Source organism: Mus caroli, chromosome 7, assembly GCF_900094665.2.
Source record: "Mus caroli chromosome 7, CAROLI_EIJ_v1.1, whole genome shotgun sequence".
Taxonomy (NCBI): domain Eukaryota; kingdom Metazoa; phylum Chordata; class Mammalia; order Rodentia; family Muridae; genus Mus; species Mus caroli.
Window position 1 is genome coordinate 23,552,502 of NC_034576.1, and position 55,007 is coordinate 23,607,508.

The window sequence follows — 55,007 nt, forward strand, 5'->3', positions numbered from 1 at the left end:
TTTGTAGACCAGGCTGGCCTCGAACTCAGAAATCCGCCTGCCTCTGCCTCCCGAGTGCTGGGATTAAAGGCGTGCGCCACCACGCCCGGCAATCTTTTTATTTTTATTTTATGTGATTTGGTGTTCTGCCTGCATTTATTTCTGTGTGAGGGTGTTGGATCCCTGGAATTGGAATTGTAGGCAAATGTGAGCTGCCATTTGGTGTCTGGAAATTGAACCTGAGTCCTCTGGAAGAGCAACCTGTACTCTCTTTAAAAAAAGAAAAAAAAACTGTTGTTTTTTTTTTTTAGATTTATTTATTTATTTTATGTATGTGAGTACACTGTTGCTGTCTACAGACACACCAGAAGAAGGCATCAGATCCCATTACAGATAGTTGTGAGCCATCATGTGGTTGCTGGGAATTGAACTCATGACTTCTAGAAGAGCAGTCAGTGCTCTTAACTGCTGAGCCATCTCTCCAGTCTTGAACTGGACATTATTAACGCAATTCTTACCTGATAGTTTTCCTAATTGTTTCAAAAATGATCTTATTGTATATAGTTTATTGTTATAAGAAAAAGAGCCTTTTATTGGACTAAAAGTGGGAGACACAGGATGCTCTCTTGCATACTGTGTGAAAGCATCACTTGTCGATTAAAAAACTGATGGCCTATTAGCAAAAGGCAGGAAATAGAACATGGCAGTTCTGGCAGAGAGATTGGGACTCTGGGAAGGAGTCAGAGGTGAGAGATTCTCCCTGGACTCTGAGGAAGTCAGACATTTAAGACTGAGGAGAGGTAGCTAGACTTGTAGCAGACTTAGAATTGAGTGAATGTGTTATTTAGGCATACAAGCTAGATGGGGGCAAGCCAAAGCCTATGACCTAGGCATTTATTCACACCTAAGTCTCTGGGCCATGATTAGGGAACTGGGAGGTGGGTGGAAAAGCCCTCAGTTACAGATTTCTTCACAGGCTCGTTTGTCAATACATTTATATTTTATTATTTATTATTTTTTGCCAATGTATCTTCAAAGCCCCTTCCTGTTTCAGATGTTTACCTCATGCCAGAGTTAAGGGAGTTCATTTCACTGCAGGAGTGGTTTCTGGGTGAGGTTCATCTATCCCTGATCTCACTGGGGATGTTTTTGTTCTGTTTGGTACAACTAGGTCTCACTGTGCAGCCTTCTGTCCTGGACCTTGCTATGGCAATGAGCCTGACTTAAAATCACAAATGCAACTACCTCTACCTCTTGAATTCTGGGATCAAAGGCATGTATCACCGTGGCTGGTCCACAGGATTTATTTTTATTTTATGGATGGAGATCACAAGTTTAGGAACACACCCTTGAACAGGGCACAGGGCTCAACGATAGAATCCTTGCTTAGAATACACCAGTGGTGGCTGGAGGCATGGCTAACATTTGAAAGGCCCTGTGTTCAATGCCAACATCATCTCGAAAAGAAAGTTTTAGGGACTTGAGAAAAGGCTCAGTGGTTAAGAGTTCTTGCTGTTCTCCCAGAAGACCCAGGTTGGGTTTCAAGGGGCGCACAAAGAGTGGCTCACAACCACCTCTAAGTCCAGGTCTGGGAACTTATGCCCTCTTCTGGTCTGTGAAGGTACTACATGAAAAGTAAATCTTTAAAAATAAAAATAAAATTCTTCCTCGATTTCTACTGGCCTTAGGGAGGTTGTAAGTTAAAGTCTGAGTTTTAGAAACAGAATAGCTCTCTGTAGCTGTGGATGGGAGGTCAGTATCTTTTGATTGAAATTCTAGAGCTAAACATTAGAATAACTGAAAAAAGAATTAAACACTAAGCGCAGTCACCAATATATTGGCAATGGAAGAGAAAATGAGTGACCAAACAGACAGCATGATAGAAATCACTAAATCTAAACCACAGAGTTTAGACTGAAAAATTATTGCCAAACCAGAGGTAGTGGCGCACTCCTTTAATCCCACCACTTGCGAAGCAGAGGCAGGCAGATCTGTGTGAGTTCAAGGCCAGCCTGGTCTGCAGATTAAGTTCTATGACACCTTACCGAGAGAAACCCACTGAGTTCCATGACAGCCAGGACTATACAGAGAAACTGTCTTGAAGAACAAAATAAAAGTGGAAGCCATAAGAGAGGACTGAGAGGCCAGTGAGCGCTTTGGCAAGTGGAGTACTTGCTCTGCAAACCCGATGGCCTGAGTGCAATCCCAGGAGCCCATGTTGCAAACCTGTACTCCGATCTCCACAAGCTTGCCCCTGCCCCAGCATAGATGGGCAAATAAAGTGGTAGGGAAAGCCAGGGGTGATGGAGTCCACCTATAATCCCGGTATGTGGAAGCTAAGGCAGGAGTGAACCCATGAATAGCCCTGAAGTCCAGATCCAGCTTTTCCCAGCTGCAGTCTAAGGATGATTTAGGGGTCTTGTTCTGCCACACTCCCCCTGTTGTCTGAAAACATAGGCTGTCAGCAAGTCCCAGGAATCCTCTCTCTACATCTCACAGCACTAGGGTTATAGACCTGGCCACACCCAGCTTCTTACATGGATAGTAGGGATTTGAACTCAGATTCCCATGGGCTGACCCCCAACAGAGGCCCTCCCCACACACATCACATTTGTATGGTTTCTCTAGTATGGACTCTCTGGCGGGCTTGAAGACGTGAGGAGTGACTGTAGCCCTTCCCACGTTTCACATATGAATCGCTTCTCTCCAGTATGGACATTCTGAGGTTCTTGAAGGTTAGAAGCCTGACTGCAGCTTTCCCCATGTTCTTCACATGTATAGGGCTTCTCCCCTGTGTGAGCATCTGTATTTTGGATAAAGCCTTTCCCACATGCTTCACATGGATATGATCTCTCTCCAGTGGAGACTCTTGGGTGGCACGTTCATAGTGAATTATGGCTGAAGCCTTCACCACACACACACATCACATTGGTGGGGTTTCTCCCCAGTGTGGATCCTCTGATGTATGTGAACATGTGTAGCTTGATGAAGCCCTTTTCACATTCTTCACACCTATAGGAGTTTTACCCCTGTGGACCCTTTGATGGACCCCGTGTGCGCCCTCTGGTGGTACTGAAAATTTGAGCTCTTGCCACACTCTTCACATCTATAAGGTTTCTCTCCTGTGTGAGTCCTGTAGTCACAATCAATGGACTGATTGAAGCTCTTGTTAATGAGACCTTTGCTCTTCCCACAACTGTCACGTCTATAGGATTTGCCTTCTGTGTCACTGGTCTGGTAATCAAAGGGACTCTGTTGAAGTGGTCTCTGGATTGATCTCATGTCTCCGGTTCCTCCCCTGGGTGTGAATGCTGACTAAAGCAGCCCTCTGCTGATAGGCAGTGTGGTGAATGGAAAGCCCTTTGCTGATGCGGTTTCCCTCCTACAGGCGATCCCTGACTAACGGCGTCATCAATGCATCTGTCGCATTCACGACATCTGTGGGGTTTCTGCTCTTTTTAAGTTTTAACCCACTGGCAGAATGACGGTCTCCTCATCACACCTGCAAACCCGTGCAGCTCACGTTTCTCACCGAGTGGCTTGTTTCTGCTCTGGACCTGTGACTCATGCAGGTACCTATTTTGACAATAACTCTGAGTTCTCGAGACTAAAAGTCTTTGTGTTCAACACGGCTGGAGCTATCTCCTTTGTGATTCTTTATATTGCTCCCATTTCCAGAAACCCAGATGGAATCATCTCGCAGTAGTTGAAAGTGCTCCCTCTGAAGATACCTGGTCAGTGCCCATGCAAACTGTTTCCAGATCTGCCAGCAAGACAGCTCTTCCTGGGAAAGGTACCTTAGTGCAAATCTGAGTCACCATCTCATTTTTTTCCCCTGCTGCCTGTAAAAGAGCCGTACTGAGAAATAAGGACAGAATGTTAGTGTACCAGGCTCCTGCCAAGGACCTAGCAACGGCTTACGTCATCATCTGCCACCATCCTCTGCTGCATGTAAAAGGACTGCCTGCGCATGCACTCTCTGCTTCCACCTGTTTCCATGTGTTCTGGGTCTCTCTCTCTCTCTCTCTCTCTCTCTCTCTCTCTCTCTCTCTCTCTCTCTCTCTCTCTCCCCTTCTCCCCACTCATGGCCCACCAGGTACCCCTTCATAACACAGTTAATGGGGAAACTCCACATTAAGGACATGGGGTGAGACCTAAGCAAGCCAGTATATAGGTCACTCGGCCTTACATTGCTTATCATTTCCTCGGGTTTTCGTTGAGTTGGAAGGTAGGAGTGGGATCAACAGGTTCCTGACTCTCAAGTGTACAGTGTGACCCATTTAGAGGCATATGTCTAATGTATACCGTGAATGCTATGAGGCCTGTCAAGATGGCTCAGTGGTTAAGAGTACTGACTGCTCTTCCAGAGGTCCTGAGTTCAATTCCAGCAACCACATAGTGGCTCACAACCATCTACAATGTGATCTGATGCCCTCTTCTGGTGTGACTGAAAACAGTAACAGTGTACTCATATACATGAAATAAATAAATAAATCTTTTAAAAAAAAAAAAAAACACTTACTAATCTTCCAGAAGAGCTGAATGTTATTCCAGTACCTACAGAACTCCCTGTAACTCCAGCTACAGGGCCTCTAGCTCCGTGGACTCCCATACACATGTGGCCTCAAACACACATTTTTAATTAATTTATTTATTTAAAAATGAAAAAACAGCTGGGTAGTGGTGGCATACAACTTTAACCCCAGAACTCAGTAGGCAGAAGCAGGAGGATTTCTGAGTTTGAGGCCAGCCTGGTCTACAGAGCAAGTTTCAGGACAGCCAGGACTACAAAGAGAGACTCATAAAAAGACAATACCAAGTTGACTGCAGATGACAGTAATGTCTGGTCTACCCTGGCGACTGGACCCAGACCCTGTCATGGTAAGAAGGTATTCTAACATCGAGCTACATCTCCAGGTCCAAAGTGGGATTTTGTATTTCAGCTGTTCCTGCATTTTTGTTAAGGTTGTTAAGGCTCCTGTAACAGAAACTTAGATCTCAACAGTTCTCCGTTTTACTAACAGCTACTATCTTTAAGTCCCTGGCACTAGGGTTATGGCAGCTCAGCAGCACCTTTTCTTTAAAAGGAACTAACACAATGCCCTGATGGGGCCTCGTTCCCAAAGTCCTCCACATAACACTTGAAACAGGTCAAGGTTGCAACTACAGCTTCCTTGTAATTAGCAGCACTCGGAAACACTGACCTTAATGAGACAGTCTTTCTTTTGAAAAATGATGAAAAGAATTCACGATAACAGGCCAGTGAGATGGCTCAATGGGTAAAGGTGCCGCCTGCAACCCTGGCAGCCTGAGTATGATGATCCCTGGCTCCTCACAAGGTAGAAAGAGGGACTGCCTCCCAAAAGGTACCCCCTCATCTCCACACATACGCCATGACATGCCTACACTAATGTGCACCCACTGATCTCCACACATATGCCATGGCATGCCTACACTGTGTGTGCGCTCCCACATACACACACATGCCATGACATGCCTACACTAATGTGACATGCCTACACTAGCATGTGTGTGCTCCCACATACACACACATGCCATGACATGCCTACACTAATGTGACATGCCTACACTAGCATGTGTGTGCTCCCACATACACTGACTTGTACTTTTTAAAGATTATTTACGTTGTGTGTATGACTGTTTGCCCGCATTCGTGTATGTGTGCCATCTACTGGATCTTCTCAAACTGAAGGTTATGGATGGTTGTGACCCACCATATGGATGCTGGGAATTAGGTTCTTTGCTCTTGCGAAGGAAGAACCCATCCCTACAGCTCCCAAACTAAACTATTGTAAAGTGTAATTAAGCACACACTCACATGCACACACGTACACGCACACACAAAGAATCCACAGGATACAAGTCTTTTCAAGCACTATTTTATAGAACATTTTTCCTGAATGGATTCCTTGATGTTTTTATCATCTCTCTTGCTCTTGTACGGTTTCCCACTGCTGTGGATTCTGTGATGAATTATAAGGTTTGACCGCCAACCAAAGCTCTTCCCACACACATCACACTTGTAAGGCTTCTCCCCCGTGTGAACTCTCTGATGGGACTGTAGCTGTGAAGAGCGACTGAAGCCTTTCCCACACACATCACAACTGTACGGCTTCTCTCCCGTGTGGACTCTCAAGTGGACTTGGAGATTTGAATTCAGAGTATAGCCTTTCCCACACACAGTACAAACGTATGATTTCTCTCCGGTGTGAATGCCCTGATGGGCCTGAAGACTCGAAGGGCGACTGAATTCTTTCCCGCAGTCCACACATTTATAGGGTTTTTCTCCTGTGTGGACTCGCTGATGGATGTAGAGGTTGGAGCTACAAATGAAGCTCTTCCCACACTCCCCGCACTTGTATGGTTTCTCTCCTGTGTGGACCCTCTGGTGCGACCGCAGGTGGGAACTGCGACTGAAACTCTTGCCGCAGGCATCGCATTTGAACGGCTTCTCTCCAGTGTGGAGCCTCTGGTGGTCCTGGAGGTGGGAGGCCTGACTGAAGGCACTCCCGCATGTCTCACAATTGTAAGGTCTCTCCCTAGTGTGCACTTTCACATGGACATTAAGTGCTGATCTACAAGTGAAGACTTTTCCGCACTGCTCACAGGTGTACGGTTTCACTGGCGTGCAGACCCTCTGGTGACCGAATTCCTTCCGTTCTTCTCCTGTGCGACCTCCTTGATGAATGCAGCCATCTGTGCCACAAGGGGAGCCTCTCCCACATTTGACACATGCACAAGCCCTCCCTCCTGAGTCTGACACTTGGTGAGGATCCGAGCTGGAGGGATCGGTAACGGCTTCTCTGTGTTGGGAGCTTTTCTGTCTAGTGTGAATCCCTCCATTCTGGTTAAACGGCACCACCTCCATACCGTCTCTCCCATGATCCCTGGGGCTATACCGCTCCTTACTTTTGTATACTCTGTGATCAGAGCGGGGACGTGGAATCCAACTTGTAGAGTGAGTATCCTGTTTCCTCTGACCCGCTTCATCTCTATGGGAGACTTGGTGGTAGTGATCCTTCCGAGTCTGCCGCTCAGTCAGGAAAGTTCCCTGGGCTCTCAAAGTGGGAAGTGGGAGCCTTGCAGAGTGGATGGGAAGGCTTATTGTATGACTCTTTATATAGTTCTCATCTACAGAAACGGGAGCAGGTGGCCTTGGCCTGGACTGGCAGGGAGCCTTGCCCTGTAGCTGAGGAGTATTTACCACAGAGTCTTGACTCGTGGTTAAGTCGTCCGTGACCCACTGCCAGATTTGCCAGCAGGGAAGGGCTTCAGGTGACCCTCCCCCTCGGACTGCTCCTCTTGCACTCTGACCGTTAATCCCTATGAAGACAGGTAAGGACAAGTGAAAATGTTCACACCTCGGGACTTCACACTTAGCTCACCATACTAGACTTCAATGCAAAGCAATGTGATTTTTCGGCCTATCCTTTCCATTACTAATGAAGTTTTCGGGTGTAAATGCTAAACAGAACCCACTATATAGCCTACTGAGGGCCCTACTAAGAAATGGCTCGGCAGTCAAGAGCACCGGCCGCTCTTCTAAAGGACCTGGCTCATTCATAGCATCTCACAACTGTAACTCCACTCCCAGAGGATCTGACACCCTCTTCTGGCCTCCATGGGCCCCAGGCCCACATGTGGTATACATAAATACCTGCAGGCAAACACCCATACACATAAAATAATAATTTAAAATTTTTAAAGAGAACTAATAAAACCCATTTGAAATCAACTACTGGCTGAATTTTTTTTTTTTCTTTTTAAAATTATGTCTCTCAGCCGGGCGGTGGTGGCGCCCGCCTTTAATACCAGCACTGGGGAGGCAGAGCAGGTGGATTTCTGAGTTCGAGGCCAGCCTGGTCTACAGAGTGAGTTCCAGGACAGCCAGGGCTATACAGAGAAACCCTGTCTCGAAAAACCAAAAAAAAAAAAAATGTCTCTCTCGTACCATATGACAGTGTCAACGGGAAGAAACATTTTGTGGTGCTCAGTTTTCTAGGCACTACCCAGAACCATGCCTGGCACACACTCCAGCAATAAAGTGCTACAACTGCTCAAAGCACGCCATCCGGACCACACAATGCCAGCAACAGGGACAGAGAACCGCAAGTGCTAGAGATGAGTAACAGAAGATGTTTTACCTGAATCTCTCTCCCTCAGGGCTGCCCTCCTCGTTGGAGGCTTCTCTTCTCTTTCCAGGTATGGTTTATCTCGTTTGAAAAGTTGATACTCTGTGAACATGCAAAAAATCACAAATGTCAAAGGGCAGGGTCCGGTGGAAAGGCACTGGGGACACCAGTGGCACCTGAAATCATCATTAGTGCAACAAAAATAATGTGTGTTATAGCTGTGTTTAAGCTTCCACACACACAGCCCAGGGAAGAAACAGCATTTATGATGTGTCCCTTCCAACACACACACGCTTGCGTCAGGAACACAGTCTGAACAACCTACTCTGAGGTCACACCTACAGTCATCAGGCCTGTCCCCACTCACTCCGCATCTGCTTTCCTACAACGGGTGTCATTCTCTCTACAGAATGTTGGTGTTTCCCACTGTACCGGGTTTCATTCAAAGCTGCCAGCAGAGGTGCTGGCGAGATGGCCCAGTGCTCAGACCACTTGCTGTTCTTCCAGAGTTCTATGAGCACCTACGACTGCCTAGCCCCAGCTTCAGGGCGTCCAGGGTCCTCTTCCGGCCTCTGAGGACTCCCACATAAAGGTGTGTCTCTCACACATACACATACACATAATAAAAGTAAGTCTCTTTTAATGATCAGTATGGGGCTAAAGAGATGGGCCAGGGGCTGGGTGCTTGCTGCTCTTCCTGAAGGCCCCAAGTTCAGTTCCTAGAACCCACATCCTGTGGCTCATAACCACTTGAAATTCCTGTAATTCTAGCCTCAGAGGGTACACACACCTTTGTGTGTATACACATTCGCAGACACACACACACACACACACCAAATAAAATGTGATTTTGCTGTCAGTTTTTTGTTTGCTTTTCAAGGCAAGGTGTAGACCAGACTGGCCTCAAACTTAGGAGATCCTCCTGCCTCAGCCTCCTGAGTGCATGGGCTACCACTGCCCAGTAATAAATTTTAAAAATAATAATATGCAGAGATAGCTTCAGGGTTGAGAGCAAATGCTGCTCTTTCAGATGACTCGGGTTCAGTTCTTAGCACTCACATGGTGGCTCACAACCATCTGCAACTCTAGTTTCAAGGGTACCAGGCAATATACTCCTATACATACATATAAATAAACAAGTTAATTAATAAACAAATAAATACACAAAATGTCCTGAAATATCCTGTTCAGAAAAGACAAGAAATGTTCCAACCGCAAGGTCACAGGGATGTGCCAGAGGGCACCTGTCCTCACCCACTGAGAGCAGGTTCCGAAAATTCTCAACCATCACATCTTGGTACAGCGTCCTCTGGGCGGAGTCCAGAAGCCTGAATTCCTCCTTAGTGAAGACCACAGCCACATCCTTGAATGTTACTGCCTCCTACAACAAGCACAGATGACCTCAATCTTACAAACAACTGCTGTTAGTAACATCGTCCTAGTTAAAATCGTTTATCTTGAGGGAGATGGGGGGTAAGCTTGTAAAGACTCAAGAAATTCTAAAAGGAGGTTCCTTGAGATTCTGGGATGATACAACTCATTAGTCCCAGGAACTCCCTGAAACTGACCAGATGCCCAAGGTCCCTCTGGCCATAGAGTTATATGAGCAGTAAGAAATGCTTAGGGGACTCAGGTCAACAGTTTCCTAGAAGAGCCTCTCCTACCTATTGAGATGTCTGCAAGTCGTACATAAAGTTCTGGGAAACCCTTCCATGATGCAGCTGCCTTGGAGTCATCCTGCTCCTGGGAGTAACCCCAATAAACCCACCAATTCACCAATGTGCCTTTGGGTGGTACTGTTACTTGAGTCTGTTGTGGATTCCCTACTTGGGGCAAACAGATGTCTGATTGTGTCTCCCTAAGAGAAAAGTCAATACCAATGTCTGCTAGAGGCACAGTGGCCCTGAAAAGGTGGGGGACAGTTAAACTTACAGGGACAAACAAGCACCTGGCCTATCCTCAAGACATCAAATGCTTTCATACATTCTATTTTAAATTTAAAATCACATTTACTCATTGCATGTGTGTGCTCGCGTGTGCACATGTGCGCACATGTGTGCACAGCGGATGACTTGTGGAGGTCGGTTCTCTTCGTCCACCATGTAGATCTTGGGGATCAGACTTAGGTCATCAGGCCCGGAGGCGTGCACCTTAACCCCTGAGCCACCTTGTCTGTTCTCGAATGCGTTGAGTCTCCTTACATGAGAACAATCCTCTAGCTTAAGAAGACCCGTTACATTCTCACAACAAATAGGGCGAGCTCTACTTACCATGGGCCTGCTTGCTTTTAACCCTTCCTTCTGGGAGGTGCAGACCTAAAAAGACAGAAATGGGAAAGGAGAAGTCCCGTCAGTGCCACTGACCACACAGCTGACCCTTGTCAGATAGTCGGGTGCGTGTTCCTTGCAGCCTAAGGTCAGAAGATGACAACGGTACCATGGACGATAGGAACTCCACTCAGGAGCTCGTCACAGAACACTGTGCCCAAGCACAGCAGACCAGATCTCCTTGTACTAATTTTTTGCAATTTTCTCAAAGTTTTAAACTCTAAGGAAACTTCCAGTGGTGATAATGGTGAGGATGGTAAACGTGGAAATAGCATCTAGTGCTAATTCACTGTAATGGGTACTGAGTGGGCGTCCCACTCCTGATGGGAGTACTCTAGTACACTCAAAGCAATACATCCACTCACAGGAGCCTACAAGGAGCATATCGAGAACACACCATTGCCTCACGTTGCTTGGGGGTTTTAGCAGCTGTGACTGTTGACAATATTATTAAGCAAGGTAGTGGTGGCGGTCGGGGGGGATCACAGTGCTGTGAATACAGGGTACCCCGCTCCATTTTACCTGTGCCAGGTGGCATGGTGACCCTTCTTAGCCTGAATTTTGAGATGAGACCCTTCCCTGAACTGTTTACATGTGACCTGTGTGGGAGTCACCTGGATCTCACTGGGATGCAGACTTCAGGGATGTACATGCAGGAGGTCTCAGTTGTTAGATGGGCAGGGCTTGAGCCTGGGTACTGTCCCAGGAGAGGAAATTCTCTCTGCTGGTTCACGGTGAGTTTCTGAACTGCTGCATGGGACAGCCAGTCCAAGGAACACAGCTACCATTTAAAAGAAACTTACCCAAGAAAACCTAACAGAACCAAACTAAAAGAGCCATTGTTCCATTTGCATACTAAAGTTGTAACAGTTCTGTTTTTTTTTTAACATGATCTGTAATTTTTGACATCTCCATGTCTATAATGTTAAAAAAAAAAGTTATTTGGAAATACCAGAATTGGTGAAAACAGGGCTGGAGAGATGGCTCAGTGGGTAAGAGCACTGACTGCTCTTCCGAAGGTCCTCAGTTCAAATCCCAGAAACCACATGGTGGCTCACAACCACCCATAATGAGATCTGATGCCCTCTTCTGGTGTGTCTGAAGACAACTACAATGTACTTGCATATAATAATAAATAAATCTTTGGGGGGGGGAGTTAAAAAAAAAAAGAATTGGTGAAAACAACTTTTTAAAAAAAACCTAATACCAGGGACTGGGGAGATGGCTTAGTTGGTAAAGAGCTTGCTGGGCAAGCACGAAGACCTGAGACCTGCGTTTCATCCCAAGGGTACATTTTACTTGAAAAATCAGGGGTTGGGGAGGAGGGGGCTGCATGCCAGTGGCACAGATCTATAAAGCCAGTTCTGGGAAGGCAGATAATGGTATCTCTCCTGCTTCTTGGTCAGCTGGCCTCACCTAATTAGGCAATCTCGAAGTCCACGAGGGAGGATTTGGTGGATAAAGGCTTTTACCACCAAGCCCGAGTTTGGTCCTCAGGATACACAGGATGGTAGGTGGGCAGCATCTCCCCAGTGTGGTCTTCTAATCGCCACACCCACACGGCAACTCACGTTCTCCACCCCTACATAAATATTAAACAGAAAAACAGTGGATGGTTCCTGGGAACCCGAGGTTGACCTCCGGCGTCCGTACATGTGTGTGCGTGCGCACGAGTGCATACACACACACACACACACACACACACACACACACACGTACATACACACAGGTCTCAACAAATGTACAAGGCCTGCTCTCAAGATCCCTGCAAGCCGGTGCTAACCTATATTCACGATACCGGCTGGCTCCCTCAGGGAGCTTGGACCAGTAAAATTGAGCCACTGGCTGTGGATTTGAACAGCCTATTGTCAGAGGCTAGCCTATTGTCAGAGGCTAGCCTGGGGTATGGCTCCCACCCTTGGGTTCTTGGAAAGAAAACTCATTTACCCTCTCATGCAATGCCAAGGCTTAGAAACCCCCGCTTGTGTGTGTGTGTGTGTGTGTGTGTGTTTCCTTTATCCACCCCTTCAACTAGTGCTGGGGTCACTCTCCTTCCTGTCCCGTTGGGAAGGTCTGTGGCCCAAGTTCAAAGTAGGACAAGGATGTTCATGTGCTTGCTTCCAAATTGTGGTGCCTGGTGGTCTCTTCGGGCTTTCTTCAATCTGGGCACAACACTCTGTATAGACTCTAATAAAAGTCATTCCACGGTGTAGGACCCACACATTCTCCAGCGTCAACCAATCTTAGTCACTTATGGCTTCCAGCACTGCTTTTTGGGAAGTCAGGGCTGCAGGGAAACCAAAAATTGTAAAATTGTATAAAATTCCCTACATTACATCTCACAGTTCCTGCCCCAGTACCTGCTGCAAGCAGCCAGCTCCTTCCTATAAAGGTCATAGATGGGTCACAACTGTGAGGGCCAAGAACTGGATGGAGTATTACTGTGGTCTCTCCATGAGACCTGCATGCCAGGCAGTTTGAGTGTTTCACCATCCTTTTTTCTTTTTCTCCAAGTATGCTACTAGGAAGGTCTAATGTCTGTCTTTTGCAGAACACCCAGGATATGCACAGAGAGATCAGCTAGTGCGGCAGGGGCAGAAGCAGAGCCTACTATGAGGTGGAGAAGGTGGGCTGCAGGCCTGGAGGAGAGCCGCGGGAGCAGGGAGGGAGCTGCAGAAGGGGAGAGGTGGCTGCAGGCAGAGAGGGGGGCTGCAGGAGGGAGGTGGCTGCAGGAGGGAGGGGGACTACAGGGAGGGAGAGTGGGCAGCAGGGAGGGCAAGGGGGCTGCAGGGAGGAAGAGGGTGCTTCAGGGAGGAAAAGAGGGCTGCAGGGAGGGAGAGGAGAGTACAGAGGAGAGAGGGAAACTGCAGAAGGGGAGGGGTGCTGCAGGCCGGAAGAGGGGGTCTGGGGGCAGGGAGGGCGGGTTGCAAGAAAGGACTGCAGGACCAGAGAAGGAGATTGAAGGCAGGAGGGGGCTGCAGGCAGGAGGGGAGGGGAGGGGAGCTGCGGAATGGGAGAGAGAGGGCTGCAGGCGGGGAGAAGGGGCTGCCGGGGCTGCGGGGGCGGGGCGGGGGCACTGCAGAAGCCGCTCGCGCCGAGGGCCTGCAGGCACCGGGACGCTCCCTCCGGAGCTCGCCGCTGCTCCTTACCTTTCAAACCTCGCTCCTTCCTTTTCACCCGAGACGCAATTGCTGTCGATCTCAGAAGCATCTAGCGGGTCATTCTGGAGGTTCCTGGCTAAAATAACTCAAATTCAGGGGGACAGATGGCTACACGCTAGCCTGAAGCCGACGAGTTCCCAGAATTCCGCGTGGAGAAACCGTGCGTGACGCTCGGCTCCCTCGGGGGTAACGGAAGTGAGGATGCAGAGGCGCGGGTGGCCCGTCCCGAAGCTAGGGGAGGAGCACCATCCTCCCGTGTTGGATTTCCCTGTTGTTTTTCATTTCCCATACTCCCTAAGAAAGTCTTGGACAACAGCGTCTTTACATTGGAGGATGTAAAGCCTCAGGACGCATAGGCTTTGGCGCTGGAGAGATGACGTGGTGCGGAGAGCGCTGCTAACTGAGGAGCTCAAAACCGTAGTCGCTCCAGCTCCGGAGGACCCGTCGCTCTCTCGTGGCCTCCTCGAGCACTGCATGTACATGGTGCACAGACAAAACATCCAGAGAAAACATCCACATAATAAATAAATAAATAAATAAACAAACAAACAGACAGACAAACAAATACTTTTTAAAAAATAAAGTAAACCATTTATTGGTGTGTTCATGCATGCGTGGGGAGCATGCATGCTATGTAAGACCCCCGAAACTGGGGAGACCTCTACTCAAGTCCCGAGATGAGCTGGCACCCCAATAAAACACGCCTTTAATCCCAGCACTCGGGAGGCAGAGGCAGGCGGATTTCTGAGTTCGAGGCCAGCCTGGTCTACAAAGTGAGTGCCAGGACAGCCAGGGCTACACAGAGAAACCCTGTCTCGAAAAACCAAAAAAAAAAAAAAAAACCACACCTGAACACCTGATGCAAAACCACAAGAGGCTTTATTGTCAGCTAGCTGAGGACGAACTCCTGCCGGGCAGGGCAGGGGAGTTCGGCACCCAGCGGTAACAGTAGGGGGCTTTTAAAGGAAAAGTGAGGAATTCGGAGGAGTTGGGAGGAGAGTTGGCCTCAGTTCCTCTCTGGCGAGGTGGGGGAGTGAGCTGTAGCTCCTCTCCTGCGTCTATCTCCGTGCCCTTGGCACAGGGAGCCAAGCAAGCGCCTGGCTAGGTCTTCCTACAATTATCGCATCTCTGGTTGTAATGCACAGAAACAAAAAAAGGCTTTTTGCTGGCTATAGAGAACAAAGAGCTTCTTTCTGGCTGTATCCCCAGAGATCGGGGAAAACGGGCTTGGGGGAAGGTTCAGGGGCCTTACCTCCAAGGGAGAAACGCTCTAAGTCGGGGTCTCACAGTTACAGCGCAAATGAGTAAGTCATAGGACAGCATACAGGAGTAAATCTCCTTGCACTCACTATGTGAGTGCAGGGGACCCAACTCAGGTTGTCAGGCTGGGCAACAGGAGTGTTTACCTGCTGAGCCACCTTGCCAGCTCTTGAAAACTCATAAAGCCCAGCACAAGAACCAACTTTTTAAAAGGAGTGAAGATTCAAACATGGTTCAGCAATTTCAATAGAAATAAGAATAGCAAACATGGACATGTTTATCTTTAGAATTTTTTTTTTAAAGAAATGGATATAGGCAAATTACCTTGTGGGGGGAAAATGGTAACATGTGAGAACTGAACTATCGCATGTTGATGGCAAGAATACAAAGTGGACAGCTGTGTATTTTTTAAAGTTGTTCTTAGAAAAGTTAAATATATCACCATTGATAACGTAGTAGTAATTCTAGATGTAAATGGCTGGCTGTTTCACAACATAACCCATTCTCTTAACTCCCTCCTTCCAGTTTCCAGCCCAGGCCCCTTCAAACATGTCTCCCAGCCACTCCTCCCTCAGTTTTCCAACAGTGTAAACGGTCCTTCTCCAGCTTTCCCCATTCTAACCGCTCTAAGGTATAACAAAGGTTCTGCCTGTCTGCTCAGCTCAGCTTCTCCTGGCTCAGCTGTCTCAGAGTTCCTTCTGCCCCTACTGCCTTCTCCTCTACCCCGCCCCTTCGCTTCTACTAGCTCCGCCCCCCACGCCCCCAACTCCCCCTTCTCTGCCAAAGCTGGCTTTCTTCTCCTTGGTCTCCTGAAGTTTCTCAGTTCCTGCTTCTTTACAAGAAATGATGGAAGCTGTTGCCTATACAGTGAGAGCTTGCCTTTAAACCATTGGCTTGTTTCTCATCATTTTCTTTTCAATCAACTGATCTCCGTGTTTATTTCACTGACTTTAGACTCAAGTTGGAGGTAGTTACTGTGGCCCATAGCTGGCTCAGAAACCACTTTTGGCATAAAAATAGATTGATTAATTAATTATTTTAAAAATGTAATTCCTTTTTCTTGCTTTCTAATTCTTTTGGGAAAATTTTTAAAAAGATTTATTTTATGTGAGTACACTGTCGCTGTTGCTGTCTTCAGACACACCAGAAGAGGGCATCGGATCCCATCACAGGTGGTTGTGAGCCACCATGTGGTTGCTGGGAATTGAACTCAGCACCTCTGGAAGAGCAGCTAGTGCTCTTAACCACTGAGCCATCTATCTCTCCAGCCCTCTTTTGGAAATTTTTCTGAGACTATATATGAATTAAATTTTGTTTCCTCCTTTAGCCTCTTCAGGAAACGCCATGCTTTGCATCCGCTGCAGCAGGCAGACTGAATAAAAATTTTCAAGTGACTGCCCTTCTCAAGGCTGACTTAACAGTTTACTGAAGGCATATGATGTCTTAGGCACTGCTTGTGAATACAGGTACGCAATGTAGATATACAATTCAAACATGTACTATTAATTGGGAAGAAATGTATTTGGAAACAATTTCAGTAAGTGGTAATTTATTAGCCACAAAACCTAATTTGCATAGTAGTGCCGTGGAACACTTTCTGTAAGGGGAGTAGTGAGGATGGTCAAAATCCCACTGAGACACACAACACAGCCTGCAGCTGAACTAGCTTGCTGCTTCAGCACTGAAGACCGAGAGCGGGAAAGCTCTGTGAGCAACGCTTCAGGAAGAACAGAAAGCATGTGTACTGTAGAAAGCCATGCAATTTGTCGTAGACAACAAGGCCGGCCCTGAGCAGAGAGGCTGGGCCCTGTGTGTGGTGATGGTGTGTTCTGAGGAAGGCTGCAGTGAAGTCACACAGTTGCATCATGGGTAAGAGCTGCCAGAAGCTCCTAGAACCTGTTGAATTCTGAGGTTTTAGTCACTGGATATGCAGAAAGCTTGTAGTGTTCCTAAATATCTTGTGACTGTCACTTATGGTAATGAAGCCCCACATGGGGTTGCAACCAGCAACATAAGAAAGTGATCTGGTTCCTTCCTTTGAGATACCTCCAGGTCACCCTCAACTTTCCCCCAGTTACTGTCTCCATGTGTTAAAGGTCAAGGTTCTGACTGAAGTCTACATGGCTCCTACTTACAAGGCTTCTCTGATTGTGGTCTCCCAAGCATCAAAATGCATCCTGGTCAGCTTCCAGTTGAAATATCAAACTATAAAACATTATAGAGTTTGTTTCCCCTGTGAGCCTTCTGATGCAGGCAAATCCTTGCGAGCCTCATCCTCTGCATGGGCGCGCTGGTGAATTAGGAGACTTGAGCTCCAGCTGAAACCCTTCCCACACTCCTCACATCTGTATGGTTTCTCTCCTGTGTGAACTCTCTGGTGGGCCTTGAGGTATGAGCTCCAGCTGAAACCCTTCCCACACTCCTCACATTTGTAAGGTTTCTCTCCCGTGTGGATCCTGTGGTGGTCATGGAGGTAGGACCTCTGCCGGAAGCGTTTTCCGCATGTGTCACATCGATATGGTTTCTCGCCTGTGTGGACTCCACGATGAGCCAGGAAATTGGAGGCTCGACAGAAGCCTCTCCCGCACTCCTCACACTGGTAGGGTCTCTCTCCAGTGTGGGAGCGCTGGTGCGCTTGAAGGTGTGACTCTACAGTGAAGCCCCTCCCACACTCTGCGCACTGGTACGGTTTGTCTTCACTGTGGACCCTCTGGTGCACCTGGAGAATGGAGACCCGACTGAAGGCTTTCCCACACGTCTCACACTTATAGGGTTTCTCTCCCGTGTGGATTCTGCAGTGAACGTTAAGATCTGAACTGCGGCTGAAGCCCTTCCCACACGTGCTACATTTGTAGGGTTTCTCTCCAGTGTGGCCTCTCTGATGGGCCAGGAGATGGGAGGCCTGGCTGAAGCCTTTCCCACACTCCTCGCATACATAGGGTTTCTCTCCCGTGTGGACTCGTATGTGATTGTTAAACTCCGAGCTGTGACAGAAACTCTTCCAGCAAGCATTGCACTGATAGGGCTTGTTTCCAGTGTGGCCCCGCTGATGGTCCAGAAGGGTGGAGGCCCGAGTGAAGCCCTTGCCACACTCCTCACACTTGTATGGCTTCTCTCCAGTGTGCCTCACCTGATGGGCTTGGAGACCCGATAACCGACAGAAGGCGTGGTCACATTTTTCACACCTATACCTCTTCTCTCCTGCGGGGGTTCGCCCGTTAGCCTGCAGAGGAGAGCCCCAAGAGTCTCTCTCGCTCCTCTCCTCTCTGTAAGGTTCTTCACCACCGTCTGTTCCGCAGTGGAGTTGGAGCCGTGGTTTCTGACCGGAATGTTTGCTGTACTTCTTGTCTGCACCATGTGCATCATCTTCTTTCAACGGAGAGCCAGTTTCCCTGATGCTCACTCTGCAGTCTCCAGCCTTCGTTAGGTCCCTGCTAACCTGCTGCCAGATTTGTGAGCAGAAAAGCGCCTCGTGTGGCAGGTGCCTCAATCCCACTTCCTCAAGAGACTCTATCTCCTCAGGATTCTTGTCTCCTAGGAGCACAAAGAGAATTCAGAGAGAGAGGTAGGGCGTGTGAATGCTCGGTTGGCTGATGTTGGATTATACAGTTAAACCACAGACTAAGGCTTCACTAAACCAGAGAATGAACGGCTCCCTTCCTTTTAACAGCCAGGATCCTGTCATCTCAGGACACGCCCAGAAGCCAAGATCAGTGCTTCCATTTACCACATGACAGTGAGAACCAATGAGAATCGTCATAAGCTCCTCAGAGTATCACAGGTAAGTGACAAATTAAGATTTTCTTATCTTCAAAGCAAGAGAAATATTTCAAAAAGAGCAAGCTGGTGTGATGGCACATGTCTTTAATCCCAGCACTTGGGGGGGCAGAGGCAGGCCGATCTTTGTGAGTTCGAGGCCAGCCTGGCCTGTTTCAGGACAGTCAGGGCTACACAGAGAAACCCTGTCTCAAAGAGGAAGGAAGGAAGGAAGGAAGGAAGGAAGGAAGGAAGGAAGGGAGGGAGGGAGGGAGGGAGGGAGGGAGGGAGGAAGGAAGGAAAAGAAAAGTAAAGGAAGCAAAGAAGGAAGAGAAAAAGAAAAAAAGTGATCTTTTAAAAGCCTCAGAGGCTGCTCAGTAGCTTTGCCTAGTACCTGTGAGGCCCTAGGTCCACCCTCAGTAATGCCACAACAAAACAGACAACACCTCCCCACCAACTGAGTGTGACATGGGAAAACCAAGGGAAAAGGCACTGGTGCCTTCAACTTGGACTTCCAAGCTGCTAGAACAGTAAGGCTAGTTCTGCATGTGCGTTTCTATTTTTATTTTATGTGTGTAAGTGTCTGCCTGCCTGCCTGCCTGCCACATGTGTGCCTAGTCCTCACCGAGGCCAGAAGGGGGTCTAGATCCCCCAGAACTAGAGTCAGTTGTGAGCCATCATGTGTAGGCTGAGAACAAAACCAGCCCTCTTAACCTCTCCATCTCAACAGCTGTTTTGAGGAAAGAACATGTGTATGTCACACACACACACACACACACACACACCTGAGGTCAGAATAGAGCATTGGATTCCTTGGAGTTAGAGTTACAAACATGAGCCACGTGGTGTGGGTAGGAAGACTCGGGTCTTCTGCAAGAGCAGCCAGGGCTCACCATTTCTCCAGGCCCGGGTTTTCATTGTTTATAAGCCACGTAAGCCTGTGGGTTTTATTATTATTACTTTTGTAGTGCAGAGACCTAAACACAGAGTTTGTGCCCACATCTTTTGTTACAGATGCTGGGGGCTACAGTGTTCAGACAACGAATAGTAACATCTATGTGTCTATGTATGTATGTATGTATCTACCTACCTACCTACCTATTTATCTGTCTACTTACCTATCTGAAAAGGCACCTAGAAAATTAAAATTAAGGTGTGTGCTACCACGCCCAGCTTAAACCAAAAAAAAAAAGAAAGAAAATTAAAATTAGACATCTTAAAAATGTCTTAATGTGAAGTTGTCAAAAGAAAAAAACCTATTCTATACTATGCTTTGATTATACATTTTAAACTTTGCCAACCATTAGGTGCCTCCCTGTCTAACTGGAAGAAAATCCACACAGCCATTTTTTCTTTTTTTCCGAGACAGGGTTTCTCTGTATAGCCCTGGCTGTCCTGAAACTCACTCTGTAGACAAGGCTGGCCTCAAACTCAGAAATCTGCCTGCCTCTGCCTCCCGAGTGCTGGGATTAAAGACGTGCACCACCACTGCCCAGCAACACACAGCCATTCATTCACTCAATAGATATGCACAGCACAGCTGCCCTCCACAGGTCCCCTCCTGAGCCCACGCTGCAGGGGAACACAGTGAGATAAAGGCCTGGTAGAACTGCACACAGCCATCAATGGTCAGACAGACAACAAAAAACAGGACAAGGGAAGGGAAGAGGACGATAAGGCCCCTTGTATGACATAAGAGCTTAGACGAGACCAGCGTGAACCCAAGGAGAAGTCAGGAGGGTCCCAGGTTAAGAACATTCTTTTTTTTTTTTTTTAGGTTTTTCGAGACAGGGTTTCTCTGTACAGCCCTGGCTGTCCCGGAACTCACTTTGTAGATCAGGCTGGCCTTGAACTCAGAGATCTTCCTGTCTCTGCCTCCCAAGTGCTGGGATTAAAGGCACGCACCACCACCACCACCACCCGGCAGAACATTCTTGACGGTTTAAAAGCAGGCAAGGAAGTGAGAGCATGTGTGGATACATCAAGGACACTGGTGTGAGTGGAAATGACTGTCAGGGGAAGAAGTCACAGGCCATGTCTACATAGGTATATGGAGGGAGGGACAGACACACGGGATACTGTAAGCCCCAGATTTGACTTCACCAAGTAATAAGTCACACAGGTACATGAGTCTCGGGAAGCCACGACGCGGTTGACACCCAAAGGAGCCCTTGAGAGTAGAGAACTGAGGATAAAATCCCAGGACAGCAGCACTGGGGTAGTACAGACCCAGACAAGTCTCTCTGTAGCCTTGGCACAGGCTGGCACTGGTGCCAACACTGTGCCCGAGATGACAAGCTAGACAGGACAGACTCAGAGCCTCACTGTCTGCACCTGCAGGGTCACCGCCACGAGTGGACATCTTCACCATTCAAAGCTCAGGAACTCTCTGGAACTGGGTAGACAGCTTGGGTGGTCTGAAGCTCTATGCAGAGGTTTCTTTAAAATTAACTCTTGGGGGCTGAAGTGGCAGCTCAGCAGTTAAGAGCGCTTACTGTTCTTGCACTGGACCCCAGTTCAGTTCCCAGCACCCACAACTGGGTGGCTCACTACAGGCAGTAGCTATAGCCCAGGGAATACAATACCCTCTTCTGGCCTTTGTGGATACCCACAGATAAACACACACATACTAAAACTTAGCAAGATGAAGTAAATCATGAGCAGGTCAACACGATAACTCCGAAGGTAAAAGCAGATGCTGCTGTAGATGACGGCCTACGGTCCATTCCTGGGTCCCACATGGGTGAAGGAGAGAAGCGACACCCACAAGCTGTCCTCCAACTTCAACAAGCACATTATGGCACACATCACATGTACGTACACATACATACACACACACACCACACGCACACTTGTGTGCACAAACACACACACCATCATGTTTTCCAAACTTGTTTTTGTTTGTCTGTTCTGTTTCTCAAGACAGAGTTTCTCTGTGTAGCCCTGGCTGTCCTGGAACTCACTCTGTAGCTCAGGCTGGCCTCAAACTCACAGAAATCCACCTGCCTCTGCTAGTTTTTGAGATAAGAATTTCATGCTATACCCCAGGTTAGTCTCAAACTCATAGTGATTTCCCTGTCTCTGCCCTGCTTCCCAATACTCTAATTGTGCCATAACAAAAGAAATGTTTTCTGTAAAAGACACAAAAGATGCAGACATTAGCATGAATATTAGAAAGGTCCATTTTCACCAGGACTGGTGGTGCAGGCCTGTAATTCCAGCATTTGGGAAGCTGGGGCAGGAGGGTTACAGGTTCAAACCTGCCCAGGAAACAGTAAGTACTAAATCTGCCTGGATTATGAGAGAACCCTGTCCTAGATAAAAAGTAAAAACAGTATTTGGAATATGTCTTCACAAGCACATTCAAGGCCCTAGATTCAATTTGTATCACCAGACACATACACACATATACACACCCACACACTCACACATACACACATACACATATTCACACACACTTACACAAACACTCATATATACACATACATACACACTTACACATATACACACTTGCATGCACTCACACTCACATGTCCACACACATATACTCACACAAATGTTCACACACTCACACATACACTTGCACACATGTTCACCCACACCCACAGACACACAACGTTTTCTTCCTGCAATCTCTCACACTGGTTTTGACAATAAACTATAATTTTTACTGCAATGAGAAGTTACCACCAAGAGCTCCCTCCCACAGGGTCCTTCTGTGTAGCCTGGGCTGTCCTGGAACTTGTTATGTGGTAGACCAATATAGCCTTACCCTCTCAAGAGACTGCCTCTGTCACTGCCTCTCTGCCTCTCTCTCTGCCTCTCTGCCCCTCTGCCTCTCAGGTGCTGGGATTAAAGTTGTGCAGGGCCATGTGTGGCTTTTCTACCCTTCTTTTAATTATTATTATTTTGTAAAAAAATTGTTCATAAAGGGCCAGCAAATCAGCTTTAAGTGGAAAGACACCTGCTGCCAAGTCCAAAGACCTGAGTTCAATTCCCGAATGGTGAAAGGAGAAAACCAACTCCCACAAGCTGACCTCTGACCTCCATATGCATGCCACGGCAATATGCATCCACAAACATACAAACATACACACGCAAAGTGATTTCTTTTTTAATTTAAGGTTTATTTCTTTTGTGTGCATGGTGTTTTGCCTGCATGTATGTCTGTGCACCATGTGCATGTCTGGTACCTGTGGGGGCGAGACGAGGAAGTCAGATCTCTGTGGAACTGGAGTTACAGGCGACTGGGAGCTGCCACATGGGTGCTAGGAACCAAACTAGGGTTCTCTGTAGGAGCAGCCAGAGCCCTTAACCCTGAGCCATCCCTCTAGCCCCATAAAGATTTTTAATGTTAAAAAATAAATGTTCATCTATCCACTACATGTGTGGAGGTGATTACATTTAGAGAAGACATAAAACCACAGCATCACACTGCCCACTGTGGTCCATGTACGAACCACACAAATGAGCTGGGCGCAGGGCACCAGAATGACCCAGCTCTGTGCCTGACAATGATTAAAACTCCTAGGCACCCCTTCAAGAGCTGCACACACAGCTAGCATCACAGAGACATCATGGGAGCCATCGTCTGCTACACCTGTCCTCACCCACTGAGAGTAGCATCCTGAAGTTCTCCAGCATCACATCATGGTACAGCTTCCTCTGAGCAGCATCCAGCAGCCCCAGCTCCTCCTCGCTGAAGACCACAGCCACGTCCCTGAAGGTCACCATCTCCTGTGACAGCAAGCACATGTCACCTAAGTCTCTCAACAGAGGGTAGCTGTGGCTGGGCTGGGGCTTGGGCCATGGGGTACCTGCTTGGCATCCACAAAGCCCTGGGTCCCACCCCCAGCACATCACAGACTGGACCATATACCCCCCTATACAAGGCTTGTAATTCTAGCATGTGGGAGGCCTGGACAGGAGGGTGAGCTGTCAGTTTGAAGCCATATTGAGTTCCAGGACAGGATGGAACCCTGTCTTAAAAACATAAAACAAAAAAGAAAAATCACAGAAGGACCACTTTTTACATAAAGTCCCTATTCTTATATGTTAAAAATGCAATGTCAACAAATATGCAATTTTAAATTTATAATGCCTGAGGTAACTGTTTTCTCTTCCTCCTCTTCCTTCTCCTCCTCCTTCTTTTTTTTGCTATCAGTATTCTTTCCCCAAAATGAACATAAGGATTCTTGGTTCTTCATGCCATAGACAACACTGAACAGCCCATAACAAAAATCTGTGCTAGTACCAGGCGCTCAGTGGGTGAAGAAGCTTGCTGCTAAGCCAGTCATCCCAAGTTCAAATCCTGGGAACCACACGATGGAAGAAGAGGATCGACTCCTATGGGTTGTTCTTTGAGTACACTCACATGCCCAAAGTAAATGTGGAAAAAACGATCCTAGGTTAAATCAGTGAAAAACGATTTGATATTTCTATTTATTTTGTGATCACTAAAATAATACATTTTTCAACTATTTACTAACCATGTTTATTTTCTTTCTATCTATCTATCTATCTATCTATCTATCTATCTATCTATCTATCTATCTATCTAATAGACAGGGTCTCATAGCTTAGGCTAGCTCAAACTTGCTGTGTAGCCAAGGATGACCTGCACTTCTCTAATCTTCCTGCCTCCATTTCCTGAGTGCTGGGATCACAAGGGTGTGGTGTCAAGACTGGAGAATGTGGTGCTGGGAACTGAACCTGGGGCCTCTTGCATGCAAGGCGAGCACTCTACCGGTTAAGCTATGTCCCTAGTCCCATGTCTGTTTCTCTTTGGTACTCTGCCTACCTTTCTCCTAAGTATTGGTTCTGCACTGCTGGGGACCAAAGCCAGTGCGCTGAACAAGCGAGGCAAGTGTTCTGCCTAAGCTAATTGTCAGCCCCGTACTTCCATTCCTTAGCATCCGTATAGTAAATATTCTCCCGCTCTTTCTTCTCTAACTTTGTGTATAGCAGAGCGTCCCAACCTGGATGATGGCGTCATGGGCTTTTCTAGTCTGTGCCTGTTCACCCAATCATATGTAATAGCAGTAATGGTAGTTAGTATTTTGCTATTGTTTTTTTTTAAGACAGGGGTTCTCTTTGACAGTCCTGGAACTCACTATGTAAACCAGGCTGGCCTTGAACTCACAGACATCCACTTGCCTCTGCTTTCCAGGTGCTGGGATTAAAAATGCCCAGCATTTTTATTATTTTTTAAAATCTTTACTATTTTTCACTATCTGTATGTGTGTGTGGCTGTGTATCTATATGTGAGTGCTAGTGTCCTGAGAGGCCACAAGAGGGTGACAGCTCCCCTGGAGCTGGAGTGACAAGCTGGTCACTGATGTAGGTTGAGCCACCTGATGTAGGTGTTGGGATCCAAACGTGGGTCCTCTGGAAGCGTAGTGGATGCTCTGAAGCATCAGCCATCTCCGGAGCCCTTGGTTTTTATTGCTTCATTCATCCAATTATAAAGTGATGAAAATAATGAAAACAGGGGTGGTTAACATCTGGCATCCAAGAATTTCTCAAATGTGAGCAATTCTCCTTAATACTTCCTAAGAAGCAAGGAGAGAAGTAGAACCTTTGAGCCGTGGTTCTCAACCTGTGGGACGCGACCCCTCTGGGGGTTGCACAACCCTTTCACGGTGGTCACATACTAGATATCCTATATACCGGACATTTACACTACAGTTCATAGCAGTGGCAAAATATTGCTTATGAAGCAGTAATGGAAGTAACTTTATGGCTTGGGGTTACCACAACATTAGGAGCTGTATTAAAAGGAAGATTGAGAGCCACTGGCTCTGAGAAAAGAGATGAGAATTTAAGGCCAGTGAGATAGCTCAGGGGTGAAGGTGCTTGCCACAAAGCCTCGTAAACTGAGGGTGGAGGGGAGAGATTCACACGGTGTCCTCTGAGCTCCACGTGCACGCCAGGCTGTGGCACACGTGTGCCTCTACACAGCCACAGCCACTCAACAAGTGAGCCAGCAAACGGAAGAGAGACCAACAGCTCAACTCACCTTGACCTTGGTCATTGTCCTCCTGGGGGATGGCTGGGTCTTAAGAAGGCACAGTGAAAGAAGTGGAAAGAAAAAAACCATGAGAGCCCGGCCAGGGTGTGAGCAGCGCGGTGGCTGCCTTCTGTAGATGGCCACTGTGTTCCTTCCTCAGGGAGGCTGACTCAAACACCATGCACCCCGGCAGCTGCCAGCCCCTGGCCAAGAGCGACCTGCCCAGCTACACACACAACCATTGTGCTTCCAGCAGTCACCCTTCTCTTGTCTCCGAATCTGCCTTTCACCCTGGGACAGTAGAAAATGGTGCTCACGTCAGCACTCTAAAAAGGAGGCTGCGTGGGTGGCCAGCTTCCAAAGACATAAGGTCTGCAAACCCGTCAAGCTAAGAGGAGAGCCATGAAAGACTACCCGTAGAAACAGAGACAACGGAATAAAGTCCCTGCCTCTGTGAGATGCAGGTAATCACATCATTATAATCAATGTAATTAGAATTAACAGACTACAGGAGTTATCACTGCTGGACAGAAACAAGAGCTTGGTAGGATGTCACACACCTGCAATTCTAGCATTCAGGAGAGACTGAAGCAGGAGGATTCCTCTCAGTTCAAGTTGGCCTGGATCACACAGTGAGACCCTATCTCAAAAGTTGTTATAAGGGCTAGAAATGTGCTAGTGTTTGGCACACCCGGGACCCCGAGTAGCACATGCATGCTAGCACACTGCCCCATGAAGGTTCCTCACATATCCCTGCAAAGGAGAAGCTACTGTGTGGCCTCGGTCCCAACACCTAAACTGCTGTGCGCATCCTTGGCTATAAAAAGGACAGAGATAGAACGTCGGTCCCAAGATTATGATGGGAAGCAAATGAACATACGCAGGCAACTCCCTCAGTGAGGTACCTGGTGTTTTAGGGCATTCTTACCAACAAAGATGGCAGCTGTTGCACCCACGCACAGGTGAAAGCAGAGGCAGGTGGGGTTCCTGAACCCAGCCTCACCCCAGAGCCAGCATCCCAAGCCTTGTCTCTCTGTTGCTTCTAAAGACAAAAAGAGATGGACAGGAGTCACAGAGAGAAGCGGGCACTGGTGAAAAGGGGTGAGAGGCAGATATAGGAGCGGAGAAAGGTCAGAATTAAAGGAAACACTTGGAGGAAACCTACACTGGGTACTGGGCACCAGCACTCTGAAGAAACCTAAGTTGGGTAGCGGGCCCCAGAACTCTGAGGAAACCTACAATGGGTACCGGGCCCCAAGACTCTTATCTGATGGCATCAAGACAAGTCACTGTCCCAAACCAGCCATCACCTTGACTACAGACGGACAGACCACCGCCCCCCAAGATAGGAAGTTAGCTCTGATAAGAGAAGGGACACCCTCTAACTAATCAGGCGTCCCCCTAGGCAGCAATTAACTATGTATCAAGCCACTTTTAGGGATCTGGGTCAAAACAAGGACAGGGAGACCCAGCAAGATTGCTGTGTTATGCACACATTTGCTCCAATGCTTCTCCTATTCATTATGTTTATTTAGAATGTGCACGCAGGACATGGGGCGGGGGGAGAGGTCTCGTGCAGCAGGAGCTGGCTCCTCTCACCACGTCCATTCTGGGGGTGGAACACAGGCCATCAAGCCCGGCAGCAAGGACCCTACATCTCCTGCATCCTGCAGGCCCGCTCCCCTATTTAAACCTAACGTTCTGATCAGTACCACAGAGTTGGAGCGGGAGCTCACTGGACCCCTTCCTGTGTAAGTCCCAATGCAGCTACTGTGGTTCGATCACCTTTCTCTTAGCCATTTCTTGTCTCTGGTTGGATTAGGATAGGTGACCGAGCCAAACCTACTAGGGTTCCCTAAGGACTCTGGCTCTAAAACTCTGGTTACCATTCCAGGCGGTTCTGTGCCTTAGTGAGAATATATCCAAGAGTTATGTGGATCTGGGCTGTACAAGTCCCAACCCAACCTTTAAACATTAACTTATCTACCCTGCCTCAAGCTCTTCATTGTAGAGTGGGGGGAAAAGAACAGTTGTTTTTTAAAAGGTCTTAGACCTTGAAGAAATCACTGTAGGAAAAAGTGGTTGTTTTTTGTTACCTAAAAGAGTTGTTTTTCGCCGGGCAGTGGTGGCGACCACCTTTAATCCCAGCACTTGGGAGACAGAGGCAGATGGATCTCAGAGTTCGAGGTCAGCCTGGTCTACAGAGTGAGTTCCAGGACAGCCAAGGCTACACAGAGAAACCTTGTCTCAAAAACAAACAAACAAAACAAAACAAACAAGAAAAAAAACCGAGTTGTTTTTCTGAAGGAACGTTACAGCCTTTGTACGACTTTGGTCACAAGACAGTCCTGGCAAACCGGGAGCATCTTGCATTACTGAGTATTGCAAACAGTGCACAGTAAGGACTGAGACCGCCAGGGTGAGGAGCTGCTTCAGGAAACACGGATAGCAGATCCGGCGATTAATGTGCGGAACTTGTTTTACTCTAAAAGTAACTGTGTGTGACAGTCAATAAATACGCTTCTGCATGGCTGTCTGAGGTTCAGTCGTCAGGGGCTGGACCTCCCTGCTGCCGGCAAGGCCTTATCTCATCCAGGAGTGACCCTCTTGCTTTGATTGTCCCTCATGACCCTGATACCAAGACTTCATCATTAAAATAAGAAAAATATGCTAGACGTGGTGACATACATCTTTAATCCCATCATCGGGACTGACAAGAAGAAGAGAAGAGTGACTCCCTGAGTTTGAAGCCAGCCAGAGGGAATTCCAGGACAGCCAGGGCTACATGGTGAGACTCCACCTCAAAACAACAACAATAACGCCAGGCCACACTCACCAGGAGCCTTGCTGAAGGAGTCAGGACTTCACCTTCCACTCAGTCCTTGTTGAGAGGTCAGGCTGTGAAAGGAGAGAAGCCGTGAAATAGGAAGGCCATTCCTGACAAAGCAGTTGAACTGTCCCCCTCCTGCCCACCAAGCTGGAGACAATCTTCTCCTTCCTAAAAGGTGTCCAGGGCTAACCAGTATTGGTGGGGACAGAAAGGAGGTCCGGAGGGACCTCCTGCTGCCCCCAGTGAGAGGCTGGACAGCTGGAAAGACATTAGTACTCAGAAGAAGAGATTATGATCTCCTGAAAAGAATGGTCCGAAGCTTTCGTGTCTGCTCTAACAGAGAAGACCCAAAAGCTAATGTGGAGGCCCAGGCCTTTAACCCAGAATTCAGGAGGCAGAGGCAGAGGCAGGAGGATCTCTGTGGGTTTGAAGCCAGCCTGATTAACAGCAAATTCTAGGACAGCCAGGGTTACACAGAGAAACTATCTCAGAGGGAAATAAAAACAAAAGGTAAAGACCCCACGTGATAAGAGATCTCCAGGGAGAGGTACTTGTCACCAAAGTGATGACCTGAGTTCAGTCTCTAGGACTGACGCTTCCTGCGAGTTCTCCTCCATCCTGCACATGCTCAATGTTGCATGTGAGCGTGCACACGTGTGCACACACACACACAAATTGTCATTGTGAAAACAAATTATTAAAGAAAAGCAGGAGAACCTGAATTTGGATCCCAGCACTCATGTACAAAGCATACAGAAGCATGTATGTATCAACACATGCATGTACTAGTACACATATACGACCCACACAAAAAGTCATAGAAAGAGCGAGAATAAAACAGACTTGTATTTTAAAAGGCTATACCTTAACAGGAGGAAATACACTTGGCTTGATGCACCTGGATATGCTTGGTCAACAGACCACCACTTCCTCCTTCCTCCCCTGAACCTGTAATGGGGGTAGGGTTGGAGGTAGGGGGCTACACTTGATCAAACCATCTTTTTTGTTGTTGTTGGTTTTGTTTTTTGTTTTTTGTTTTTTTCAAGACAGGGTTTCTCTGTGCAGCCCTGGCTGTCCTGGAACTCACTCTGTAGACCAGGCTGGCCTCGAACTCAGAAATCTGCCTGCCTCTGCCTCCCAAGTGCTGGGATTACAGGCATGCGCCACCACTGCCTGGCTGATCAAACCATCTTGAGAGCATGCTGAGCTGGGAGCTGTTGTTTGGACCATCAGCTTTCAGGCTGTGACTAGTTTTGAATTTTATGCGGCAACAGTCTTGATCTGAGTTACTCTATCTTGGATAAAAGTACCAAGAAGAAATCCATGCCAGGCGACTCAATTGTGCTATTAAAAGATATCAACTAGCCTTTAGTCCCAGCACTCAGGAGTCACAGGCCGGCAGATCTCTGTGAGTTCAAAGCCAGCCTGGTAACATAAAACATAAGCACATCAACCATATCACGTTACTTCTTCACCAAGGGACCGGTATGTGGCAGGCACACTGCTCAGTAGCCTGGTCACATGCCAGGAGCCAAGTCCAGTTCCAATGATCCAACCTGTGACAAACTCACGTGTGTGTATAGCTGTGTGCCAGGTGACTCGTGGTCTGAAATTTATCATTAGCTATGTTAAGCTTGGAATAAAAGAATCCGTGATTAATGGCCAACCACCAAGAGAAATCGAGATTCCTTGGCAAATTGCAGCCAACGAAACTGACACAGCTTATGACTTTCTTGTCGTTCAGCAAAATCTGACACCGTGGAAAGCCACAGATGTGTCCGTTTATCCTTCTACATGACAGGCTCTCGACAAATCTCCACCCATCCCGATTCCCTGCAGTGTAGGTGTGTGTCCTAGAACCTTCAGGGCAGGGTGACACTAGCTACATCAATGCCTCAAACAACACTATCAACATGGCCCTCGCACCCCAATTCCAGACAGCAGTGAAGGAAGGTGTGAGGGCTCACACCTGTCATCGCAACACACGGGAGGCTGAGGCAGGAGGCTGACTGATATCTGTGGGATGGAGGGAGGCTCATTGGGAGCCCTGCGCTTCCCTTTCGCCAGCCTGGAGCCGACTCCCCTACGGCCGCCCGCCGCCAACCCTGCAAACCTCCAGATCCAGGCATCAGTCGAGGAAGGTGTGGGAGAGAGGAGACTCAAGGTAGGACAAGGGGAGCGGATGCTAACAGAAACCACCTGGGAGACACTCTTCCCAGAATGCTTCGCATCTGCCCGCACAACAGAAGCACGCGCAATGCTCCTAGAATTTGAACTACGCTTCCCAGAATGCTCGGCGTCCGCCGGCCTTCACAGACGCACGCGCAACGCGCAGAGAACCTGGACGACACTTCCCAGAAATCTCCGCGTCTGCTCGCCCGGGTGCCTGCGTGCTTGTGGATCAGTTGAACTACACTTCCGGTAGTGGATGCGGAGAGGCGGATCTTACGCTCGTTTTCCCTAGTAGATAGCCACTCTGGAGTGTGTGTGCCACGCAGGTACTTCCCTAACCCTCTGCGGAACTTTTTATTTAATCTGCGAGACACTGTTGCGCACTGTACAATCCATACTGAACTTAGGATGGTCCTCCTGTCTCAGTCTTGCCCACTCTCAAATGCTGAGCTAACGTGTATGCCATGACACCATGCTGCCTCTGAACTTGACACGTCCCACGTGGAAAAATTTTCACCCTGGAAAATTAAAGAGTCCTTACCTCATAGGAGGTAATTTGGCCCTACCGTTGTCCTTATATCCCTGAGTATATAATATATACTTCTGTGTTTCTCAAAGAAACCAAAATTCTCTCTACACATCACAGCCATACAATCCACTTAACCTCCTGCTAGGCTGCTTCTTCAATGTAACCACAGGTACATCGATAATTCATACTCTCCTCCCTGCCCCTCCACTTTTCTCCCCACTTCCTTCTAGATCTTCCACATCAATCTAGATCAAGCCACAGGAGAAACAAGTTTTGCTTGTTCTTTTAATTTTATTTTTCAGAGATTTATTTCTTTTTTATTTATGTGAATACAAATAAAGTACAATTTTTTTTTTAAGCTGGCTTCAGACACATACTAGAAGAGGGCATCCGATCCCATTACAGATGGTTGTGAACCACCATGTGGTTGCTGGGAATTTAACTCAGGACATCTGGCAGTCAGTGCTCTTAACTGCTGAACCGTCTCTCAGCCCTGTTTGTTTGTTTGTTTGTAGTTATCCCAAAGGACCACTAGCAAAAGTTTTTTTCATCCAAACAAAATCTCGGTGTATGTGTGTGGCACAGCAGAGATGCTGTAACAGGTATACATAGTAGCAAGGAAAAAGACTAATTTTTACATGGTATGATTGTTGTGACAATTTTGGAGTTTTGGTTTCTTTGAAAAACAGAACTACTATAGGAATGTTTTTATTTCAACCCCAGGTGTGGAATGTGGGGCTGCTTCAGTCTGTCCACAGCCGCTATGATTTGCCTCCTGCTCTAGCAGAGGTGTGATTTTGCCAGCTGCAGGTGGTTTCTGTGATTGTGTGATGTTTAGAATTTGGGGGACTTTTCAGTGAGGGGTGGGTGTGGGTTGGCTTTTGGTGGCTGTTCAGTGGGGTTGTTGGCAGTTTGTTAGCTGGTGGTCTTTGATTGCTGTTGGCTATTAAGTGGTCGTGTGCAGAGAAGAAACATCAAGAAGAATGGCAGAGATCAAACTTGCCCCCAAGAAATGTGATGCCCTTAATCAGCAGGAGGTAGTCTATCAATAACATCTCCCCCTTTCTGACACCCCCCACACACACACACACCTTATTTAGGGATCTCTTTCCTCTCCTTTTTTCTCTCTTATATACTGTTACAGGGTTGCAAGGGTGGAGAAGGCTGGAAGAAAGAACCCACAGAGTAGCAGCAAAAGACAGCCAGGTGCCCCCACAGGCTCATCAGGGAAACCTGGAGTTTTCTGGCAGGACCAGCTCCTGGCTTTAAAGCAGAACCAAATAAGAGCAGCACCTGTTATTTTCATGTGGCCACTTCAGGGGAGCCCCAGGATTGCAATCTTGAGGGAGTGACTTTTAGGCATAACTATTCCTTCCAGACGCACACCCAACAGCAGCACCTAAAGCGCCAATCTTCATCCTCCTACGTGGAGTCAGGGAGACTATGTTGGGATATTTTGAAAGATAAGCGGTTCTTGGCACTGCAGATGTGCAGTTCTGCAGTCAATCCAGGCTTTCTTAAGCACTCCTAATCCAGGTGATCCCTTAGCGAATGATGTAGCCGAGCCTTGGAAGGAGCCACAAAGCCCAAGCCATAGAAACAGCGAGAGCAAGGACTAGGTTATATGCTATGAATAATATTTACCTCGATCAGACTATCAAGTGTTCATCACTTTTGTTCTGCAAAACTTCTTCCTTTTGTTGTTGACACTGACACAGTCTTAGAAACATTACAGATTAAAAGCCCAGGATCCTTCATCTTTGGTGATTATATGCACTTTAGCAAATCTGTCTTGTCCTGGTGCACCGCTGCAAAGCATGAGCAGAGAGGCTGGAAGTAGCATCCGGGTTCCTGTGAGATGCTGAGAACAGTGACTCTGCTTGGATTCGTTTCCCCATCGTAGTTTAAGTGCAAGACACTGAGAAGAAAGGAAGTAGGTTCGCTACCAGGGCTATGCATGTTTTTACTTTATTTGAGGCAGGGAGGTAATTTTATCTGTTCTGTTGGCTCCTTCCTCCTTCCCCCCCTTCCTCCTCTTAGGAGATCGAATCGCAGTGATTAAACACAGCTAACCAGCATGTTTAGACTATGTTCTGTAGGCAAGTCTAACTTTAGACACTGTAGATGGACAAGCCTGATTGACTTTTGTGCATGATGGCACACCGAAGTCCTGTCCACAGCACAGGTTCTGCACACAAAATTTTTCAGATATTTTCTGCAGGGTTGGGAAATGTACATAGACACCTAATTCATATGCCCTGTAAGCTTCTAGAACACTTCCAAGGACATTTTAACAGAAAACCAAACAAACATGGCTGGAGAGATGGTTCAGCGGTTAAGAGCACTGACTGCTCTGCCAGAGGTCCTGAATTCAATTCCCAGCAACCACATGGTGGCTCACAACCATCTGTAATGGGATCCAATGCACTCTTCTAGTGTGTGTCTGAAGGCAGCTGGAGTATGCTCATATAAATTTAAAAAAAAAATCTCTAAATAATAAAAATTTAAAAAAACAAGCAAAACAAAACTTGTCCCTCCTGTGGCTTGATCTAGATTGATGTGGAAGATTTAGAAGGAAGTGGGGAGAAAAGTGGAGGGGCAGGGAGGAGAGTATAAATTATCAATGTACCTGTGGTTACATTGAAGAAGCAGCCTAGCAGGAGGTTAAGTGGATTGTGTGGCTGTGATGTGTAGAAAGAATTTTGGTTTCTTTGAGAAACACAGAAGTATATATTATATACTCAGGTATATAAGGAAAAAGGTAGGGCCAAATTACCTCCTATGAGGTAAGAACTCTTAATTTTCCAGGGTGGAAAATTTGTGGTGAACTTGAAGAACTGAATTTTGACTGGAATGTTTACTGACTTCCTCATCTTCACAATGCACATCATCTGGTTTCAGCAGAAAGCCTGTTTCTCCAGTATTTACCATGCAGGCTTGAGCCTTGGTTAACTCCCTGCTAACCTGCTGCCAGATTTGTGAGCAGAAAAGCGCCTCGTGTGGCAGGTGCCTCAATCCCACTTCCTCAAGAGACTCCATCTCCTCAGGATTCTTGTCTCCTAGAAGCACAAAGAGAATTCAGAGAGAGAGGTAGGGCATGTGAATGTTCTGTTGGCTGATGTTGGAGCTATACAGTTAAGACCACACCCTAAGGCTTCACTGAACCAGAGAATGAACGGCTGGTTCCCTCTAACACTGAGTATCCTGTCATCTCACTGACACACCCAGAAGCCAAGGTCAGCGCTGCAAGCTCCCATACTTACATTAATGAGAGCAGTTTAGAGTTCTACAAAGCATCACAAGTGAGTGACACTGCAGTATGTGTGTTCATCACACACATAAATAAATGTATATTTTTAAAATTAAAGTTGGAAAGAAAGAAAATATTGATCTATGGCCTACACACACACACACACACACACACACACACACACACGCATGCACAATCTCATGCACCTGTGTATATATCCACAAGGAACCATCCAGATGTAGAGGAATAGTATGATAGATATGTCGTGATAATCTTTTTGTACACCATGTGAAGCTGTGTCTTTGTGTTCCTCGCCTGTCTAAGACATCTGCTAACTGGTTTAATATCTAATGGCCAATAGCTAGACAGGAGAGGATAGGCAGGACTTCTGGGCAGAGATGGGAATTCTGGGAAGAGTCGGGTGGGGGGATTCACCAGTCAGACCCAGAAGATGTCAAATGTACAATACTGAAGAGAGGTATCAAGCCACATGGCTGCATTTAGATAAATATAAGTAGGTTAATTTCAGTTACACGAGCTAGCTGGGAACAAGTAAGCTAAGGCATAGAATTTCATAATTAACATGTCTCCGTGTCATTACTTGGGAAGCTGGCAGGCCTAGGCAGTCCAGCGGTGATGATGTGACTAAGCTTCATGGAAGTCAGTGCAAGTGGAGACTGCTGCCAAGAGTGGGGTGGACCAGAGTGCTACACAGCCCTGGTCAACCCCAGCCCCAAAGGCATGCACAGGTTAAGAAGCAGGATAGACCAGCCACTGCAGTGTTCTCACCTGTAGATTCCCTGCTCCAGCTAGCCACTGTCAACATCCAAAACACGTCTTCTCTCTTGAGCCCGAGCAAACCATCTGGAGTCCCGGTCTGATGCCCTGTGAAGAATATATTTTAAATTAACACACCCCAGAGACAAGCATTCCACTGCATCCTCTTCATCAAATCTTGTCTTTCCCTAACTGATAATTTAATTCGGAGGAAGACAGACATCGTTTGAAAAGACCCAAAATATGCATAGACTTTGGTATACTTTGACAGACATCTATTTTCATTACCTCCTCTCCCTTGTCTCTCAAACTTCTCTTGGCAGTGTCGGAGACAGACGTCTAGGCCAGTGTAATTTCTTTGATGTCTTACTACATTTTTATCTAGTGCACATGTGGGTTCATTCATGCCACTGGTGGTTAGAGACAGCAGGTGGCACTTGGTAGGCCCCAGGGATTGAACTTCGGGTCATCAGCCTTGGCACCTGCTGACCATGTTATGGCCTCAACCCTATTTCATTTCATTTCTTAAATACTTCGTACCATGGGGTTTTTACACCCATGCCCCAGTTCCTGAAATAATGACTCTGATAGTTATTATTTATGAAAAAAAAATGCCTAGGCCACAGCTTTGGCTCACTCTCCAACTAGCGAGTAACTTAATTGACCCATTTATTCTTTTCTATGAGTGCCACATGGCTGGTTACCTCTCCTCACTTTCATGCATTTGTCTTCTCAGAGTTTGGAACTGATATCCTCCTGCACCTGACTCTATCCCAGAATTCCTATCTCTCTGCTGGAAGTCCCACCTCCAATCTCCTGCCTCAGCTAATAGGCCATCAGATTTTTATTGGCAGGTGATGCTTCCTGTCACAGTACACAAGAGATTCTCTCTACAATACTTCTTTTGGTGTGTATATGTCAGTGTATGTGTATGTGAGTGCAGGTGCCCATGGAGATGAGCAGAGGGTGGCAGATCCCTGGATTATGAGCCACCTGATATGGGTGCTGGGAAACAAACTCGGGTCCTCTACAGGAGCAGAAAGGGTTAACTGATGAGCTATCTCTCCAGCTGCCTCAACTTACTTCAGTAGGCATGTATAGGCACGATTTAGCATGTGCAACCACCCACCAATTGAGATTACAATTTGAGGAGGACAAAAACATTGGCATGCTTTAATTTTTCACTTCACTTGTAAAATGAAGAGCATATCCAACTCTGAATCATATGTTGACTAGAAAACCAGAACCTACTTCCAGAGCCCCAGTAACATCTAGGACCACCCTACATGGACTTGACCTGCAGCACCAGTGTCTGCTCTCACCCAGTGACACCACATTCCTGAAGTTCTCCAGCATCACGTCACAGTACAGCTTCCTCCGAGCAGCGTCCAGCAACCCCAGTTCTTCCTCACTGAAGACCTATGGTCATGTCCTTGAGTGTCGCCATCTACAACAGCAAACACACAACTTCAACCTTGGTCTTCTGCAAGCAGGGTGAAGAAATCCAGGAAGGATGAGCAGGAAGCAACTCCCGAGCTAAGAACCTAGGGTCCATGTTTCTGTATGAGTCACCCACTTTTTGCTACTGCTCTGTTTTCGTTTTTGAGACAGGGTCTTGCTATCTAGCCTTGATTGGTCAGGAACTTGCTATGTAAACCAGGCTACGCCTCAACTTGTACTGATCTTCCCACCTCTGCCCCTGCCTCCCAAGTGCTGGGATTACAGGTGTGAACCACCCACCATGCCTGGAAAATTCATTTCCCTAATTATATAGGGTTTTTTTGTTGTTGTTGATTCTTGGTAATGGACATGAAAGCCTGACACTAAGGCCTCATGCATGTCAGAAGCCGTCTAGGAGAGGCTAATGCTAGCAGATGGCTTTCCTGAGGTGCCCCACTGTCTTCTGCAGGACTGTGATGCATGATCTATTAAAGACAAGGCCTGGGAGACTTTGTCTCAGGATTCATTCTTGCTATTGATATGCCTTTCCTGTCATTATTAAACTAATATAACAATTCCTGGGCATTAGCCCACCCTACTGGGCAGATTTTCTGCAGATCAATGAAAGACGTACTGTGCTCTTTTGTAGCAATGCTATATAGACAAATAGATGATTTCTTTAATTCCTAGTAGTGAGTTTAAAGAATTCCTAAACCTACACAAGTGATTCTGAAATCCTTTATAAGAAACACTGTAACTAGGACTCTCTAATCCTTCATGTGTCACAAGCTATTTGCACTAGGATAGAAAGCAAGCATGGTATAGATTTACGATTAAGGAAAACATTCCTCTAGGCTGTAAAACCATTATCTGACAACTAAAGTCATAAAAGGGAATAGTTGATTTATTGTAGATGAAAGGACGGAAGATAAAATATTGACTGAGTTTATCTATACAAAACTTCAGTACTGATAAGATACTAGGCAGATGAATTGCCTCTTGACAGAAATGTGCTAACTTAGAATTATAGTTTTTAACTTTTAATAAACCCGTGGAGTGGTTCACCATCATCCCTAGCTTCCACTGATAAACACCAATAGAACCCCCAAGGTGTGGGGGCAGAACTGGTTCCAAATGTTGCCTGGGGGTGAAATGAGCAAGCTTTAAAACCATCATAGCCAACAAGGCTGCTTTAACTTTTCATCTAGAAACTGGTCACTGCTGAGACCTGGGGGTCATTCAAGATCCCCAGATGAACCGTAGCCATCCAGATGAGGATCCACTCAAGTCAACCAGGAAGGGGTACCTGTGTCTGCAGCATCTTGCACCCACAATGACAACTCACACAGCCACACAGCTCATAGGCAGAAGATCCTTTTCTCTGCCCCTTACCGCTGGAGTCTGCTGGATGTGTGTCCCTTGTGCAGGCTTCAGCAGTTGTCTGAGCTTCTAGCCTCCTGGCTATCTTTTAACACACTTAACTAGTGCTGCCTTACAAGGTTGGTCTGAGGAACCTGGCAAGTCACCTTGTATAACTAGACCTTTAAAGTTAAATACTCTGCCGATAAAACACATTCATATAGTGAATGAAACATGTAAATCAGTTAGTAAATACACCTCAGCAATGAGAAAGAAAATCCTAGCCATCTTAGGTAAAAATGGCTGTCTTCAGGGCTGGAGAGATGGCTCAGCAGTTAAGAGCACTGACTCCTATTCCAAAGGTCCTGAGTTCAAATCCCAGCAACCACATGGTGGCTCACAACCATCCGTAATGAGATCTGACGCCCTCTTCTGGTGTGTCTGAAGGCAGCTACAGTGTACTTACATATAATAAATAAATCTTTTTTAAAAAAATGACTGTCTTCTATGATTAATTAGAACATGTTGAGCAAAATATTCTCCATAGAGAGCAGCCAAATTATCACATATCAAAAGCATGTTTTAGGGGCTAAAGAGATAACTCAGTGGTTAAAAACACTAGCTGCTCTTCCAGAAGACCCAGGTTCAAATCTCAGCACCAATATAACAGCTCACAACTCCACTTCCTGGGATCCAATTTTGGCCCCTGTGGGTATCAGACACACACATGGAGCCCAGAATTATATGCAGGCAAAACACTCATACAAATAAAATCATTTTTTTAAAAAATATTTTTAAACATTTCTAAACAATACTAAATACAATAACAAAACTTCCTTGAGTTTCAAGAAACTTCCTTGAGGAGGAAGAGGAGGAGGAGGAGGAGGAGGAGGAGAAGAAGAAGAAGAAGAAGAAGAAGAAGAAGAAGAAGAAGAAGAAGAAGAAGAAGAAGAAGAAGAAGAAGAAGAAGANAAGAAGAAGAAGAAGAAGAAGAAGAAGAAGAAGAAGAAGAAGAAGAAGAAAAGAGGAGGAGAAGGAGGAGAGAGAAGGAGGAGAAGAAAAGAAGAAAGAAGAAGAAGAAGAAGAAAGGAGAAGGAAGAGAAGGAGGAGAAGGAGGAGAAGAAAAGAAGAAAGAAGAAGAAAGAAAGAAAGGAAGGAAGGAAGAGAAAGAAAGAGAGAAAGAAAGAAAGAAAGAAAAAAGAAAAGAAAAGAAGAGAAGAGAAAAGAAAAGAAAATTCAGGACTTGAGATGTAGTTCAATGGTGTAGCCCCTGCCTAGAATCCCCCAGTGAGGGGCTGGGGGCATATGGTAGAGACCCTTGCCTACCACAAGGAAGGCTCTTGATTTGATCTCCAGCACTAGAAAAAAAATTAGGGTGTATATTTCAAATAATATATCATTTGAAAAGATGTAATTTAAAAGTTTTATCTATACTACTATTACAAATCCAACATTATGGCATGAGAAAAACAAAAAAAGAAACTGAATGTTTTATAAACAAAATATATATGAGCAGATTCAATGCTACTCATTTTCCCTCCTATGGTCATTTATCTAAGTTCAAGGCGAACACTGGATTTATCTCTTTTTATTTCAGGTATGCAAGTGTTTTGCTTGCATGTATACTTTGCAGTGCATGCAGACTTGGTGGCCATGAGGGCAGAAGAGAGAGTTGGATGCCCTGGAGCTGCAGCCATGGATAGCTGTCATCATGTGGATGCCGGAACCAAACCAGGTCCTTTGTAAGAACAGTAACTCTTAACTGCTGAGCCATCTCTCCAGCCTAACGTAATTTTTAGCAATAAAAAGAAATTAATCTATATCAAAATAAAAGTAATGAGCCCTAGTAACAGGTTCTTGTTTTAAAAAAATTATTATTATTATTTTATGTGCATGAGTATTTTGCCTGTATGTATGTCTCTACCAGGTGCAGAGGCCAGCAGAGGCCAGGAGAGGCCAGCAGAGGCCACCAGATCCTCAGGATCTGGAGTTACAGCTGGCTGTGGGCAGTAGGAACTGAACCTACATCCTCTGTGAGAGCAGCCAGTGATGTTAATGGCTGATGCGCCTCTCCAGCTCTGCATGGCTGGGTCTCAGTCGCCTCCTGTTCCCCTTGATCCTTTCTCCGAGAAAGAAACAAGATGTCAGAATCCTTGAGAAATCAGACAACACTTTGAAACCAAATTGAAAAAGCTCAACTTGGCCAGGTGTGGTGGTGCATGCCTTTAGTCCCAGCCCTAGGGAGACAGAGTTCCCCAGTGAGATGCCTGTGAGCTCAAGGGTAGCTTGGTCTACATAGATAGTTTCCGGACAGCCAGGGTTACACAATGAGACCCTGTCTCAAAACAAAACAAAAAGCAAACCCAAAAGCAAATGAAAAAGCTCAACTCGCCTTGCCTCAGGTCATCCTTCTGTCTTCCTAGAGAACAGCTGAGTCCTGGGAAGACATAACGAGGGAGAGAAGACGGCTCGTGAGTCTGCTCATCGGTGTAGCCAGCATGCATTAGTCAAGGTGTCCCCTCCTCAGTGTGGCTTGATGTCGAGAGTGCACTGGATTGCGGCCACATCTCACTCCATCTATAAATAACACCCCATGCCAACCACACGCAGATCGTTCACAGCCCACGGTCTCCTATGAGTCTCGGGACTGCAGTTCTGTTCCAGGGACAGCAGAGACAGAGTAGGAAGGACCCAGGTGAGGAGGGTACTGTCTGCACTTGGGCTGGGACAGACATCGTGGCAATTCTGACTGTATATAAGCTCGTTATATAACACTTAAGAGTATGTACACCAAACCGGGCGGTGGAGGCACACACCTTTAAGCCCAGCACCTGGAAGGCAGAGACAGGTGGATATCAGTCTACAGAGTAAGCTCCAGGATAGTCAGGGCTACGCAGGGAAACCCTGAAGGAGAAACCAAATAAACAAACAAACAAACAAACAAATAAATAGTATGTATACATAACTGTGCTCTTACGTTAGTAAAATATATAACACAGACTATTGTTTGGGGCCAAAGAGATGGCTCAGCAGTTAAGAGCACTGGCTACTCTTAGGTTACGTCCTCAGTAACCTCATACAGGCTCACAAATGTCTGGAATTCCAGTTCCAAGGGGATTTGATGGCCCTTTGACCTCCTTGGGCACTGCACATATATGGTGCACATACACACATGCAGGCAAAAGTCATGCACTTTATTATATTATTATTATTATGACTCACAAAGGGGCCCTGAGTAGTGTGTTAACATGCAGACAGCGTTCCTCACACATACCTGGGAAGAAACTATTGTCTGGCCAGTTGTGTGATTATGTTGGCAACCCCTCTACCACTGTGTGCATCATCAGCTATAAAGAGGGAGGAGACCGAACGCCATTCCCAGCACTGTGACAAGCACTAATGCTATTTAGGTATTTTAGGTATAAAGGCACAAAACACCCTTCACGTATTTTAGGGAGTTTTCAAAAACTAAAGATGGCAGGTGTCGCACTCATGGACAAGTAAGGTGGAGGCAGGCAGGATCCAAAGCCCAGCTCTCACACCACAAGCCTTTCAAGACAAAAACAGACAAACAGGAGTCATGGTCTCACACACAAGGAATGGGAGCCGGTAGTTTAGAAGGTGACAGAACCGTGAGGGAGCTGGAGAGATGGCTCAACACAAGACACTCACCGCTGGGGCAGTTTGGATGACACGTTCCCAGAAGCCTGGTGGATTAGGAAGCGAGGCTTGCTGGAGGACGTGTATCGCTGGGGAAAGGCACTGAGGTTTCAAAAGCCACAAGCCAGTCCCACTTAACTCTCACTTGCCCAAGATCATAACTGTCTTAGTTAGGGTTTTATTGCTGTGAAGAGACACCATGACCACTGCAACTCTTATAAATGACCACATTTAACTGGGGCTGGCTTACAGTTTCAGAGGTTCAGTCCGTTATCGTCACAGTGAGCAATGCACAGGCACACTTGATGCTGGAGGAGCCAAGAGTTTTACATCTTAACTGGACGGCATAGAAGAGGAGACTGATTCCACACTGAGCAGAGCCTGAGCACTAGGAGACCTCAAAGCCTACCCACACAGTGCTGTACTTCCTCCGACAAGGCCACTCCTCCAATAAAGCTACAACTCCAATTAGTGCCATTCCCTAAGGCTAAGCATTCAAACACATGAATCCGTGGGGGCCAAACCGATTTAAACCACCACAATAAGTGTACATCAATTTTCAGATAATGCTAATGGACTCTACTACAGCTCGCCAAATAAAAGTAAGACAAGGAACATAGTTCATGCCTGTTTTGTGGTCTAAGCATGTTCTGGGCGCCTGACTCACGCTGGCTACATGAGTCAGACTTACTCATTGGATAAGTCCTTGCAGGTCCACTGCTGGTCACTCCGAGAAGAACATAATGGGGGCCATGAAACAGAGGTCCCTGCGACCTAACAGGAGAGAGAAAATAATAAACAAATACGAAGAAACAAGCCATCTATTAGTGACAGGTACAATCCCAGAAGAGCAAAGGAAACCAATCATTTTTCTAACTTCATGTTTTGTTTGTTTTGTTTTGTTTTGTTTTGTTTTGAGACTGGGTCTCACTATATAGGGTAGGCTGGACTACAAAAAGAGTTTGAGGCCTTCTGGGGCTATAAACACACACACATACCACACACAAGGATTGTTAAGCCATCTGCTCTATGGTGCTTTTGAATGGCAGCCCTAACAACAGAACAGAAAAGTTCCTCTCGGCCTTCATATAAGACACAAATTAATTTGAAGTCCTACTGACTGAATATCCTGAACAGGGGCCTCCCTGCAGCTCCCTGATCGGCTAGTCTTACAGAATAGGTGAGTCCCAGGGTCAGTGAGCCTGTCTCAGAAGACAGAGGGTGGTCTCCACACACATGCACCGCATCTGTATACATACATACACACATACACAACACCCCAATACACAGACACATACACTCATGCACATATCACACATATACCACCCCTACACACATAACTCACATACATCATGCACACTCAAACATACATGCATCACCCCTACATACACGCTCAGACACATTTACACAATCTCACACATCTCACACACTGATACACTCACATACAGACACACACTACATAAAAATAAGAGTAACAGAGTGGCTGTCTCACGGGAGTTCATTTTACCTATTTTAGACTGTTTGGACATATCTGTATTGAATAACAAAAAGTTTTAAATCCACTATGAATACTATGATTACAATTCCTGGGACTTAACACAGCTCAGGGGCTACAGAGCTGGCTTAGCAGGTAGGAACACTTTGCTGCAGAGGACCAAGGTTCAGTTCCCAGCACCCACGTGGCAGCTCACAATTACCCCTAACTCCAGTTCCAGGGGATCCCATGCCCTCTTCTGAACTCTTCAATACCCAGACATGCATGCGAATAAAACACTCCCATATATAAATCTAAAAATGAAAGAACGAAGCAGGTCAGAGAAGGCTGAAGACATGGCTCATCAGTTAAGAGTGCATACTGCTCTGGCAGAGATGTGAGTTTGTCCCTAGCACCCACACTGGGTAGCTTTTAGCTCTAACACCAGTTAAAAGGCTCCAACACTGTGGCCTCAGTGGACACTTGCTGTCCACTGACAGCCGTGTGTGTGTGTGTGTGTGTGTGTGTGTGTGGGCATACGTAGGTGTGGATGTATATGCACATACCCATAATTTAAAAAGTAAAAATGTTTTTCAAAAATTAAAAAGTTCTTAAACAATCAGAAAGAGTTGGAAAAGCAAGGCTGTGGTGGTAAACACTGAAATCCCATAGATAGATAGATAGATAGATAGATAGACGCACAATATTAAAGAAAATGCTACAGTATCTCAGACACAAAGAGGTATACCCACATAAAGAAAGGGTGGCGAACATCTACGGTCATGTGAACACAGCATGTACCAAGAACTATACAAACAAAAATAGTAAATGTGGACTCAAGAAGAACAAAATACCACAGACAAACACACATATGTAAACAGCACTCAAAATATATATTATGTATATTATGTTACATAATATGCAATAAATTGCATATATAATATGTAATGTGTATATTGCACACACATATATATGAATATATGTAATGTGTATATTGCACACACATATATATGAATATATGTGTGCACGCATGCATTTTACTTGTACTCTATAATTGATTCTAAAACCAAATATATAGTATAGGTCCTCCTAATAGTCCCTTTTGCACGAGGGGAAACTGAGGCATAGAACGATTCTTACTCAGAGGCAGAGTGTGGAAAAGGTGAGAATAGGTGGGCTTGGCATCACGGATCCGAGGAGTTCCCGCAAACGGAAGCATGTCCAAGTCTTCTTCCAGCCGAGCCCAAAGAATTGCTAAACTTCCCAGCAACCCCCACCAAACTTCCCCACAACCACGCCCCCTCATCCCCCAAATCAGAAGAAGGGAGCAGCTGCCAGTGTCCAGCAACATCAGCAACACTGGCTCAGTTCGGTGGCCCGGAAGAGGTCCTCGCTCATCCTCTAACCAACTCAGGGAAGTCAAGAGAGATTGTGAGGTCCTCAAGTCCACCCCGACCCACGCACTTCCCCTGCAGAAACGCAGTCGCAGGACTCCAACCTCTGCAGGAGCAATGCCCGGAAACGTCCTCCAAAACTACAACTCCCAGGATTCCTAGAGGCAGAAGCCCACTCAAAGTAGCTAAAGAGACTGCACAGGCACCCCATGCCTGAGTAGCATTTCCTAGATCCCTCAATGGCTTTGTTTTCTAGCCCACCAGCAGCCGAAATCCCACCAAACATGCCGATTATACTTTAGAATTTCCCGGGTAGCTTTCCCATGGAATCATCTGGAATTCTCTGTAAGGCTCTTTCTCCGCCAGCTCACAATTTCCCTTTAAATTAACAGGTGGAAGCTGGGCGTGATAGAAACTTATGTACTCCAGAGGCTGAGGCAAGAGTCCTTAGTTGCTATTCTGTTTCTGTTAAAACCATGACCAAGACAACGCTTGTAACGAAAGCATTTAACTGGGGGCTTGCTTATAGTTTTAGAGGGTTAGGCCGTGATCATCATGACAGAAAGCAGATAAGCATAGTACTGGAGAAGTAGCTGATAGCCTTATACCTGATCCGTAGGCAACAGATAGAGGAATGCGGGGGCTGGAATGGACTTTTAACTCCCAAAGCCCACACCTTCAGTGATACACTTCCTCCCCGAGGCCACACCTCCCAATCCTTCTAATCCTCAAACACTTCCACTCCTTGATGACTACGCATTTAAACCCGTGAGCCTATGGGACCACTCTCATTCAAACCACCACAGTTACATATGGAGCACATGTCTCAAAAACACAAGAAACAAATTAACCAGGTTGTGTCTGAATGAACCAGTTTCCCTTTTCTCATGTTTCTGCTTTACTCACCATGATGGCTAATCTTGGTTATAAATCTGACTGCATCTGGAATTGGTGAAAACCCAAGGTTACTGGGTATACCTGTGAGGGAGTTCTTTCTTTCTCTCTCTCTTTCTTTCTTTCTCTCTTTCTTTCTTTCTTTCTTTCTTTCTTTCTTTCTTTCTTTCTTTCTTTCTTTCTCTTTCTTTCTCTCGTTCTCTCATTCTTTCTTTCGTTCTTTCTTTTTTCTTTGTTTTTTGTTTGTTTGTTTTGTTTTTTGTTTGTTGAGACAGGGTTTTTCTATATAGCCCTGGCTGTCTTGGCACTTGCTCTGTAGACCAGCCTGGCCTGGAACTCACAGAGTTCCACCTGCCTCTACCTCCAAAATGTAGGTTTAAAGGTGTGTGCTACCACCATCTGGCTGGGATTTTTTTTTTTTTCTCAACTGAATCATTTGAAGTTTGAAGTAAAAATTGTTGGTTTCTTTGGAGACTCAGTTGTATCATGCAATGTTTTTACTGTCTTCTGAGAGGATGTTTTTGCTAAAGCAGACACATGGGAGGATGTTTTGCTGAGAACAGACATGTGGTGCTTTTCTGGAAGCTGCCTGAAAAGGGGGCATGTGATGTTTTACTATAACAGACACATGAGAGAACATGTGGTGTTTGGAAAGGGTATAAATATAACCCCACAGACAGTGGGTGATGCTCTGTGGTATTGGTACTCCTTACCATTCTTTGCTGGCCATTGTCATTACTTTATAGACAGTAATGCCATCAAAGAACTTCTGGTGGAATCCAGTGGCTTCTGACTGCTTCCCCAGACTCATGCCAATTGGCAGAGCCTTGAGGTCTCTTCTTGCTGATTTGTAAATGGTGTTTGTGAGTGGATCGAGCTGCCACTGCTGATTTATGTGAACCAAACTGCTGATATCCTGACAATGCAAATTGGATTTGCTCCAAAAAAACTTTTTCTAACCAGGTCCACATCCTCCTTTACTCCATTAACCGCTCCTTTCCACGGCCTCTGGTGGGTGGTGGGCTAAAGGGGGGCTTAGAGCACTTAAAAAACCTTATTAAAAGTAGGTTTTGGCTGGGCGGTGGTGGCGCACGCCTTTAATCCCAGCACTCGGGAAGCAGAGACAGGCGGATTTCTGAGTTTGAGGCCAGCCTGGTCTACAAAGTGAGTTCCAGGACAGCCAGGGCTACACAGAGAAACCCTGTCTCGGGGGAAAAAAAAAAAAAAAGTAGGTTTTAAAAACATCTAAACCTACAGAAGTGAGAAGACCAACTTTTTTCTTTCTTCCCAGACAGGATTTCTCTGTGTAGCCCTGGCCATTCTGGAACTCACTCTGTATATCAGGCTGGTTTCAAACTCACAGAGATCTACCTCCCCAAGTGCTGAGGTTAAAGGCTGAGAGCCACCGGGCAGCAAGAAGACCAACTTTTAGTCCAAATCTTTTTTTTTTTTTTTTTTTTTTGGCCTGGCCCCTCCATGGTTTTCACCACAAACACTATCCTGTACTAAATCACGTGAAACAAAACTTTCTGCCACCTCCCAAAGGCTGTAAGAAGTCAGATGTTATGTGTACGATTGTGTACAACGGCTTGAGTCAGAGCTGACCACCAGGGAGCGCTTCCAGCAGGTGAGTGGGAGCTCGTTGTAGCTTTTGTGGTTTTAGCCTTTATGAGCTGGCCCTGAGAACCGTCCAGTGTGCAGCTTTAAGCTCTTGAGCATGAACTGTTGCTCTGGTCAGTCAGTCTTTAGGTGTGTACTCAATAAACCAAGTCTGTCTCACTGAGCTCGGCGTTTATATGGTTTGTGGAGAGACTCCTGAACCCCGACGGTTATATTATGTACTATATGATCTTAGTACTAGTAATTAAAGCTGAACCAAATGAACCTGAATTTGCCAGATTAGCAAGGCGGACGAGGTTACCTGGCAAGCTGCCACCCTTGCCTTGCTAAAGCTTGTCAACGTGTTACTCAATGGATTGTGGCACGGAAAGAGATCCACGTCTGTTTCTGGCATAGCACACTCAGGACATGGGGAAGTCTGGAGGGGTGCACCATGTTACCAGGAAAACCATGGGCTCCTTTTGTGTCCCTTGGTCTTGCATATATATATATATATATATATATATATATATATATATATATATAGCTTGCTAAGAAAATAATTTAAAAATGGACCCAGAAGGAAACCCGAGGGCAGTTATATTAGGATCTGGGAGAAAACCAGGCAGGGACAATGGGAATCTTGACAATTCCCCGGAGATGAGGGAAAGAGAAAGTCACACTTTCCAGTGTTAGAGCCTGAGAACGCTGGCAGGGATGTAGCACGCAGCTTTGTGGGTGGCGGGGATGGGAAGGTGGAGGATACGGGCACTTCAAAAAAGCCGAGACGCCCTTAGGCTGATTGGAAAAGCTCTCCCACGCCCAGGCTTCAGCCAGAATTTGGAAGAAAAAATTGTAAAGAAGGAAAACAGGCAAAGTTGGGATTCAGACCCAAGCAAGGGGCTGAGGCGCACTTTTTACCTGCTAAAGCAGACCTGGCCTCCAGGTTCTCCCAGCATCCCTCAGTCCCCTACTTGGCATACCCCACCCTCTACCGTGAACTTTCCAGCCCAGGGGCCGGGCTTCTCCCCTAGAGGCTCTGCCCTATACAATCCAGACATTTTGGGTTCTCTCTCCCCTTATCTCCCTCTCTCTGCATTTTCTCTCTCCCCAAGTGCGTGCAGTGTTTGTCTTTCTCTCCCCACCCCCTTTGGCTCCCTTCCCATGGCGACTTCCCGGGCCTCGTTTTTTTTGGGGGGTGGGGGTGGGGGGACCAATGAACAGGCAGGAGAGCCGCTTCTCAATAAAGACTTCCCTTATATACTCCCACCTGGCTTGAATTAGCTCATTTCGCCGCCGGCGGAGAAATAACATCAGCAAAGTTTCACTTTTTTGAGTTAGAGACGCAGCAGGGCAGTGCCAACGTGCTCTGCGACTGTAATGAGCTGTACTGAGCAATGAGGGGAGGGGCCTTCAGGGAGGAAAAAGGTTTTAACAAGAGAGCAATCACCAGGGACACATACTATGTAGTTTGGAATGTCAGGTCTCTATGCACAGCTACAGGAGGAAGTAGGTTTTCCAAAATGACCTCAACAAAACCCAGATACCTATAATTTCTACAGGAAAATTTAAGTCGTTAGGAAAGGATTTGATGCTTCCATTTGTAGTGTTGCCAGGGAAACGGTTGGAAGGAGGGGGAGCAGTGCATCTTCAATAGCTTCCTAGCTGGCTCATGTCTGTTTAGCTACGGGTTCACCAGCGTCGATGTTCTCATCCGAGTCAGATGTCTGTGGAAAGCCTTGCCTTCATCTTTATAGCCACAGGGTTTATTACCATCAGTTCTGTCAAGTGGATCCAAGCGTGAGGCTCGGGTAGAGATCTCCCCACATCCCTCACATTGATGACGTTCCCCAGACAAGTTGACAGTCACCACCCAAAGCCTCCTCACGGTCTTCGGTCTTCGCATTTGGAGAGCTTCTCACCTGAAGAGCTTTCTCATGAGTGTGAGCTTTCCCTTGTTGAGTAAGATGACCAGCAAGACTGAAACCTTTCCCAAGTTCTTTACACCGGTGTGGTTTCTCACCCCTGTGAGTTCTTCTACATGCAGCAAGACGTTATCTATGATCAAATGTCTTCCCATGGTCCTTACATTTATAGGGTCTCTCACTGGTATGAAGTAACTGGCAAGACATAAGGCAATGGTCGCTACTACAGCCCCACCCAGTCTTGGCATTCATAGAGTTTTTCATCAGTGTGGACTGTCTGTGGTCTAACAAGTCCCTTAAATCCATTCATAGGTTTTCTTTCCGCTGTGAACTGCAGGATGGCAATGGAGTTGATGACTCCAACAAAAAGCTGTGCCCCACAGTTCCACAATCATAAGGTCTCTCGCTGGTATGGGTTTCCCAATGCCGTGAAAGTCGGTTGCTGCAATGGAAGCCTCGCCCACATTCTTTGTACTGATGAGGTTCTCATCTGGGTGAATTAGTTCTTGTTTATTTAGCAAGGGTTGAGGCCCCACAATGGGCCTCCCCACGTTTCTTACATTCCTAAGGCTTTTTTTTTTTTTCAAATCAATATGAACTTTCTGCTAATCAGATGATAGATGCGACCAAAGGTCTTTCCGCACTATACGTTCCTGAGACTTCCTCACGAGTATGAAATCACGGAGGAGCAATAAGTTGTAAGAGTTCTGTAAGAACTTTAAGAATTCTTCCAGTGGTCCTTACTTTCAGAGTGTGTTTTGCCTCTGAGTGCCCACTTGGCACAAGCTTTGCGTCATAGCCACAGTCTTCCCACACTCCCTCTTCACAGAGGACTTCACCCCACTAAGGATGCTTTACTGTGAGGTGAGTGCATTCGTTCCTGTACTCTTCTGGATGTGCCTTAGCTCTTCCCGTTATTTCTGAAGGTGGGTGTCTCACGATCAAGGATTTAGTTCAAAACTGTTCCTTTCTGAAGATAACACCTTTCATCTCCTATCTTGACTCCAAATCTGAAAAAGGGAGAAAAAAAATATGTCCTTCATAAGATAAAGATATCTAGTGGTAAGAGTGAAAACAGAGAAGACAGAGTGATAATTGAAATCGGTCCCAGTGAGGCAGGTAACTTGATTAGACTTACCAAAGTCATTGCTGACAGTGAGCCCCGGATGCTGTGAGCTTAATGTTTCAGACAGGGTCTGTCAAGTGTGTCACAGACTGCACACACAGCCTTTTGATTGAGAACTCCAGTCTGTGCCCATGAGCCTAAACCTTCACTCCAAGGCCCTGGCCCCAACCCCAGACTGGCCTTGACAGGAAGCAGCTATATGAGAGCCCTAAAACACAGAAAGCCTGACTTGTCGTCCCAGGAAATCAAGTCTGGCCACACACTCCCAAAATCAAACCCAAAATGGATGAAAAACAGAAAACAAATTTACTCAAGACAGCTATATTGGAAACACAATGGAGGACCCAACGTCCTCAGTGCAGTCATCAGGAAAATGGACATAATCATTAAAAGGACCGAAACAGGCCAGGGGTGGCACTGCTCGCCTTTAATCCCAGCACGTCAGAGACAGAGACAGGTGGATCCCTGTTAGATCAAGGATAGCCTGGTCTCCTTAGCAAGCTACCCAGGGCTATATACTATGTGAGGGGAAAAAAAGGAGCAAGGGCCAAGAGGTTCACATAATTAAGTGCTCTGGGTCACACTGTGGCTTGACTGGTCATTATTTCTACTCGGATTCTGCAAGGCTCTGGGCATTGTTGTTTGAGGCGATGTGGTTCCCACAAGATGGCTGTTTTCCAGTGGCAACCTCCTCATGGGGAGAGCTGCCTAGAAGACTCGATGTTCCTGATAGGTTTAAGAAGGTGACCGGGGACTGCTGGACACCGGAGGTCTCAAGCAGCAGACTAGAAAAGCAAGCACATAGTAATCGGTCAACAACCATGTCCCTGGGAAACGTCAAAAAGAAATCCTACTATCTCAGTGTCTCTGGCCTTGGAAGGGGAGTTATTGGTGCTGTACGAACACTCTGAGGATGATTCGCCAACAGACAGAGCTGAGCAAGACTCTGGCCCAAGGGACAAACGGCTATTTCTGCCTGGTTTTTGTTACCCATTGGTTATCTGTGGGCCCACATGAAAAGTCAACATTGTTTGCAAAAGCAAACTGTCCGTCATCAACTGTGGCTGATCCCTGTCTAACCTAGGTGTTCTAAGGTCTTTGTGTGTGGTGTGGTGTAGTGTGGTGTGGTGTGTGTACCTTCATGTCTGTGAGAACAGGCACATAATGTCACAGCACCCGTGTGTGTGTGTGTGTGTGTGTGTGTGTGCCTGTGTGCACAAGCGCGCACACACACATCTTCATGACTATGAATACCACAGCATGCATGTGGAAGCCAGAGGCCAGTACCAAGTGTCCCTGCCTTCTCTCATGTTAGCACAGGGTCTCTTTGCTGTTAGCCTCTGCTATGCCAAGCAAGCAGGCCCTGGAGCTTTAAGGAATTCTTCTGTCTCTGCCTCCCACGTAGCCCTGGAAGCACTATGATCCGGGCAGCACTATGATTATAGGTGTGCAGTACCATATCTGGCTTTATGTGGGCTCTGGGAATGCAAACTTAGTCCTCATCCTTGCATGAAAGCCCTTTCCCCATGAAGCCCTAGTTTCTTTCAGCCAAGAGCCTCCTGGACGTGTTAAATTTAATTTCAGTTTAATGTTTGAATGCCTAATCTATTGTCTGCTTGCTTGTTGGTAGAAACACTCTCTACTTTCTAGTTGGCTGATTTCACAGAGCCCAAAGTGGCTTTTGCATAGGAAACCAATGTGTTTCTCCATACAATGAGATGTCTCTGCTTTTTATTCTACAAGTCAGTCAACCAGCAAGATCATACTGGCGATTCTGGTACTGCCCAGAGGACTCTGACAGTGGCAGTGAAACAATGCTCTCCAGCTCTCTTTCCTTCATGGATATGCATCCCTCCCACGAACAGAAGCAATCCTATCTGTGTGTGCTCAGATCTGAAGCAAAGATCTGCGGACTGGAGATGAGGCTGAGCCGGTAAAGTGCTTGCCTGCATGCAGAAAGCTGTGAGTTTGGTTCGGAGTAGATGCATCAAGCCTGTGAGTGCATGCCTATGCTCCCAGCACTCAGGAGGTTGAGTCGGGAGGCAGAAGGGCATCCTAGGCAAAACAGTGAGTTCGAGGCCAGCCTAGGATACTTGAGACTTTGTCCCCAAAATTTAAATAAACAAACAACAGCACAACTGCATGAAGGAAAGGAAGGAAATCACAACTGCCCCTCAGGGAACGCAAGCTCTTGTATGCAAATTTATTATTATCTTCACTCATGCATATTCATCAAAGCAGCCGCCTTTAGGGATAATTTAGAACTCCAGGGGGTATTTGGCAGACTTTACATTTTTAATGTTTTCTCAACTACAATGACAAAAAGGAAATTATTGCAGGAGACCTTTAAAGAGACTCAGGCTGCTGCTGTGCTAACAACAGGTCTGCAGGGACCAGCAAGTGCTCACATTAATGTGGAAGGGGCTGGAGATGGGTCTTGGAGGCCCGGCACTTGCTCAGCATGCACAAGGCCTAGGGTCAATTCTCATAACTACAAAATTTTAACTAATAAATACAAAATAGGATTTATTTATTTATTTATTTATTTATTTATTTATTTATTTATTGGAACAAAGAAACTAGACTCTCTTGTATCAAGTGTTGTAGCTCTTTCAAGGACCCTCAAATGAGCCTGGCCAGGTGTGGTGCATACCTTTAACCCCAGGACTTGAGAGGCAGAAGGTAGATCTCTGTTGAGTTTGAAGCCAGCCTGTCTACATGTCCAGTTCCAGGCAAACTAATGCTACATAAAGAAATCCTCTCTCAAAAACAAAACAAAGATGGAGCCTGCATACAAGTCTGGCCTGCTTAGTGTAGCTCTCCCCCCTCCCCCCCGCCCCCCATCGGAGGAGCTGAAGCAAATAGACTATCACAGAGATCCACGACTGGTCAAAATGCAGGGTACACAGGAGCATGGCTGTCCATCTCCAAGTGATACATTTACAACCCAACCCCTACACCCAAAGCTCAGAGAGCACTGCAGAAAAGACGGCAGAAAGATTGCAAGGGCCAGAAGACAAGGGCACCTGCTTCAAGATAGTGTCTTTTAGATATGACAGGGACACTGCACCCATGATATCTCAACAGCTTTGCTGCCTGAGCAAGACTGGTCCAGTTCCTCCCACCCCCCACCCCTTAACTCTCAAATCCAAGATGTCTTTATTATTGTTATATATGTGTAAATAAATACAACAGACCAGTGTTGTATTTACCCACCCATCCTACCCACCATTTATTTTATTGATAGCCATTGTGCCTTGCATGAGATAGAACCCCTGATGGGCAAAGGATGCTTAAGATTTTCGTGTTTACTGGCCATTGGTACATTTATGTTCTATTCATTCTATTTTGTGACACAGAGTCTCACTGTGTGTGCTCTAGCCTGCCAGGAACTCACTCAGTAGACCAGGCTGGCCTCAAACTCACAGAGATCTATCTGCCTGCCTCTGCCTCCCGAGTGCTGGGATTCAAGGCAAGCACAGCCACGCCACGCTCTTCTCTTTTGATCATCTTTATTCTTTGGGATGAAATCCATCAAGAGCCATGTACCCCATAGCTGCTGCAAGAGTCTGCCGGATTCAAGGGGCAGCTTCTCCAGTGTGGGTGTGGCAGCTCGCCGGTCACTGGCATAAGACCGTGGCTTCTAGATTCAGGAAGCTGACTTGCATCTTCACCTCCAATTCGAGGCTCTTCCAGGTCTTGACGAAGTCCTCGAAGGTGATGCCCTCATACTGCTGGCCCTCCTTTAGCGGCTGGTCCGAAGCCCTGGCCGCCTCCTTCAAGGCGCCCCGGGCGATGGCATTGGCAACGGAGCGCACAGTGTCTCTCTCAACTTGCGGGTGCGCCGACAGCAGGCTCTCCACCACCCGGCGGTACTCCTGCAGGGTAATGATCCCATCGCCGTCCTGGTCGTACATGTTGAAGAGGAACCGCATCTTCTCCTTGCGGTTCTGCTCTGCCTCGTCTTTGTTGAGACTGGGCCGCAGGGGCCGGAAGTAGGAGATGATGGTCAGGAAGTCCTGGAAGGTGATCTCCTCCGCCAGACCGCTGGTCCCTTTGCCCAGGTTCCGGTTGTCGAAGAAGGCGCGGACGATCCTGGAGCGGATCGGATTGAACTCCAAGTCCAGGATGTTGTCGAAGTTCTCTGGCTGTAGGGTGGGCTGATCCCCGCTCAGCAGCCGGAACCTCTGGTGCAGCTGCTTGATCTGCTCCCAGCTGAAATCGCACTTGTTCAACACCTCCTGGATGTGCGCCCACCATAAATCGGTCCTGCTCTCGCGCTCCCACTCCTCCTTGGACGAAAGGGAGGCGCCCATGGTGCCCCGTGTGCTCGGAACGACCTCAGGCGCTGAGTGGAAGGGTTCGGGCTTCCTGGTCGGTCTCACCTTGCTGCCGTTCTGATTTATTAGGTCATCAAAGCAACCTCTGTTAGGGAAGTTCCGTCACAATCTCCGAAGGCTCTTTCCTCCCCAAATTCAGTGAAATGAAGCATATTATAATAAATATTATATGTGTGTTGTATATTACACATTGCGTATTATAGATTGCATATTATATATTATGTTACATGTTACATATATTATGTGTCATATATTTATTATTTATTTTATACATTATATAATTTTATATATATATGAAAAGAGAGAGCACACTTTGGTTTTCCTAGGACAACCAAAGATACGTGTCTTTGTCTTACAAAAGATGCTAAAATGGCCAGTGATGCCAACATTCAGGAGGTAGGGGCAGGAGAATCTCTGTGAGTTTGAGAACAACATGGTCTGCACAGTTGAGTTCCAAGTCATTCAAGGGAAGGATGGAAAGATGGAAGGAAGAAAGGGAAGGATGGAGAGGAGAGGGAGAGGGAGGAGAAGAGGGAGAGGGGAGGGAAGAAGGGAGGGGAGGGGAGAAGGGAGGAGAGGAGAGAGGATAGGAG

At 46.6% G+C, this 55,007-nt stretch overlaps 3 protein-coding genes and 2 pseudogenes across 8 annotated transcripts; 1 reads left to right on the forward strand and 4 right to left on the reverse strand.

The window, feature by feature from the left end:
- Positions 1–5,863: 5,863 nt before the first annotated feature.
- On the reverse strand, positions 5,864–13,972 carry LOC110298166 (zinc finger protein 226). Its single transcript, XM_021167221.2, has 6 exons — positions 13,609–13,972; positions 11,876–12,041; positions 10,403–10,447; positions 9,387–9,513; positions 8,145–8,234; positions 5,864–7,323 (listed from the first exon to the last, which is right to left on the reverse strand). Exons 3-6 carry the CDS (start codon positions 10,403–10,405, stop codon positions 5,876–5,878), a joined length of 1,668 nt encoding a protein of 555 aa, XP_021022880.1. The 5' UTR covers positions 10,406–10,447; positions 11,876–12,041; positions 13,609–13,972; the 3' UTR covers positions 5,864–5,875.
- Positions 13,973–16,422: 2,450 nt separating this feature from the next.
- Positions 16,423–30,721, reverse strand: LOC110298167 (zinc finger protein 45). 5 transcript variants are annotated; one of them, XM_029479947.1, is made up of 6 exons: positions 30,589–30,721; positions 28,482–28,543; positions 26,574–26,687; positions 25,655–25,693; positions 23,247–23,373; positions 16,423–18,414 (listed from the first exon to the last, which is right to left on the reverse strand). In XM_029479947.1, the coding sequence occupies exons 4-6, from the start codon at positions 25,667–25,669 to the stop codon at positions 17,096–17,098; spliced, it is 1,461 nt and encodes a 486-aa protein (XP_029335807.1). In that variant the 5' UTR covers positions 25,670–25,693; positions 26,574–26,687; positions 28,482–28,543; positions 30,589–30,721; the 3' UTR covers positions 16,423–17,095. The 5 variants fall into 5 exon arrangements, with proteins under 5 accessions (XP_029335807.1, XP_029335808.1, XP_021022881.1 ...); XM_029479948.1 differs by having other exon boundaries at positions 30,445–30,721; XM_021167222.2 differs by lacking the exon at positions 25,655–25,693.
- On the forward strand, positions 30,499–32,883 carry LOC115031503 (annotated as a pseudogene).
- On the reverse strand, positions 32,424–42,398 carry LOC115031545 (zinc finger protein 45-like). The gene is made up of 5 exons (XM_029479949.1): positions 42,354–42,398; positions 36,526–36,650; positions 35,216–35,311; positions 34,141–34,235; positions 32,424–33,094 (listed from the first exon to the last, which is right to left on the reverse strand). Exons 2-5 carry the CDS (start codon positions 36,557–36,559, stop codon positions 32,906–32,908), a joined length of 414 nt encoding a protein of 137 aa, XP_029335809.1. The 5' UTR covers positions 36,560–36,650; positions 42,354–42,398; the 3' UTR covers positions 32,424–32,905.
- Positions 42,399–53,569: 11,171 nt separating this feature from the next.
- On the reverse strand, positions 53,570–54,453 carry LOC110299016 (annotated as a pseudogene). Its single transcript, XR_002378423.2, has one exon. The product of XR_002378423.2 is annotated as a calcineurin B homologous protein 3 pseudogene (transcript).
- Between the last annotated feature and the right edge of the window lie 554 nt (positions 54,454–55,007).

What these genes read in the sequence shown, in the direction of transcription:
- LOC115031545 (XM_029479949.1), bottom strand. Translation starts at nt 36,559, where the DNA reads ATGCTGGAGAACTTCAGGAATGTGGTGTCACTGG. An exon ending in CAGGAATGTGGTGTCACTGG is followed by an intron (nt 35,312 to 36,525) that starts GTGAGAGCAGAC and finishes TATTCTTCACAG; the next exon opens with GGCATCAGACCGGGACTCCA. An exon ending in GCTCACAAATCTGGCAGCAG is followed by an intron (nt 33,095 to 34,140) that starts GTTAGCAGGGAG and finishes CTTTCTTCTCAG; the next exon opens with TGTCTTGCACTTAAACTACG.
- LOC110298167 (XM_029479945.1), bottom strand. Translation starts at nt 25,735, where the DNA reads ATGGTTTTTTTCTTTCCACTTCTTTCACTGTGCCTTCTTAAGACCCAG. An exon ending in GGACAATGACCAAGGTCAAG is followed by an intron (nt 23,374 to 25,654) that starts GTGAGTTGAGCT and finishes TTGCTGTCACAG; the next exon opens with GAGATGGTGACCTTCAGGGA. An exon ending in CAGGATGCTACTCTCAGTGG is followed by an intron (nt 18,415 to 23,246) that starts GTGAGGACAGGT and finishes TTGTGCTCCTAG; the next exon opens with GAGACAAGAATCCTGAGGAG.
- LOC110298166 (XM_021167221.2), bottom strand. An exon ending in TCGGAACCTGCTCTCAGTGG is followed by an intron (nt 8,235 to 9,386) that starts GTGAGGACAGGT and finishes GCATGTTCACAG; the next exon opens with AGTATCAACTTTTCAAACGA. An exon ending in CCTGAGGGAGAGAGATTCAG is followed by an intron (nt 7,324 to 8,144) that starts GTAAAACATCTT and finishes CTGTCTTCATAG; the next exon opens with GGATTAACGGTCAGAGTGCA.